Raw genomic sequence first — 72,089 nt, 5'->3', positions numbered from 1 at the left:
GATGGGGCAGGGTTGGAGACAGATCATGCAGGATCATGGGGCAGGATGGATACGATGGGGACAGATGGGGCAGAATGGATACTAATGAGGGCAGGATGGGAGAACATATGGCTGAAGCCAGGAATGAGACACACGGGGGCTAGGATGGGGAATATTATTACCATAGGGGCTAATTGAGGGATATTATTACTGCAGTGATGTATTTATTTTATTTTTTGAGTATACTGTTTTAAATGAGGGGGCAGTCCTGATACTGTGTAGTGATACTATGGCGCCTTTTTTTCTTCATGTGGTCTAATGTAGAAGGTGGGAAAAATGAAGTAATGTGTTCTGCAAGCGGAGCTCGAGATAACTGTTATTTCCTGCAGAGACGAGCCCTGGCTGGAAGAAGTGATGGCGGTCTGTGCTGGATGACAGATGAAGGACTTGACCTAGAGACGTCAATGGTGAGTAAGGGTATGTTTCCACGTTCAGGAAACGCTGCGTTTTTGACGCTGCGTTGAGCCTCAGCATCAAAAACGCAGCGTCCAGATGTTACAGCATAGTGGAGGGGATATCATGAAATCCCGTCTCCACTATGCATTAAAAGACGCATGTGGCATACCCGCGAAAACGCACATGTGGCGCGTCTTTTAAGAACACAGCATGTCCTTACATTGCAGAAACGCAAGGACAGCGCAGGTGACCTGCCAGTGACCTCAGGTGCAGATTTGGTCAGGATTTTACCTGCATAAAATCCTGATGCAATCCAGAACGTGGACACATACCCTTAGTGTTACCTATACACTGACACTATACACTGTATACTATATACAGAGCTCCTGTGTATAATGTCACCAGTGATCACTGTATTACCTGTACACAGACACTGCATACTAAGTACAGATCTCCTGTGTGTAATGGCACTGATGGTGATAGTATTGTTTTGTTTTTACTACTGATCAGTATTGTAGTATTCAGTCACTATGTGGTGGTAATATGTGGTCTGGTCATGGTGTTGTGGTATTTGTTCCTTGTATGTGATATTCTTGGTCATTTTAAAAATTGAATAAATAAAAATATACCTAAATTGTATTGCATATTTTAATAAATATTTAATAGGTTTTACAGTAGAGTAGGGACCTGCCAAAAGTGTCTACCTTGTTATGGTGGCAGCTAAAAAAATATTTTGGCCAAAACAAAAGCTGCTGGCTATATGTGTGATCTGGTGATGGGAACTGTTAATGTGTGATATGTGAGAATTGGAGTTTCACTCAGCAACTATTTTTCTGGAATAATCTGGTTCAGGTATATGATGACCCCATCACATGACCGGAGGGCCCACAGATTCTGAACAGCCCAGGGCCCCGACTACACTTAATCCACCCTTGATCAGGCCATAGATGTAGTACTTGCTTACTCTACTTGTAAGAAAATTGCCCTTCCTTTGGTGGCAATCCAGATTGTGGCAAATGGTTCTAGCTCTATCTCTGGTCCCATGGCTTGTCCTCCGCTCGGGAACTAGGAGGCCTTCTCTGCTAGACCATCTGGTCGGATCTCGCTGTCAAGCCACAGACTTCGGGCCCTACAACAGTCCAGGCTGAGGGGAGAAACCACCTCTATTGGTCTCATTACCAGCAGCATTAGCATGCCGCTGGCTATGCAATTGATCATCCTCTCCATGGTGTCATTCTCCAGCTCCCGCTTCAGCTGCTCCATGAGTTAGCCATAGAAACTATGCCCTCTTCCGACACTTGATTGTATTATTTTCCACCATAATTTGCAAAATAAATCTTGCCAAATCAGAAAAGGAGATTTTCTGGATTTGTCTTCTCATTTTGACTCTCATAGTTGTGGTCTACCTATGATGTCAATTACAGGCCTCTCATCTTTTTAAGTGGCAGAATATGCACACTTGGTGGAGGACGAAATACTTTTTTTCCCACTGTAGATGCAGCAGAGTCTTAATATATTCAGTGCAATGTACAAAACATTGACAACAGGCCTGTTTTTCCTACCTTTTTTTTCCCCAGAGTGCACACATGCAGTAGTACAGATCTGCAAATAATGCAGTAGTCTTACTGTATCCTATGTGATGCATATACAGTAGTCAATGTATCCTTTATAATGAATATAGAAGTCTCAGTGCGTACTGTGATTACATAGGATACAGTATTGTATGTACATCTATATACAGTAGTCTCAGTGTATTCTACAGTATGTGATGTGTATACAGTAGTCTGTCTCCTATGTTATATACAGTAATTTGTGTATCCTTTGTAATGAATATAGAAGAGCCTTAGTGTATCATAAGATTTATACAGTGAGGTCTCTAGTCCATACTAGGGATATCACATGGCACAATGGAAATGCAGTATTTCCATGCCATATTTAACCCCTTCACCCAGCCCAATTTCACCTTCCTGACCAGGCCAATTTTTACAATTCTGGCCAGTGTCATTTTATGTGGTCATAAATCTGGAATGCTTCAACAGATTCTAGTGATTCTAAGATTTTCTTGTGACTTCATGATAGTGGTAAAATTTGTTCTATACGACTTGCGTTAATTTGTGAAAATATTGGAAATTTGGAGAAAATGTTGCAGTTTTCAAAGTTTTAACTATTTTTGCTCTTACATCAGAGAGTTGTCACACACAATAGTTAACATTTCCCACATGCGTACTTTACATCTGCCCCATTTGTGCAATTTCTTCTAAGTATGCCGATACCCAATATGTGGAGGAAAACTACTGTTTGGGTGCATGGCAGGTCTCAGAAAAGATGAAATGACGTTATGCAGATTTTAACGGAATGTTTTGCGGGTGTCATGTTGCGTTTGAAGAGCCCCTAATATGAATAAACAGTGGAAATCCCCACAAGTGACCCTATTTTAGAAACTAGACCCCTCAACGAATTTATCTAGATATGTGGTGAGCACCTTGAACCCACAGGTGCTTCATAGAATTTTACAAAGTTGATCTATGAAAGTGGGAAAAATATATATTTTTTCATAGGTGTTGCTTCAACCCCAATATTTTTGTTCATTTTCACAAAGATAGGAGAAAATGGACCCCAAAATGTGTTGTGCAATTTCTCCTGTGTACACAGATACCTCATGTGGTCAAAAACTGCTTTTGAAGCATAATGCAAAGCTCAGAAGGTAAGAAGAGATCAGATTTTGCTGGACTGTTTTTTTTGGGGAAATGTCACATTGATAGAGCCCTTGAGGTTCTAGAACACCAGAACCACTCATAAGTGACCCGATTTTACAAACTACACCTCTCAATTAATTCATCTAGGGGTGCAGTGATCATATTAACACCACAGTTGTGTCACAGAAATGTATACCACTGAGCATTGAAGAAAAAAAAAAATGACCACCAAAATGTTAATTTAGCTCGAGTTTACATTTTTACACTGGAAAATGGGTAAAAATGGCACCAAAATTTGTCCTACAATTTCTGCTGAATGTTGAGACTTGAGAGGGATGGAGCGCTATTTGCCTCCTGGAACACAGATTTCATGAGGGAATCTATTCACTATAATGAGGCAGCAGGGTTACTCTGGACGCAGTCCTTTGTTCAGCGGAATCCTTCTTTTCACAAGTGCACAAAACAGTGGCAGATCACGCGTTTATGCACTCCTAAAATGACTGACACCGCCAGATCACAGACCAGACGGCGTCCACACAGTACCACCATCTGTCTCATTATAGGTAATTTTCCATCGAGGGTTCTGTCTGAATCACGTATTTAAGAGATTTATATAGAAACCCGGTGCAGAGTGCAGGATAAATGTGAGCCAAGCCTTACTAAAATCTTTGGGAGGCAGAAGGAACAAATCAACAGCAGGTGAAGAATTGGTTTGATTTTTTACGCTGTTCCTTGTGCAGTATAAGTGATTAGACGACTTTATTCTTTGGGTCGGTGCGATTACAGCGATACCAAATTTATATCTGGCTTTTTATGTTTGGCTGCTGTCACACACACTTAAACTAGATTTTGCATCCCCATATTTAGATAGCTATAATTTTTCCATATTTCGGCTTGTGAAGACTTGTTTTTTTTGTGGGATGAGTTGACATTTTTTTTTATTGGTACCATTTTTGGGCACGACTTTTTTATAAAGCAGCTTTATTACTCAGTACGATTACAGCGATACCTCATTTACTTTTTTATGTTTTGTTGATTTTGCACAAAAACTTTTATAGAAAAAAAACATTTTTGCATCGCTTTAGTCTGAGAGCTATATCTTATATATTTTTCCCACTGATGGAGCTGTATGGCAGCTTATTTTTTGTGGGACAAGATGACATTTTCAGCAATACCATTTTTATTTAATTTTTTTTTATTTTGTGATTATCTTAGAGTTTAACAATTTTTGATAACTTTTCTTATTACATTGTCCCAGGCTGGAACATCAACTTTACACTGATAGATCACTGATTTACTCAGTGTGAGCCTGTGTGATCATCACACCGTATATATACTACAGTTTATGGGAACGTAGCTTCACAGCGCCATATATATGTCACATGTCGGGAAGGTGTTAAATCTGATATCTACATGATCTAGAAATATAATTGATCAGGGAACATTATTGCTTCTGTGTTTCCACACTCCACAATTTTCAGCCTTGTGAAAAGAAATGCAATATCAATCTGTATTATAATATATCAAAGTCATGTTTGGGGTGTCTAGGATAGGAAAACCATGCTTGTATCGTAAATATGTTGAATTTTTATTGCCTGGCATGTATGTCTCTTTGTATCTTTGCAAGCACTGTACCCTTTTTCGGATCATAAATCTAAAATGTAATATGTTTGTTCCTTGCTGCTCTAAACGTACCCACCACCTCAAAGATGGAAAGTATAACCTGGTTGTGTGCTTTTGTAAACTGGCTGGGCGTGTGCACTAGTGTGTTACTCAAGGCAAGAGTCTCAAGTGGAGTTCCCGGTTAGGCCACGGTCTCACCTTCAGTATTTGTAGCCAAAACTAGAAGTGGGTGAAAAATGCAGAAGTGGTGATGTATTTTTATTATATGTTTCCCCTGATTGTTCTACTCCTGGTTTTGGCTTCCAAATACTGATGGAAAATACTGACCAAATGCTGAATGTGTGAACATGGCCTAAGTCTAATTCGAGTAATGTGTGCGATCGACTGGGCGGTGTTCATAACACAATTGAAAAATTAAAAAATAAAAAGTTATGGCAATTGGAAGAGGAGAAAAAAAACTAAAGCGCAAAAATGAAAAAAAATTGCACAGTCCTCAAGGGTTTAATCTTTAGATCAGTTGGGGTCTAACAGCATAGCCGACGATCAGCTGTTACCAGTGTACTAAGCCAGAACAGCAGGACTGTGCACGGTGTCAGGGCAGTTCTCCAGCTCAGCTCCTATTCTTATCAATAAGAGTTGAATAAAATATATTTATTAGATGAGAATGAAAACTGGTTAAGCATATAGACTTGTAATATTTGCATAAAAAGAAAGGAGACAGTAAGAAAAACTATAAAGTCCAATGTTACCAGCTCATGTTATTTCTGGTAAACCCAAACAGGAACAGAAACTTCCTCTTTACACACACACACAAGGATATAACTATTCAACTACACTTCCTATGAACCGGTCCAAAACATAAAATAAAAGCTAAACTTATTGTTTGCGATAAGATGAAAGTCGTCTCTTTGATATATTAGACAGCAGATCAGGCCTCATTTTGTAACCGTGATCTGCAGCCCTTCCAGCTGTTATCGATCTACAAGAACAATCTTAGGCTATGATTATGCTCAGGGCCAGTTTTAGAGAAAGTGGGGGCCCTGGGCAGCTGCCTAGTCTGCCTGCCCCTAATGCTGACTCTGTTCATGCCAAAAGTACCCTAGCGTTTTACCCAAAAAAAACAAAGCACCCTTTAATCTTTATGTAGCTGTTATAATTATTGCTGAAGCAAAAAAAAAAAATGTACAGCTTACTGTTTTGACAATGGAGTCTTTGAGAGATGGATGCAATCGCATGATGGTTGCATGACATCTGATTAGCAAACCCATTAGGACTCTTTCACACGCAAGAAAAATGGTTCTAGTTTCATTTGTGCTTTTGTCCAGAGTTTCATCAGAGTTTAGTCAGTTTTCCGTTTTTCTCGGCTGAGAAACAAAAAAAAGTTTCTCCACCTTCTATCTAGCAGTACATGGAAAGTGGACAGTACTCAGATAGTATCCACATGACGTCTGATCTATATAACAAGGAGAAACCGAGAGTCAATTTTAGCCAAAGATAGTTAATAATTTATTAGTATCAATATCACAAAAGATTGATCAATGTATAAAAAAGGTATAATGGATACAAGTAGGTCTATCATAGTGTGACCCAAGATAAACCAAGGGGGACCAAAGTCAGGACAAAGCTAAGTAAAACAAATTCTGTTAGAGACAAAAAAAAAAAGATGTATAAAGCGCTATATAGCAGCAGATTGTTTAAGATATCAATTGGGTAACCTAGTAAGTTAATATACAGCGCTGCTCTGTTTAACACGTAAAAATGCCCATACCGGAGATAGGATAAATACAATCTGCTGTGGAGTGCGTTAATGTCGGTAATGAGGAGGGCTGAAAAGTATAGTTATAGGTATTTACTAGCGATGAGCGAATATACTCGTTGCTCGGGTTTTCCTGAGCACGCTCGGGTGGTCTCCCGAGTATTTGTAAGTGCTCGGAAATTTAGTTTTTGTTGAGGCTACTGCATGATTTACAGCTGCTAGCCAGGCTGAGTACATGTGGGGGTTGCCTGGTTGCTAGGGAATTCCCACATGTATTCAAGCTGTCTAGCAGCTGTAAGTCATGAAGCTGAGGCAACGAAAACGAAGTCTCCGAGCACTAACAAATACTCGGAGACCACCCGAGTGAGCTCAGGAAAACCCGAGCAAGAAGTATACTCGCTCATCACTAGTATTTACTCATGGTAAGCGTGTGTCCTGGCGTCGGTCCCATTTCCCATCCTACGCTTCGCTCAATGTATGTTGCTTCTTCAGGATGTCTAATCTGTTCATTAACACAGACTTACGGTACATTGTCGATTTTTGGACAACACTCAGATCAGTATGGGACATGTTTCAGTGATTTTGTGCTGACGGCTCGGTTTATAATAAAAAAAACAAACAAACAAAAAAAAGGACGTGAATGGTCCTATAGACTATACTAGGTTAGCACTCTGAAATACACGGATAGAACTCCTGTGGAAAAAAATAAATGCGCCCATAAATATATTAAGAGCCCTTCTCTAAAATGAATACAATTACCAGAAAAACAAAGCTTGTTTCTTTGTGACTACAAAGGAAACAATGTTGCAGCGCTCTTTAAAGGGAACGACTTGAAAACTAAAATGTTATTTTTCGTACTGCGCAGTTCTTGTATAATAACCTGCCCCAATGGTAGCATATTATAAATGGCACTTATAAACCCCTGCATGACCAGGCCATTTTTTTGTCATATTCTTCATAGCGCCATAACTTTTGTTTTTTTCTGTCAACACAGCTGTTTGAGGACTTGTTGTGAACAACACCATTCATTTTATCAGACAAAGTTCCTAGCGATATGTTAGGCTACTTTCACACTAGCGTTGTTTTCAATACGTCGCAATGCGTCGTTTAGGGGAAAAAACGCATCCTGCAAAGTTGTTTGCAGGATGCGTTTTTGCCCCATAGAGTAACATTACCGACCCATTGCGACGTATTGACACGTCGCAACCGTCGTGCGACGGTTGCGCCGTGTTTTGGCGGACCGCCGGGAGCAAAAAAACGTTAAATGTAACTCCGCTGTACGGAACTCCGCCCCCACCTCCCCGCACCTCACAATGGGGCAGCGGATGCGCCGGAGAAATGCATCCGCTGCCTCCGTTGTGCAGCGCATCAAACGCTAGCGTCGGAATCTCGGCCCGACGCACTGCGACGGGCCGAATCCGACGCTAGTGTGAAAGTAGCCTTAAGAAAACAAAACATTTCTGCCTTTGTTCTTACCGTGCGGTAAACATGATCTGGCAACAATTCTTTAGGTCATTATGGACGATAACACAAAACATACAGTAGTTAAGAGTCTGAACTTGGTACAAAAATATAACTTTAATTTGTGCAACTATTTTCTGAGAACCATATCTTTATTTTTCTGTTGATGGAGCTCTATCAGTTTGTTTTGTTTTTTTTTTTGCTTTGAGAGTTGATGTTTTATTGGTGCCAATATGGAGAACAAACATCATTTTGATCGCCTTGTAACATTCTTTGAACCAGGTGCGAGGCCCAAAATACAAAGTTTTTTTTATCTTTAATGGCGCTTATATTATGGGTTAAATCATTTTATATTGTGATAAATTGAAGTTTTACAAACAAGGTAATACAGATATGCTTTTTTTTCTCCCAAACACCAGTTATTTACAACTTTTTAAAATAAAAATGAGGCAATTCAAATATATATATATTTGAATTGCCTCATTTTTATTTTAAATAGTATAATATATATATATTTTTTTTATTATATATACACCGTATATACTCGAGTATAAGCCGACCTGAGTATAAGCCGACCCCCCTAATTTTGCAACAAAAAACTGGGAAAACTTATTTACTCGAGTATAAGCCTAGGGTGGAAAATGCAGCAGCTACCGGTAAATGTCAAAAGTAAAAATAGATACCAATAAGAGTAAAATTAATTGAGACATCAGTAGGTTAAGTGTTTTTGAATATCCATATTGAATCAGGAGCCTCATATAATGCTCCACACAGTTCATGATGGGCCCCATAAGATGCTCCATACAGACATTTGCCCCATATAATGCTGCACAAATGCTGATTATGGCCCATAAGATGCTCCATATAAAAATGTGCCACATATAATGCTCCATACAGTTCATTATAGCCCCATAAGATACTCCATATAACAATGTGCCACATGTAATGCTCCACAGTTCCTTATGGCCCCATAGATGCTCCATATAACAATGTGCCACATGTAATGCTCCATACAGTTCTATAAGGCCCCATAGAAGCTCCATACAGTTCTTTATGGCCCCATAAGATGCTCCATATAACAATGTGCCACATATAATGCTGCTGCTGCAATAGAAAAAAAATGACATACTCACCTCTCGTCGCTGCCCGCTGCTCCTCAGCGTCCTGTCTCCGCAGTCACTGTTCAGGCAGAGGGCAGCGCGCACACTAATACATAATCGCGCCCTCTGACCTGAACAGTCACTGCTGAAGACACGGAAGACGGGGCGGCGGTGGAACGAGGAAAGGTGAATATGAAATGCTCACCTGCTCCCACTGCGGTCCCTGGCAGCTTCTCCAGGACAGATTGTCTCCGGCACCAGCAGCTTCTTTCTCTGTCAGCGGTCAGTGGTACTGCTCATTGCAGTAATGAATATGCGGCTCCACCCCTATGGGAGTGGAGTCCGTATTCATTACTTTAATGAGGGGTACCACGTGACCGCTGAACAGGGGAAGAAGCTGCCAGCGCCAGAGACAATGGGACCGCGCCAGGAGCAGGTGATTATGTGACCGTCGTCGCTCCCCCTCACGACCATGACTCGAGTATAAGCCGAGAGGGGCACTTTCAGCCCATTTTTTGGGGGCTGAAAATCTCAGCTTATACTCGAGTATATACGGTATATATAAATATTATGCTTCAACATTTGTCTTTTCACTTTTTTTAAGCTCCTCTAGGAGCTTTTGACCTGTTAGCTTCAGAATATACACTCAACAATGAAATAGCCACACAAAGAAGGAAAAGTCATGGAATTATGTAAATCACAGGATGTAGACATGTTAATAATATGCAAATGATTGAAAATTTTGCTTCCATTATTTTCAACCATCTTGATTTATTTACAGGCTGCAGTGAGGATATTTATTGTTTGTCTGAGGAATGTTATGCAGTGCTGAACGCATGTGGGCAAATCATTAAAAAAAGCTGCTAAAAACTATTTAAAAAAAAAAATGATATGTTGGGTGATGAAATCCGTCTTGTGGTTGTTGTTTAATCTCTATTTTCAGTTTTTAGTTAATAAGATGCTCGTGCTCAGGGGCGACTCTTTCGTGCTCTGGCCTCATATTCATCATTGTAGCTTAAATGACATCTCTCCGTCAAAGACCTGCCTCCTATTTTAAATACTGCGCTTGCAAAGTTAATATTGTAGTCTTTAATTTTTATTTATTCTTTAACTCCAGCAAATTGGCACCGACAGCGGCACATGCGCAGTAGCCCCCAATTTTTTTTTTTTACTCCAACAAAATGGCACTGGAGCCCACTTGTGCAGATTGAGAGCATTGCTTGCTGATAGATGCTACTGCTACAGTGCATGCAAAGCCCTTTTGTTGAAGTTATTGTTTATTTTATTTTTTTTAAAGACCACAATATTAACTGCACAAGCGCAGTATTAAAAATAGGGGGCAGGTCACTGAAGGTTGTGACCTGTCATTTAAGCCACACAATGGTGATGATGAGAACAGAACACGGAAAAAGAAAAAAAAAAAACAAAAAAAAAAAAAACAGTGCACCCCTGAGCATTATCTCATTAACTCAAAACTGGAAATACAGATTAAACAACCACAAGACGGATTTCATCCACCAAAGTGTAATTTTAAAAAGCATAACCATGCAGACCTGGCACTGTCTGTAGGTTACTGTGCACAATCCTGCTGACAGGTTCCCTTTCAATGATCGGTTGTACCAATGTGCCAAAATGTGTAGCAGATTTGTGTGTGTGTGTGTGTGTGTGTGTGTGTGTGTGTGTGTGTGTGTGTGTGGTTGCGTACAGAGCGGTACATGAGCTCAAGCCTTTCCACAGGGTGGAGTATGGACTTGTAGGCCCTGATTCAAACAGTGTTTGTCAAAATTCTGGTGTAAGACCCATTAGAATATCACAAAATGATTATGCAACTCAGTTGTGCAAAAAAAAAAAAAAAAAAAAAAAGTGCCACATTTTGAATTTTAATCACCAATTTTGCTGCCAGATTTTTCAAAAGTGGAAGCAGCTTAGCAAGGGGAGCAGCAAACAAGTTAATAATAATGTACTCATCTTTTTTTTTTTTTTGTTTTACTTACCGTAAGTTAAGTTGCCACAGAAAAATACTTCAGTCTCTGCAGTGGGGGCATGATGGCTGAAAGATGCACCAAATTCATAAAGTGGTGAATCATTCAACAAAAGACTGGTTCCTTGTTCGCCATAAGGGTCGTAGACTTTCTACTTAGATAAAGATGATAAGAAGTGCATTGCAGAGTGGCTTTTTTTAGCGCTCAGTTTGGGTTGCGGTAGCAAAGATGTGTAGCAAACTTGTGGGGGTCTGGGTCCTGTAATTTCATGCAAAATGTAATAATGGGAACTCTTCAAAGTAACTTTTAGTTTGATGGGGACATCAGAAGACGAGGACGCATCTAATGATAGGAAACGGGATACTTTTTTGATGTAGTACATAGGCGTACATGCACCTAGCCAGCACTATATGTTGCAAGCTTTTCCAGGTGTACAATGTAACGTCACCATAGACAGCAGTCATTCCAAGACCTTTTTTTTTTGCCTTCACTTGGATGGTATGTGACTGCATACGTGTTGTATAACGAAGCACCGCTGACTACACTTTCCTGTACAGAAGGCCACGGCAAAAGAAAACTATATCACGTGTCATACTTTGTTCTTTTACAATATGCCCCAATGTTGGACAGGTCTCGACATCCATCCATCCTGTGATCGCGGTTGGGCACGTGCCAGCTGAGCACGTGTGCCCAACTGTGTGGACTGAACCTTATATCCTGTACATTCTAATAATATAATAATGATATAAGTTTCTTCACATCAGATTTATTCAAAGTACAATGTTTTTTTCTTTTAAAACCACAAAAAATTACGTTTCATTTTAAAAGAAACTTTTTATTATTTAGAAATGCAGTTATATACATAGAACAATTAAAATTAAATTACTTTGTACAAATATTAAAATATTATCTTCAGCCCCACAGCAATGTCCAGGTTGACAGTCAGAGCAGAGGGAATAAAGCTGTGATGTATTTGTAATATCATCCTGGCCCCAGAGGGGTTTCTGCATGCAGTGCCCCCCCACTATACCGCCACCGGATGACTGCCGCGCTGCACGGTACACCAGGTAAACATTAGATCACCATGCATGTGGTTCTCTCTGCACTTTGTCATGTGACGATCAGGGCTGTAACCTTTGTTCTAAACTCTGTAGCCACCGAGTAGAAATTCTAATCACCTGATATGAGAAGGGAATTGTCACCACTCCAACAAAAATGAAAAAAAAAAATAAAGACCCCCACAAATTAAAGCAAAGCCTTAGTTACAGTTGCAAAGGAGTCTGTGGAAAGTTATTTACAAGTCGTTGAATGACTGCACAGGTCCCAGAACCTCGCACATCTAATTGTATATTGCACATCTGATTGTGGGAAAGACGGACTGAGCAAGTGCCACACAAGAAGAAAAGCCTCGCCGCCATCTACACAGTGCTGGCAGCCAATTAGAAAGCCCAGCGTTCATCTGGTGGAATAACCTTCAAGACATGACACAATGGGGGCAATTTTACCAGTCTCCTGTAAATACATATACCCTGGCTGTATTAGGATTTCTGCACAGGGGCAACAGATATTAACAAAGAAAAAAAATAAGTGGGATTGGATCTTTTCTTTGTATGAAGAATGGGAATTGAATCCTGTTAAAATAAAGCAAAGTGTATTACTTCTGTGTATATTACGTTGCCATGTACACAATGTACCCCCAGTTGTACAGGTAACTTTAAGGATCTACTGTACCTCCCATATAATTACAATTCTACGCATTTTTTTTTTCCCTGGTGTAATTTACCTTTGGTTTTGCCCCAAAAGAGCCAATTCAAAACCAGAGTTATTGTGGATGTACATATACCCCATTTATCATGTCATATCCCTCTGTTGTATGGGACTGTACTAACTATGTAACTATCATCAGGATTTATTGACTTAAAGGAGTGGTCCATTACTTGACCCTAGGATTCCCCTTTGTAAAATAACATCTATACTCTCCTCTGGTGCAGAATCAGCATACTGGCCCCTCATCTGGATGTGATTAGTCTGAAGGCGAGGAGTGACGCCAGCGCTGAATGGCGCATGATCCCCGGAGAGCCAGTGCCGACACCGCTGAAGCGTATCACGTAGTGCTCAAACAGGACATTACAGGAGAATAACAAATCTACCCCAAAAGTGCCTTACACGTCCCAGCTTTTTGTACTGTGGAGCGATGAACAGGCCATGTTGTCACTGGTTTTGTTCAAAAATATGGCGCCCACTGTGTACAAGAGGACGTTTTATCAGCATTTCTTGAATGTGATTCACTTTATAGTTTTTAGCAAAAAGAAGATTGGTTTGGTGGCACAAAAATATTTTGATCCCCCACAGTGTAGTCTCTGAACAGTCAATTTTATGTTTGTGAAATCAATGGCACAAAAAAGGCCCAAAAAAGCAAAACACACACTAACATATGCACACCTACACAAGAATGCCCACATCCACAGGTTCTTTGTGCGAGTGTGCGTGGGACATTAGTCTCATGTAGCAAATGATACACACTCTTGCAAGATTACAATCTCCCTTTTCGGTTCCTGCTTAACAAATCCCCCCCCCCCCCTCTCAGCGGTTCCTGTATCTTCTGCACAATAACATCCAGTTTACCTTAATGAATATTGTGCGTTTAAAGCATTAACCTTCTGGTCACGATTTCCTGCATAATACCCCATTACACCTTCACACATCACCGATTAGGACAGTCGCTTCCTACCTGACCTCATCCCCCTTTTCCAATTTGGCCTTACCGCTAACATATTACCTTCCGGGCACACACTGTTACCGATATCATGCACTATGGTACAAGCTTTGGTGGATTGGACTCTTATTGCCTTCAAAAATAATTTACCCTTTATAATTTCCAAGCCTTCGTGAGAAAAATCCCGCATTTAAAAAGGGGAAATATGTTTCAGACATTTAAAAAAAAAAAAAAAGTTTACGGTCAGCAATAGAAGTGTAAACATGATGCTAGAGTACATTGAGAAAAAACTTTTTTTGTAGAATAAAGCCGTAAAAGTAAAAAAGGTGTGGTGGAATTGGGATGTAGGAATATAGAAGAGTGCTGTAAAAATCCTTGTGAGTCCAGGTGCAATACTTTGAGGGCGAATGCAGATACACAAATTGGTTTTTTGACTTTCGAACCAGCACGTTTGTCAGGCGAGGCGCTGACGATACTATAGATACTCGCCCAACAAAGGCTTCGGTTTGGAGTAAAAAAAAAATAAAAAAAAATATAGGTTAGTATATTTGCATTGTACTTCAATAAAGCACTGCATTTGGGTCAAACTTTCCTACAGCGAGGACTGTGCTCTGAAATTCCTACACCCAAATTCTCCAATTACTTGGTTAACTAGGAAGGAAGAGTCGAAACAGTCAATCATAGGGTAAAGTCAATTCATCGAGGAAAAAAAAAAGGCGCTACCACTTTTTCTTGTAAAGTGTAAGTGGACTGACAGCCAAACCAGTATCCAAACCATCGTTGTTTTCTGGGACTCCTGTCCATAGATTTACTTTCTTACGCTTAACATTCAAAATTGGCCATCATTTAGAGAGTAAATATGGACTTCAACTTTAAGATCTGGAATTGTAGAACATTGTAATATATTTCCCCTTTATAACTGCACTCAACTTTAGATAAGCACAGCTTTGTGGTAGAAAGGGTCAAGTTGATAAGAAAATCCTTAGTCTTCACAAGGCAGCGAATGTTGCGGACATGGATGCTCCACAACAGGAGACTAGAGAGTGTATAAAGATTAAACCCACTCTGACAAGGTGAACAATGTATTTCTACATAATATGAACCCTAATAAACTGTAAGTATGAAATGCAGACAGCTTATTAGGACCATATCTGAGAGATGAGGGGGTCCATGCCCTGTGCTGCTCTGGACATGAAATATTGCATTGGACATCTTGCATGGTGCCTACTGCATTAGTAGACTAGATTAGCGCCAGCCTGAGTCAAAAGGTCCATTACAAGGGACCATATATATGATGTACATGGGAGTGTATGCTTTATGGAAAGCCGCAAGTAATTCTGTGTGAGTGCTGAAACCACTGGGAAGGCCAAGAGGCACTATTATAATTTGTAGGGATAAGTGCCAGGAGTAAGATCCAGCCCATCATGGGGGTATTCCTATATCAGTATATAGCCTATAGTATAACACATACATATGAGATATAGTTGCACACCTCTGCAAGCAAGGCGCAGGCAGTCTACTCCCAGTGCTCTGCAGTGGGGGAACACGGTCTGTGCTCGGTGAAATGGGGAGGTGGGGGGGGGAGGCACGAATTGTCAGCTCCAGAGCTCCTGCCACTACAGGAGTGCAGAGCAGGAAGATTGTAGAGATCCTGCAGGTCCACTCACAAGTCAGAGGTAATCAAGCTTCTTTCAACAGAGGAATATCTGCAGAGAAAAAAAAAAATATAGGTTTGCTTTATTTTTCATCAAAAAACAGGATATTCAAGGCTATAAATGACAACACTGATCCAAATTCATTTCCTAAAATGATACCTGTTCCAATTGCAAGCAGCCAACACAAAGCCTCGTAGTGACAGCCACGCCATGCAGAGACAACACCTCTTAAAGGGAGTCCATTACCACCAAACTACAAACTCATCCATTTACACATTACTAGAGGGGACTTTGCCACTCTACACATCATACCAGTAGCATACATTGGTGGTGTAGTTGCAGAAAAATTCACTATTAATCCATATGAAATTGACGGTGCTTCAATGCACCCCTGCTGTGGCCAAAGCACTGTCAGATTTGCATATCTAGGACTATCCCTGAGATTGATTGACAGCAAGTGTTCCCTAAACGCAAATCCCAGTGGCCCACTCAGTGTTAATGAGGGCACGCTCCGATCTCCAGCTACTCACTAAATCCAGACGTCTAGTGAGCCAACGGCTTCAGAGAGAAGCCAGAGATCAGGACGTGCCTGCAGGGACGATGAGGGCACCCCCAATATCCTCCGGGGTCAGTAAGCGAGCGCAGGAACGGGAAGTTACGTTTCTGGAGAGCTCGCTGTGAGTGAGTAAAGACTACATTATTCATTGGGTCGGGCCAGGTTGGATATACACCAAATTTGAGGCTGTGGCTCAGAAAATGGCAGCTCCAGCTGCTATAACGATATATCAAAAAATTAAAAAAAGGGTTATCCAAAAAAAACTATTAGAAAATTTGTCTGTCATTTACATTAAAGGTGTACTCGGGCGAAATAAAAATGTATTTAAGTCCTGACACTATAAGGTCTCATATGCCTCTTCATGTGATTTCACAACTACTCGCAGAACTGATGTGGCTCCTGAGATGCTACCTCACAGATCAGGGGGAGCGATTTGATTCTTGCTCTTTATGGAAGCTAGCCCCCTGCCCAAGATTCTCTAAGGTCGTGTGCATGTTTGACGTTTCCTCGCCTTGCTGTTCAATACTGGGAGGTTTGTGGGTCACGCAGGAGCTTTGAAGGAGTGCAGCATGAGTATGTGTACTGACATGTCACATACAATCTGGGAAAGAAGGGGAAGCGGTGAGGGGGCTTTGAGATGTCACAAGGGTTATAAAGAAGAAGGGAGGAAGCACAGAATATGCCAAGAGTACACATAGTTGTTACAGAAGAGCAGTAAAGTACTGCAGAACAAGTATAGAACAGATGGGGAAACAATAAGCATGCACACAGCCACTGAGAAGCATGGGCATGGGGCTAGCTTGCACAGGGAACAGAAGCAAATCATGCCCCTTGACCTGTGACGTAGCATCCCAAAATGGAGGGGGAGCAACGAGGAGCAGCACAGGACTCTGCTCGGATGTCTCAGTGAATGGTTGGAAAATCACATGAAGTGGCATATAGTAATGGTAAAAGGAATAGGAGCCTGTTGACCAAGTGTGGATATAATTCCTTTTTTCACCTTGTAGTACCTCTTTAAAAAAATTAGTTACAGAAGCGGAGAATTCTGCCGCTTCCTCTTTTTAATGGTCTGAAACATAATTCCTACATCCAGGATCATGATACTATGTTCTCAGATCAAAAAATATCTAATCCAACAGATAAAATGTCAGTAATCATACTGTTACCATTATTTTTAGTGTGATCGGCACACATATGCTTCCTCTGTCAATCTTTTACTCAACAAGGATATCCAGGTTTGGGGAAAAAAAAATGAAAAGGAAAAAAGCAGCAGATGTTTTAATGCCACTCGCCTAGTTTCCCTACCAATCCAGCGCAAGCGCCAACAGTGTCCCCTGGTCTTTATACACAACCAGCTGTGTCAGCCAGTGTCCGCAATGGTGACATGGGTAGCAGAGCAATTACTTCTGAATGCTGGGAGCCATGATGCCAGTACTACAGTATGTGAGCACTGAGGACATGAATTGGCTGAAACGATCACAAAATTGGCAGCTTGTAAAAAGTCTGCTGCTGATTTTTATATTTTGTTTGCTTTACCAAAAGTTAGACAATCCCTTATTAGATATCTAAATGTTTGTTATGGTATGCCAATTATACCACTGCTTTCTATATTGCCATAGTTCCCATGTACAATAATACCAAAGATTAAAAGATGGAAAAAAAAAAATCAAAAAAATTAACAGTTTAGCGTACTAAGGTAAGTACTACAATTACTTATGTTCCTGCCCCCATAAATGTTACAATCTTAAGAGATGAAGGGTACAGACAAGAAGTCCTAGCATTAGAAACTCCATCTGTCCATTTCTGCAGGCTTGTGATGCAGACTGACTCACCGTCTGTGCACTCCTCGGAGGACAGGGACAGGAGACTTTGCACATCACTGTTTTCAGACGCTGCTCCTTCCCGTGCTAGTGTCCGGCTCCCTGCTCCAGCTGCCCACTGAGAAGAAGTCTGGTGGACCAGCACAGTCTCTGAGCGCTGTGTGCTGCCAGCTGGGTATTGTGAAGTAGTCGCCATAGTTTGGTCTGTGACGAAATTAGTCCCCATAGATTGTCCCCCAGTGTCAGAGCGAGACACCTCTTGCTGTAGGTCCTGATCCTCGCCTGGTCCTTCAGATAATACTATCTGGACGCGAGAACTAGCAGAAGGGATACAGTTTCCTGCACTGCCATACACGGCTTCTTCGTAGGAAGGAAGGGCAACTTGCACACCATCAACCATGATAGATACTTGCTCCCCTGGCACACATGCCTCACGCCTGTTAAAAAACAAGAAATTAAGTGTGAATAAAAAACAAACATTTTTCTTTCTAATCCATCATATGGTGCAGAGATGAGGGCTTTATAATTTAATGTGAATTTGCAATGGTTTCCAAAGGGGCGTGGCTCAGAGGATTCCTTATGGGCGTGTCACTAGGCAGCTGTGCATAATTACCATGTAAGCTACGCCCCCTTGGAAAAGACCATAAACAAATGGGACCATATCCATGGAAACAAATGGCCGATTAAAACACAAAAAAAACTAAACACTCAGGGGAGCAGTAGGATGAAAACAAGCAAAAAAAAAAAAACCAAAAAAAAAAAAAAAAAACCAACCCTAGCCAGTTTAGACCCGGTGACTGGTCCTCCTTGACAAGGTACTTGGACACTAGCTTCTTTTTCTCCCCGATTTTAGAAATGAGCATTATTGCTGGTGGAGTACTGTACATGTGCAATAAATGTGTGATGTTTATAGTCATGTTCTCCGACTAGAAATTCACAAAGGAAGATGGATATTCATTTTTCACCAGGTTTAATCAAAGAAAACTACAGGGGCACGGATTGAAGGGTAACCATTACTGTAAGCCCTTCCCTTTTACCAGCAAATGTCTTACCGGCAGTGCTCCATGTCGGAGAAGGGGGAAGGGAAGAACACTTATTTTATTTATTTTCACTCATGAAACCAATGCCTGGCCAGTAAGACTACATGCAGCCACCACCAGCTGGCATAGAAGCAGTGGCGAGTTGGCGAGGAACCCTGAGACAGCCATCTGCAGAGGAGCCATTATTCCTTTTGGAGGAGATTGTGGTTTGGCTATTGTACCTAGTGAAGCCTCACTCCAACAGTTTTTCATATACATGTTCTTGTTCTATTCGTGTTTTTGGCACATATACTTTTTCTAGTCTGTGCTCTAATAGAGTAGTTCACATGTTGGTGTTTTTTTGTTTGTGGCCTATGTGTCCAGAAAACAAATTAAGGAGGCATGTCCATTTTGTCAGCACACAGATGCCATCAGTGTGGGTTCTTAATATTGCAATGGGTGGGAGAAGTTTTTATTTTTATTTTTTTTTCTTATAGGTTTGCCATCTCCTAAAAGGGGAGCGAGTTTTCTGAGAACTCTTTTTGCATTTCAATAGATTGATAATATCGCACTGGACATAATAATTGCTATATTCAATGGTGTTTCAGCACTAGGAACTGCTGTCAGATTCTAGATTTAGGTTTCTAGATTTTTAATATTTTACGACCCTTCCTCAAACCATTCAGGTCCCAAAAAAAAAAAAAAAAAAGACCCAATTATATAACACTTTTTTGGATGCACAACTCCCACAAAGTCTATAAAAGCAAATGAAACATTTCCCGGCAATTTAGACTAATAGTTGTCCAGATTACAGCAATTACTGAATTTGGTTTTTCTGGTTTTACAGAAACCATTAGTCATCTACTTGCGCTCACTGCTGAAGTTTGCCGTATGACGGTTAGGAAAGTGGGTGATCTGCTGACAAGCATTCACTTACCTGCTATGGTGGAAAGACTTGATTTTGGGCTGTAGCAGAACAAATAAGACAATAAGGAGCAGTATCAAGGCCACGGAGCTTGCAGTTGACGCAACAATTGAAAGTGTTGGGACCCCCAGGCTGGTATTTCTGTTGGTTTCTAAAATTCAATGTGAGGAATTAGCAAACCCAACTTAAAGGGGCATTCTCAAGTTCTTATATTGCTTTAACAAGTTAGGCAGCATGAAAATAAGCAAATTTACAACAGACTTTGCTTTTTTCGACAGTGAGAGCCTGTATCTTTTATAGTGTACAGCTTGTCTCCATGGAGTTTAGCCATCAGATCCAGACCCAGTGTGCACAGTAGTTACATTCCAGGAAAGGAGTTAACTCTTAACATCAGTCAGCTCTTTCCAGGCAACTTTTTTTCTGTACAGCAGTTACTGTAGCTGCTCATCTCCCTTCCAGCTTCCGAAGAGGGATGCAGTTATAAGTCTTGCAAAATCACCAGCCAGGCAGCTTTCAGAGCAGGTCTACTAGTCACGGTCAGTCTCACTCCCAAGGTATGTGCTTGTTCAAATATCCTGTGAATGCTGTTTAAATACAGTGATAACAGTGCACACTCCAGAACAGAACAAATCACTGACAGCTGAATGTGTTATACAGAATGTGTGCTGCATTTTGTAGTTCTACTAATACTACAGTTCTACTACACAACAGACCTGTCACTTAAAGGGAACCTGTCACCCCGTTTTTTCAAGAAGAGCTAAAAATAGCGTTAAATAGGGGCAGAGCTGGGCTCTACATTAGTGTATTTTGGAGCCTTTATTCCCCACCTATGCTGCCGAAATACCTTTGTAAAGTCGCCGTTTTGGGCTGTCACTCACGCTGGTCAGGTCATATGGGCGTGGTGACAACGCTGTTTCTCCCCCAGATCTCCGTTGGTGGCGTAGTGGTGTGCGCATGTCCAAGTGGCGAATCCACTGCGCAGCTTCAAGGAAAATAGCGCGATTTGTGCTATTCAGCCGTTTATCGGTGGGCGCGGCCATCTTTGTGAGGCCGCGCGTGCGCAGATGGTTCTTCTCGGCTTCTCGTGAGTGACAGCCCAAAACGGCGACTTTACAAAGGTATTTCGGCAGCATAGGTGGGGAATAAAGGCTCCAAAATACACTAATGTAAAGCCCAGCTCTGCCCCTATTTAACGCTATTTTTAGCTCTTCTTGAAAAAACGGGGTGACAGGTTCCCTTTAAGGTGTGCCTGCCCTGTTATGCCATGAAGAAAGGAGACTGCATTGCTCTGAGCTGCTCAAGACACAACTTGAGCATACTCATTTATAAAAAACCTAGGCAAACAAGTGAACTTACCTTGGCTAAGTCTGCAGCTTACTCCCATAGGTGGGTTCCAGGCTCCATTCTTGCACGTAAGGAATTTATAGTCTCCTTTCAACATATATCCCTCTGCACAGAAGTACTCGATGACATTACCCGAGGTAAAGGGCTTTTCACAGTGTGGAGGGTGACAAGTGAACCCACCATTTTCTGGTTCTGGAGGTGGCGGGCATACTGCATGTAAAAAGAGATAAGAACAAAGAAAATTTATACTACACAATTTACTCTGCACTAGATACAGGACACCTTCATAAATGCATGGCTCCAAAGCATAATTGCTAAATGAATAAATATCATTAGTAATAATCTGCTTTGACAGAGCGGTGGACTGCATACAATCTTTAAGCCATGATACATAGCAGTTTTGAATTTTTATTTTTTATTTTTACACTGCTAAAATATTGGAAAATTATTGTAAGACTCATAAATGCACAAAAATTGTAACTTTGGAGTTTGTACACCAGTCCTGGCCAGCATCGACCCATTTTTGAAAAGTGAGCAGAGTTTAGAAGAGAGCGGGACATATTCATCATAATTTGCAGCAAAAAAAGTAGCGTCAACTAAAACGGAAAAGTACTCTGATGTCTGAATGGAGGAGTTTTGTGTGGTGGATCATGAGGGCTAATTGATGTACTAAATTCATTAAAATGCTTGTGCCTTAGTATTGTGCATGGTTCATCAAAGCTGGCTTAAAAAATTAATCTTTATAAATCTTTTTACACACAGGCCTGCAACCAGTGACAAGGGGGAATCGTATATATATGCCTAAAGCACATATGTCATACTCTGGCCAGTGAGCAATGTATGGCCCGCAAGATGAGTATATTTGGCCCAAGACACTGGGTGGGCCCCTATCCCCGGTATTGCACTTCCAACTGTATCGGTATCCTGGACGCCATCCTCATATCTCTGAATCGGACGTCTCAGGGTCTCATTCTGTATGGAGCACTATGTTGGGCCCATTATACTGTAAGGCATACCATAGTGAGCCACAAAAAGACAATAATGAGGTAAGGATTTTTTTTTTTTTTTTAAATAAATATCAAGGTTGGCCTTCGACTTAGTCCAAGCTTTTAATTTTGGTCATCTGTGTATTTGAGTTTGACATTCCTGGTCTAGAGGAAAAGCGTAATTATAAATCACAGATGTCAATTCTTTACTGTAAGAGCAGTGAAATTATGGAAACTTCTGTCATATCATGTATTCATGGATGATTCACTACAAAAAAAGTACAAGGAGGACTGGACCTATAACATATTTGTTCAAGATTCTGTGATGGGATGTTGATCCAGGGAGCTAGTCTGATTGCCGTATGTGGAGAAAAGAAGCAATTTTTTTTCTAACATGGGGCCATTATCATCTGCATCATATGATTTTTACCTTCCTCTGAATCATATGTTATAGCTTGAAATTGATGAACTTTGTGTTCTTCCAGCCTTAAAACTATGAATCAGGGCCTTAATTTTATTTTTTAGAACATTTTTCAAATATCTCTAACTTACACAAGAGTAAAGCTCTCTTTACATTGCGCAAATATTTAACATATACTGTTAAAAAATATATACATATATAATACAAGATGGTGGCCCGATTCTAACACATCGGGTATTCTAGAATATGCATGTCCACGTAGTATATTGCCCAGCCACGTAGTATATTGCCCAGTCACGTAGTATATTGCCCAGTCACGTAGTATATTGCCCAGTCACGTAGTATATCGCCCAGTCACGTAGTATATCGCCCAGTCACGTAGTATATCGCCCAGTCACGTAGTATATCGCCCAGCCACGTAGTATATTGCCCAGCCACGTAGTATATTGCCCAGCCACGTAGTATATTGCCCAGCCACGTAGTATATTGCCCAGTCACGTAGTATATTGCCCAGCCACGTAGTATATTGCCCAGTCACGTAGTATATTGCCCAGTCACGTAGTATATCGCCCAGTCACGTAGTATATCGCCCAGCCACGTAGTATATTGCCCAGCCACGTAGTATATTGCCCAGCCACGTAGTATATTGCCCAGTCACGTAGTATATTGCCCAGTCACGTAGTATATTGCCCAGTCACGTAGTATATCGGCCAGTAACGTAGTATATTGGCCAGTAACGTAGTATACAGCACAGAGCCACGTAGTATATTGCACAACAAAGTAGTATACAGCACGGAGCCACGTAGTATATTGGCCAGTCACGTAGTATATTGCCGTAGTATATTGCCCAGCCAGGTTTGTCACAGGTGAAAAAATAAAAAATAAAGATATACTCACCTTTCCGAAGGCCCCTTGTAGTCCACGGCAGCTTCCGGTCCCAGCGTTGGTATGGGCGCAGGACCTGTGATGATGTCGCGGTCACATGACCGTGACGTCATGGCAGGTCCTTCTGCCATACCATCTTTGCCACCGGAAAGTGCAGCGGAAGATGGCGGCCGGCGGGAGCAGCTCAGCGGACTACGGAGGGAGAGTATAGCAGGTTTATTTTTTTTTTTTATTATTTTTAACATTACATTTTTTACTATTGATGCCGCATAGGCAGCGTCAATAGTAAAAAGTTGGGGACACACCGGATTAATAGCGGCAACGGAGTGCGTTACCCACGGCATAACGCGGTCCGTTACCGCCGGCATTAACCCTGTGTTAGCGGTGACAGGCACTGACTGCGGGGAGTAAGGAGCGGCCATTTTCTTCCGGACTGTGCCCGTCGCTGATTGGTCCCGGCAGCGATGACAGGCAGCTGGCGAGACCAATCAGCGAATGAATAACCGTGACAGACAGACAGATGGAAGTGACCCTTAGACAATTATATAGTAGATACATAATTGCAGCGCCCAGCTGTAGAAGAAAGTACAGCAAGCTGCACATTTATACAATATAACATGGCATACGAGCCTGATAGATGGCAAAAGAACAGTCCTGACAGCAGTGAGGCCCCATAGTGTCTATGTTCGTTTAGTATAAATGACTGGTGCAGTGTAAAAAGCCAACACTTTTACTGAAGATAGCAATTCTTGGTCATAGTTAATATGTCCTTTCTTACAATCTCACACTCCTATTAAAGAAAAAAAAATATTTTAATGCAGAGTACAAAGATGAAGAATGAATTGTAAAAGTGAAGCCGTGAGCAAGTCAAGACAGGATCACTGCAGCAGATCAGTAATGAATCACACAGCAAATGGTTTGTTCCCTCCAGACTCCATATTTAGCGGAACTGTCCACGTAGCTGGAACAGCTGTGAATACACAGTGATCTCTGCTATAGACATGAGCTTCTGACCAGGACATTTATGTGGTTCCAGCAGCTGAGGCAGAACATCAATAACAGCAGGAAACCACACTCGTGAAAACATACCAGCCTAGGGGTCAGGGAGCGAGGGCGAGCAGACCAAAACATGTCAGACTTAACAGAAGGGAAAGAAAGAGCAGGTATAGACACTGGATACATGAGCAATACTGATGCAACCAAACCAGCGTCCGCTCAACTATACTATAAATCAGGGGTGGGGAACCTTTTTTCTGCCAAAGGCCATTTGGAATTTAATAATGGTGTTCATGGGCCGTATAAAATTATTAACTTAAACTTTATCAAATTATTTTATTCAAACATTTAAAAAACTTGCAGCTCCCCCCCACACACAGTATAGTGCGACTCACCCCCCACACACAGTATAGTGCGACTCCCCCCCCACACACAGTATAGTGCAGCTCCCCCCCACACACAGTAGAGTGCAGCTCCCTCCCCACACACAGTAGAGTGCAGCTCCCTCCCCACACACAGTAGAGTGCAGCTCCCCCACACACAGTAGAGTGCAGCTCCCCCACACACAGTAGAGTGCAGCTCCCCCACACACAGTATAGTGCAGCTCCCCCCCCCCACACACAGTATAGTGCAGCTCCCTCCCCCACACAGTATAGTGCAGCTCCCCCACACACAGTATAGTGCAGCTCCCCCACACACAGTATAGTGCAGCTCCCCCCAGAGTTAAATGTAGCTCCCCCACAAACACACAGTATAGTGCAGCTCCCCCACATACACAGTATAGTGCAGCTCCCCCACACACACCATATAGTGCAGCTCTCCCCCACACACACACACACAGTATAGTGCAGCTCCCCCCACACACACAGTATAGTGCAGCTCCCCCCACACACACAGTATAGTGCAGCTCCCCCCACACACACACAGTATAGTGCAGCTCCCTCCCACACACACACAGTATAGTGCAGCTCCCTCCCACACACAGTATAGTGCAGCTCCCCACCAACAGTACAGGTGCAGCTTCCCACCAACACTACAGGTGCAGCTTCCCACCAACACAGGATAGTGCAGCTCCCCCTCCCAACACAGTACAGTGCAGCTCGCTGCTAACACACAGTATAGTGCAGGTGCAACTATCCCAATATACAGTATAATGCAGCCCCTGCACGGACGCACACAATACTCATCCCTCCTCTTTGTTCCCAATGCTGCCCCAGGCTTTGCTGCTCTGGTTTCATTGGCTCCACTGCTGGTACAGCGTGACACACGATGAAGTGACATCATTGCGCACCCGCCGAGTCACAAGCAGAGGGGGAGTGATGGGAGAAGGACCGTCTGACGCTCTCTCCTCCATCACTGCTTTCAACTGTATCGGCGTCAATGTGCCAATAAGCTGAATGAGCGATGGGGGTGGCGCCAGGCCACATAGCGGCCGTCCGTGCGCACCTCTGAAGAATTAAAGGGCCTGAGGCCAAAAAACGGGCAAAGTGGCTGCGGGACGCACCAGATTGGATCATAGGCCGGGTGTTCCCCACCCCTGCTATAAATAGAGGGTACTGCTTAATAAGCATCATTAGCTCCTTAAAGGGGGCTACCCAGGGTAGAGGAAAGTATCATTTATTACGTATCCTACCAATAGGTATCAGGTCATGTGGGACCAATAACTAGCAGCCCCACCGATCCGCTCTGGAGGGGTGTACGGCACAGCTCCACACACTGTGTATACCACTGCTGAGAGCTGCAGATCAGTTCCTATTCTCTTGGGACTATAAAAGTAAAAGATTTCTGAATGTTGAGAATGTCAGTTGTAAGAAATTACACCACAAATGGATGCAATACAAAAGTTCCGTATTCTGACACCACACTTCCCTAGCCCCGCTGCCACGGCATTTGGAGATGTTATGATTTTATCATGCCATATTTATTGCACATATACTGCTAATGGAAGAAAACACTGGTCAAGTAACCAGCAGAAACTCGGGCTGACATATCTAGTCGTACAACAGACAGCACAATACCATTAGATAACCTCAGATGTGGCTGCTTATCTAGATAGCCAAAGCACAATTCATGATGTAAGGTCTACAAGAAGTAGAGATATGAGGGTATAAGAATAGAAGTTCATCATCACTAAAGGTTTTGGTAAAGGCAGCGCTGTAGTTGTGAGACAATTTATGCCAAAAATGTTGAATAAATAAAAATAAAATGATGAAACAGAAGTAGCCTGGTAAGATATGCAATAGAACGGCTATTTTTAAAAGAATGCTAAACACAGGAAAAGCATAAAAAGGTAAAAATAGCCTGGCCTCAATCTCCTCCTTTTTCAGCCTATTTCGTCTCATTACAAATGAAACTGAAATCTTCCCTGTGTCTCAGAACAGCCATACCCCCCTCCTCCTCCCACTGTGTCCAGTATGGGGAGCAGCTGCAGCAGAAGCCTCCCAGCTGTGCCCCATCTACAGATGGACAAGAGATAGCCATTGTGGAAAATGGACCTGATCAGCAGGAGAGTAACCCCTATGTTCTCTACTAGAATGAAGGTTTAGATAGTGTAACAAAATAAATATGCAGACTAAAATGTCCCCATACACAGCTCTCCCGACACCCCCATGAATACATCTTGTAACCTACTTCCCAAATGTAAAAGAGCCATGACATGGTAAGTTAGGGTGCCGTCACACAGTGGCATTTTGATCGCTACGACGGTACGATCGGTGACGTTCCAGCGATATCCTTACGATCTCGCTGTGTCTGACACGCTCCTGCGATCAGGGACCCCGCTGAGAATCGTACGTCGTAGCAGATCGTCAAACTTTCTTTCGTCGCTGGATCTCCCGCTGACATCGCTGAATCGGTGTGTGTGACGCCGATTCAGCGATGTCTTCAATGGTAACCAGGGTAAACATCGGGTTACTAAGTGCAGGGCCGTGCTTAGTAACCCGATGTTTACCCTGGTTACCAGCGTAAACATAAAAAAAAAAAAAAAAAAAAAAAAAAAAAAACACTACATACTTACCTTCTGCTGTCTGGCCAGCCAGAAAGCACAGCGGTGACGTCACCGCTCTGCTTTCCGGCCGCTGTGCTCACAACCAGTACAGGAAGCTGAGCGCCGGGGACAGACAGCGGTAGGCAAGTATGTACTGTTTTTTTTTTTTTACTTTTACGATGGTAACCAGGGTAAACATCGGGTTACTAAGCGCGGCCCTGCGCTTAGTAACCCGATGCTTACCCTGGTTACCAGGGGACTTCGGGATAGTTAGTCGCTGGAGAGCTGTCACGAGCCGTCTGTGTGACAGCTCTCCAGCGACGCTGCAGCGATAGACATTGTTGTCGTATCGCTGCAGCATCGTTTCAGTGTGACGGTACCCTTAGGGTTCTGCAAGGATAACATGGACTCTAGTTCCACAACAGGAAGGCTGTGGAGTCATACTTAGACCCAACAAGTTTATATTGTTTGTAATTTTGTAAGCAAGTTGCACAAGACTTTGTCCCTTAACCCCTTAATGACCACCAATAGTCTTTTTCCTGACCTGTGATGTAAGAGAATAGCATCCCCCCACAAGGGACAATCCAGCAGCTGTTGGCTGTACATTATAGCTGGCAATGTGCTGTATCAACCACGATCAGTGTCGACACCGTCCATATCTGTTTAACCCCTTCGATGCTGCTGTCAATAGTGACTACATCATATACAGTTACGTCCATATATATTTGGACAGAGACAACATTTTTCTAATTTTGGTTATACACATTACCACGATGAATTTTAAACAAAACAATTCAGATGCAGTTGAAATTAAGACTTTCAGCTTTCATTTGAGGGTATCCACATTAACCCCTTAAGCCCCAAGGGTGGTTTGCACGTTAATGACCGAGCCAATTTTTCCAATTCTGATCACTGTCACTTTATGACAGATCCCAGTGATTCTGACATTGTTTTCTCGGGACATATTGTACTTCATGTTACTGGTAACACTTCTTTGATATTACCTGCGTTTATTTGTGAAAGAAACTGAAATTTGGCGAAAATTTTGAAAATTTCGCAATTTTCCAACTTTGAATTTTTATGCAATTAAATTACAGAGATATGTCACACAAAATACTTAATAAGTAACATTTCCCACATGTCTACTTTACATCAGCACAATTTTGGAACCAAACATTTTTTTTTGTTAGGGAGTTATAAGGGTTAAAAGTTGACCAGCAATTTCTCATTTTTACAACACCATTTTTTTTTAGGGACCACATCTCATTTGAAGTCATTTTGAGGGGTCTATATGATACAAAATACCCAAGTGTGACACCATTCTAAAAACTGCACCCCTCAAGGTGCTCAAAACCAAATTCAAGAAGTTTATTAACCCTTCTGGTGCTTCACAGGAATTTTTTGAATTAAATTTTTTGAATTAAAAATGAACATTTAACTTTTTTTCACAAAAAATTTACTTCAGCTCCAATTTGTTTTATTTTACCAAGTGTAACAGGAGAAAATGGACCCCAAAAGTTGTTGTACAATTTGTCCTGAGTGCACAGATACCCCATATGTGAAATAATTTTTCTTTCCTCATTGATGTGCCTAAACAATGAAAACCCTTCAATTCTAACTTCAACACTAAAGGTAACATCACACTAAGAAACGCTGCAGTGATACCGACAACGATGTCGATCGCTGCAGCGTCGCTGTTTGGTCGCTGGAGAGCTGTCACACAGACAGCTCTCCAGCGACCAACGATGCCGAAGTCCCCGGGTAACCAGGGAAAACATCAGGTTACTAAGCGCAGGGCCACGCTTAGTAACCCGATGTTTACCCTGGTTACCGTTGTAAATGTAAAAAAAAAAACACTACATACTTACATTCCTGGTGTCTGGTCATGTCCCTTGCCTTCAGCTTCCCGCACTGACTGAGTATGTAGTGTTTGTTTTTTTACATTTACAACGGTAACCAGGGTAAACATTGTCGCTGGACTTCCCGCTGACATCGCTGGATCGGCGTGTGTGACGCCGATCCAGCGATGTCTTCACTGGTAACCAGGGTAAATATCGGGTTACTAAGCGCAGGGCCGCGCTTAGTAACCCAATGTTTACCCTGGTTACCGTTGTAAATGTAAAAAAACAAACACTACATACTTACATTCCCGGTGTCTGGTCATGTCCCCTGCCGTCAGCCTCCCGCACTGACTGGTAAGCGCCGGCCGGCCGTAAAGCACGCTGTGCAGCGGTGACGTCACCGCTGTACTTTACGGTCGGCACTCAGTCAGTGCGGGAAGCTGAAGGCGAGGGACATGACCAGACACCAGGAATGTAAGTATGTAGTGTTTTTTTTTTTTTTTACATTTACAACGGTAACCAGGGTAAACATCGGGTTACTAAGCGTGGCCCTGCGCTTAGTAACCCGATATTTACCCTGGTTACCAGTGAAGACATCGCTGGATCGGCGTCACACACGCCGATCCAGCGATGTCAGCGGGAAGTCCAGCGACAAAATAAAGTGCTGAACTTTCCCCAGCGACCAACGATCTCCCAGCAGGGGCCTGATCGATGGTCGCTGTCACACATAACGATTTCGTTAACGATATCGTTGCTACATCACAAAAAGCAACGATGTCGTTAACAATATCGTTCAGTGTGACGGTACCTTAACCCCAACACACCCCTAACCCTAATCCCAACTCTAGCCATAACCCTAATCACAACCCTAACCCCAACCCGAACCCTAATCCCAACCCTAACCACAACCCTAACCCCAACACACCCCTAACCATAACCCTAACCACAAGCCTAATCTTAACCCTATTTCCAACCCTAGCCCTAATTCCAACCCTAACCCTAAGGCTATGTGCCCATGTTGCGGATTCGTGTGAAATTTTTCCGCACCATTTTTGAAAAATCCGCAGGTATAAGGTACTGCGTTTTACCTGCGGATTAACCGTGGATTTCAAGTATTTTTTGTGCAGATTTCACCTGCGGATATCTATTGAGGAACAAGTGTAAAACGCGCGGTATTTTAAGCACCATGGGCAGAGCGGATTTGGTTTTCCATAGGTTTACATGGTACTGTAAACGTGATGGAAAACTGCCACGAACCCGCAGCAGCCAATCCGCTGCGGATCCGCAGCCAAATTCGCACCGTGTGCACATAGCCTAATTCTAAGGGTATGTGCACACTCTGCGGAAAACACTGCGGATCAATGTAAACCTATGGGAAACAAAACGTTGTGCACATGCTGCGGAAAAAACTGCGCGGAAATGCAGCGGTTTACATTCCGCAGCATGTCACTTCTTTCTGCGGAGTCCGCAGCGGTTTTACAACGGCTCCAATAGAAAACCGCAGTTGTAAAACCGCAGTGAAATCTGCGGTAAATCCACGATAAATCCTCAGCGGTTTTGTACTGCGGATTTATCAAATCCGCTGCGGAAAAAATCCGCAGAGAACCAGAATACGCGTGCACATAGCCTTACCCTAGCCCTAACCCTAGTTCTAACCCTAACCCTAGTGGAAAAGCATTAAGCTACTTACTGGTAGCGGCATTTCTCGGAGGCCCATGACAGCACGACGAGAGAGGGGATCCGCCCATTAGGAACAGGAAACCTACAGATACAAAAGGGCGGTACCTCTCCCTTGCCTCAGTTGTATTTCAGAGTTTTGAGAGGACTACCGCGGTTAGTGGTACACAAAAATATACACTATATACAGATTATATACAAAATATCAGACATCTATTGGGACTGGTATCGTATTGTGAAATATATACATTTATAGGAAGTGCAACCCCCAGTGAATAGGGAGGGAACTAAGGGTGCTGTCATGGGCCTCCGAGAAATGCCGCTACCAGTAAGTAGCTTAATGCTTTACTCGGACTCCCATGACAGCACGACGAGAGAATTACAGAGATGTAAGCTTCCTTAGGGAGGGACTATGGCCTGTAGCACCCTTAACCCGAATGTGAGATCAGAGGAAGCCCCCAAATCCAACCTACAGTGCTTAAAGAAGGTGGACGGGGATGACCATGTGGCCGCCTTACATATCTGGTCGATTGATACTCCAGACTTTTCCGCCCAGGATGTAGCCATGGCCCTGGTGGAATGCGCCCTCAGATTCTGCGGAGCCGGACCTCCACCTGCAGTGTAAGCCAAAGAGATAGCCTCCCTAATCCACTTTGCTAGAGTGTATTTTGATACCCTAAGTCCCTTTCTAGGGTTTTGGAAGGATAGAAACAACGCATTATCCTTCTTCCATGTGTCAGTAATAGAGATGTATTCTAGCAGGCATCTCCTAACGTCTAATGTATGAAGAAGTTCTTCTTTAGGGTTGGAAGGATTGGGAAGGAAGGATGGTAAAACTATCTCTTGTGTCCTGTGGAACTGTGATGACACTTTTGGTAAATAGGCTGGGTCCAGTCTGAGGATTACTCTGTCTGGTAGAAACTCCGTATAAGGGGCTACCCTGGAGAGCGCTTGTATGTCTCCAACTCTGCGAGCAAATGTAATTGCCACCAGAAAGGCTGTTTTAAGAGATAGGGCCTTAATTGAAGCTGTTTGTAATGGTTCAAATGGCTCTCTAGTCAATGCTGACAGGACTAGGTTGAGATCCCAAGGAATAGATCTATCCTTATGTATGGGTCTAGCTATAATAGAAGCTTTAATGAACCTTGAGATCCAATAATTATTGGCGATGTTACATGAAAATAGAGCCCCTAGGGCCGAGACCTGTACTCTTAGGGTACTAGTGGATAGATTTAATTCTAGGCCCTTCTGCAGAAACTCTAAGATTTGTTTTATAGGTATTCCCTCTTCTACATTAAAATCAGAAGAGGCCAGAAATTTCCGCCAGGTCCTAGCGTAGATTGTTGTAGTTATCTGTTTTCTACTTTTCATAAGGGTCTCAATTAGACTCGAGGAGAACCCTTTGCTTTTTAGTAACGCCCTTTCAAAATCCATGCCGTTAAATGGAGACTCTTTACTTGAGGATGGCTGATCGGCCCCTGGTAGAGCAGATCTGGAATGTCCGGAAGTACCCAGGGGTCCTCCACAGACATGGTCCTGAGCCAAGTGAACCAGGCCCTTCTGGGCCAAAATGGGGCAATCAATATAACTCTGGCTCGATCTTCCCTTATCTTCCTGACTACTAAGGGGATCAGGCCCAGTGGAGGAAATGCATATGCCAGTCGAAAATCCCAACTGATCAGAAAAGCGTCTACCGACAGATGATTTTCTCTGGGATTTAGGGAACAAAATTTTGTTGTCTTCCGGTTGTCCCTGGTAGCAAATAAGTCTACTTCTGGATGACCCCATTTGTGGACGATCTGATCGAACACGCCATTGTTTAGGGACCACTCCCCTTGTCTCAGGGTGTTGCGGCTTAGAAAGTCCGCTTTGATGTTTTCTTTTCCTCTTATGTGCAAAGCAGTTAGAGATAAGAAGTAACTTTCTGCTGTCTGGAACAGACGATCCGCCACTTTCATCAGTGACTCGGAATGAGTTCCACCCTGATGATTTATGTATGCGACCGCCACCTGGTTGTCCGATAGGATCTTGACATGATGACCCTGCAGATATGAGAGGAATTTTTTCACTGATAGCTCTACTGCCATTACCTCTTTCTGGTTGGAAGAGGCTGATGTCAGGGGAGGGAACCATAGGCCCTGAACTGTCATGTCATCTATGTGTGCTCCCCAACCCGTAGGGCTAGCGTCTGTAGTTACAACACGCGTAGCCTGAGACACCCAGGGAACTCCCGCCGATAAGTTCTTACTATCCAGCCACCACCTAAGAGATGTGAGAGCTTTTGGACCTAAGGTAATCTGATTCTGCAGGGACCCCTGTAAGATTCTATCATTAACCAGCACCTCGGATTGTAAAGGTCTGGTGTGGAATTGGGCCCAACGGACGGCGGGAATGCAAGAGGTTAAAGAACCCAGTAGAGACATAGCCTGTCTAAGGGTCATGGATGGTTTGTCAATTGCCCTAGACACCTGCTGTTGGATATGTAACAACTTGTCAGGTGGAAGACAACACTGTTGGGATTCTGAGTTTAATAATAATCCCAAAAATCTTTGTATTTTCTGGGGCTGTAAACGAGATTTTTCGTAATTTATGATCCACCCCAGATGCTCGAGTTTGGCTGTGGCTGACTCTAGCTGAGAACGGCAATGGTCTGCAGAGCTCCCTACTATAAGAAAGTCATCCAAGTAGGGAATAATTAGGATGTCAGACTCTCGTAAGTGTGCCATGACTTCGGCCACTAGCTTTGTAAACACTCTAGGAGCTGATGATAAGCCAAAGGGAAGAGCTCTGAACTGGAAATGGCGAACCTGGCCCCCCATTGACACAGCTACTCTCAGGAATTTCTGGAAGTGTTCATGTATTGGAACATGATAGTATGCATCTTTTAGATCTACCACTACCATGAAACAGTGATTAAACAACATCTTTATTGCGGAGTTGATTGTTTCCATCTTAAATGACTCATTGACCAGAAACTCATTAAGACATCTGAGATTAATGATCGTTCTAAACGAATCGTCTTGTTTCTTAATCAGAAAAAGAGGAGAGTAAAACCCCCTCCCTCTTTCTGATTCCGGAATTTCAATCAACACTCTTTTGGAACATAAGTTGATAACCTCGGCTTCCAGGGCTGCTTGCTCAAGGGGGGAGGAACGTAATGGGGTCAATTTAAATCTGTCACGAGGCCAGAGATTGAAGTCCAGTTTTAGACCTTCAGTAATGATGCCTCTGACCCATTTACTGTTGGTAATGTTAAGCCAAGCTGGAGAAAATGCTGACAGCCTGCTCCCCACCGGAACCGCTAGTCATTGGTCCGGTTTTTTCTGCTCCTTTGAGGAACGGCGAAACATATAGCCCGTACCTCTACCGCGTCTGTCCTCCCATCTAAAACTTTCTCTAGTGGGAGAGGACCCGCGTTTCTTCCCGCGACCAAATCTCCTTCGACTGAACGGCCGGCGGTAAGATGGATATAGATTGGGAAATTTCTTTTTATCATCCCCTGCTTTTTCCAACAACTCGTCCAGTGTTGGACCGAAGAGATATTGACCTTCACACGGGATGGCGCAGAGCTTGGTTCTAGACTGACTGTCCCCTGACCAGCATTTCAGCCACAAGGCCCTGCGAGCAGCGTTGGATAGTCCTGCCGCTCTGGCCGCTATTCTGACAGAGTCCACCGATGCGTCCGATAGGAAGGCTGCAGCATTCTGAATAGTTGGTAGGGTCTTCAGAATAGTGTCTCTGGATGCACCGTCCTTAAGTTGAGACTCTAACTGATCTAGCCAGACCATTAAAGATCTGGCCGTACATGTTGCCGCCACAGCTGGTCTGAGAGACCCAGCCGCCATCTCCCAGGTACCCTTAAGGAATATGTCTGCCTTCCTGTCCAGAGGATCCTTGAGGGTCCCCATATCCTCAAAGGGTAAAGAGGCCTTCTTTGACGCCTTCGCCACAGCCGCGTCTAATTTAGGAGCTTTATCCCATGTCTCTACAGCCGGATCGTCAAAGGGATACCTGCGTTTTAACGCTGGTGGAAAGGCTCCCTTTTTTTCAGGTTTCTTCCATTCTCTAAGAATCAAGTCCTGAATTTTTTCGTTTACCGGAAAGGATCTATGTTTCCTACGATCAAGTCCGCTAAACATCATCTCCTGTCTCGAGGGTTGTGGTTTAGGTTCCTCTATACCCATGGTGCCTCTGACTGATTTGACAACTTTGTCGATTCTATCCAAGGGTAGACAGAATCGTCCTGACTCCTCATCAGATGAAGAGGAGAGAGGACTTGAGAGATAGGAATTCTCCTCTCCTTCTTCTCCTGAAGAATTAGAGTCCAAGGGAGTCCTATGTTTTGAGCCTTCTGCTTGGGATAGGGACCGTAGTGATTCCCTTACTTCCAGCCGGATCATTTCCCTCAGACTTGCCGGAGTTACGGACTCTTCTGCTACCTAGGGGAGGACAATATAGGAGATAACTAATATCTGACCTAATGTCACTACCACCAACCCTCTCCTGTAGACCTCACCGTCTGCTGTATACAGGGGGCACATAACTTTTTTGCACAAGAGTCAGGTAGAGGGACTCCACAGAGGGCACATTCCTTATGCTTAGACTTCCCCGTACTCTTCTTCCCCTAGAAGATAAAGTATAAAGGGGCCTGCGTCACCGAGTGAACTTTCACGTAGCTCACTTACCCGTGCGCCAAAGTATAGCACCGGAATCCGAGGGGTCTCTTTAGCCGAAGCTCTGGATCCTTGTTCGGAAGAGCTCTTACGACTAGGTTGGTCGCCTCTCTCCTTCTGTTTGGGCTTCTGACGTACCTCGTCTGGCAGCTGCTGCTGCTCACCACCACTCTCCATGACGAAATGCGACCAAAAGCAGGGATTGTCATCTTCACCTGCATAAGTACCCCTTGGATCCGGTCAGCAGATGGGTCAGCGCTGTCCCTATTGGTCAAGGATACAGCAGAGGGCAGGAGGACTTGCGGCAGAAGACCGGCATACAGACGCGATGGGCGACGCCATTTTGGAACGACTGCGCATGCGCAGACGTCCGGCGACCCGGAAGCGGCCGCTAACCCCGCCCCCCCACGTCACTGCACCGGAAATGCTCCAGCACACGCTGAGAGCTGTGCAGGACGCCGGGGATGGAGTGCGGCGCTCCGGGAGCTCACCGACACGCCTGAACCCGGCATCTGCAGCCCCACCATACCGCTGCACCACCAATGGGAATACTTACCTGCGCTGACATGATGGAGGCAGGAAATCCTCCGGACTCCTCTCCCTGCTGTGAACGCCACTGCCGTGAAGTCCAGCAAGGACCACCGTGGCGTCTCCAGGGATCTCCGCACCGGCCGAGGTTGGAGACCCCCCCGCTACCGTAATCGGCCGGCCGGCCTGGGCCTTCTGTCTGTAGGCACCCGTCCCCTCAGGAACAGGAAACCAACTGAGGCAAGGGAGAGGTACCGCCCTTTTGTATCTGTAGGTTTCCTGTTCCTAATGGGCGGATCCCCTCTCTCGTCGTGCTGTCATGGGAGTCCGAGTAAAATATATATATTTTCTTTATTTTATTATTGTCCCTACCTATGGGGGTGATAAAGGGGGGGTTCATTTACTATTTTTTTTATTTTGATCACTGTGAAAGGTTTATCAAAATGTACCTGGAACGAACGTGCCGGCTGGCAGATTCGGAGGGCGCATGCGCCCGCCATTTTGGAAGATGGCGGCGCCAATGGAGAAGACGGACGGACACCGGGAGGCTCAGTAAGTATGAGGGGGTGCCCAAAAGCCACAAACCGGTGGAAGATAAAGGAACTGGACAATAAGGAGGAAGTGTAGCATGAAGAACAAGGCAGACTGACTGAAAACAAATAAACGAAGTCAAGAAGAAGAAAGGAGAGAAAGAGGCTCTATAGGCTGTGAGCCACCTGGCCTAATTACACCGTTGGTGGTGACCTGACACGTGTTGGAAGTGAGGTGGGGAGGGTGAATGTTCAGTTGCCAAGGGTCCCCAGAGAGACCCTGCACAGCATCAGGTCTGGTGGGATGGCTAGCCACTGGGCAGTCTGAAACACAGACAATACACCAATGCCAGTTCTGCATGATCAGTACAGTATCCAATGGAAGAATGTTTGGTGACATCAAAGGTATATGACCAAAGCTCATTGTGTGGCCGAAGACAACTCTTTTTCCAATGTGGTCCAGAAACCTCAAAGGGCAGTAACAGACCATCTAGTAGAGCAGATTATCCCAAAGTCTCGCACATTGCCTCAGTATGTAGCAACTATCATTCACAAAAGGGGAATAAGGCCAGGCTCATGTAGAAAGATATAGGTTTCTGAACTCCAACCCTGACAAAGTCAAAGGAAACTAGAAGTAGGTCACTAAAAAAAGGCCAATTTCAGTTCCATATTCTCACTCAGATTGCTATAAGAAGTTATCTCAGCCCACAGAAAACAGTCACAGTTGTGATGGGCAGAAAAATGTGGTTAGTGTAGGCTGGGTCATGAGACAGGAAAATGGTAACGGACAGAAATCCGTCAAGTAGAAAGTGGTGGGAGATGGAACGGATACATGAAAGTAGATGTTTTAGTGCAACAGATTGTATCGACAGAAAATAAACCAGTATATTCTCCACATATACTAGCAGTATTTGCTGTCCACTGTAACACATTCACTTTGAAGGCTTGAACTAAATCTTGGATAAAAGTCAGCTGGCAGCAAACATCTAAAGAAAATAAAAAAATGGTACCCTGTAATGTAATGATCTGACTCCAAATTTCAAAACACAAACTAGATAATTAAACAATTTGTCAAAAAGATAGTAGAATTCTTTATAAAAGTAAAGTTACAAGATTAAAAGTGCCTGCTTCTTATGGCCTATCTAGAAATGCAGATCAAGTCTGGTAAAACAATCGCCGATCTGCTAAATACAGCCTGATCAGAGGTCCTTAACAGGCCAGTTTACACAGGCGAATGAAACAGTGATTGTTTTGACTTATCACCAATTTGACTGTTCTGTCCCCACACATCATCAAGTTATCGGCAGCACATCTCCCGCTTACACAGGGAGACATGCTGCCAATAATTTTTTATGAATGTGTAAAAATGATGGCACCTGATGAATTAATGTTTTGCTAATTTGATATATTTTCCGTGTTTTGACCAGCCGACAACTGGGAATAAGCGTTCCTAATTATTGGCTCTTTTAAACAGGCCATTATAGTCCGCAGTGCCATGCCCGCTTCCGTTAATCATTCAGAAACACTGATTGCTCAGCGTTGCTTCCCTGCTGGTGTCTGCACCCCTACCTGTACCTTTCCCAGTCCATTTGGAGCATAATTGTCCATTCTTTCCTTTGGAGGCATCTCTAGTGGAGCCTGTCCCCAGCATTTCTTCATGGCTCAGCTTGGCATGCACTTCACAGCGTGGCTACGATAACAGCTTGCCAAGTGGATTGGAGTTTGAACAGTTTCTACACTATTGGGAAACAACCAGCATGGGATAAATGAACCATACCCTATTCTAAGTGGGGGCAAAGAAGAGTCCAGCATCGGTCTACCAATAAGCACATTAATAAACAAGACAGCAGTAATAAACTGGTGTGGAGCGAGAGGGAACTTATATAAGGAGTGCAGGAGATGATGATGATGATGTGCTTTATGTTGGGGGCGAGGAGAGAGCAGCAGTCCAATACCTCCATACACTACATATAGCAGGCGTACCATGCATGTGTGCCCAAGCACGCTCCACTTCAGATCACAATCATATTGCAAGCTCACAGGGTTTATGCAGGGCGTCTGTCACCGACTTGTGCCACTGTGGAGCATATAATAGCTCATTTCAGCCATAGACGACAATTATAGAATGCTGCCGACATATCCTGGCAACACTTGAAAACTAGATGTGAACTTGAATACTGTGCTGAAAAAGTGTAGATAGCGGGTGGTGTCCCTATGTGACAATCTGCACTGCGTGGTCTACCAGGGACGATACTGTGGCTACTGGTCCTGTACTAAGATATTAATTGCATAAATATTAGTAGCACAACTAGAAGTAAAATTTAAAGTAAAAAGTAGGAAAGTTGGCTATTTTATCCACCAGAGCAGCTTTTCCCTCTGACAGCATAGAGGAGGGCTGCAGCCAATCAGCAGCCACATTGGTCACATAATACATCTGGCAACCACCAGGGTAAAACAGGGGTTGGATCGAAGGAGCGCCGCCAGTCCCAGACGCAAGTATGCTTCTTTTTTTTTTATTTTATTCAGCAGCCTGGAAATCTAGTGAAAGATGCTCTAATACTTAGATAAAGAGGATGTAGCGTACTGCCCTAACATAACCTATTTATATTGGGATGCCAGGCCAGGTCAGATGCGTAAGCAATAGCGACCATTTTTTCATTCTAAAAAAAAAAAAAAAAAAAACACTTGATGTTTTTACTTCTCCATGGGGTTTTGTATCGGTGTTTTACATCCATATTCCCAAGGTGTTTTTTTTTACCTTTCCGTGTACTATCTGTATGTCCATTTTGAATATCTAATTGGTCAGTTTTTACATGAACAATTTCATGAACATAAAGGTCAAACATGGATCTGAGAAAAATGCACGACGTACAGACAGTAACCCATATGGCCATCCATTTTTGCAATGCACACGTGATGCAGAATACGGCCCAAAGTATGCTGCCATTTTTCACATGCAGACCATCAGTCCAACACACTCAGCTGCATTGGTCCTTGTGCTGTTCATATGCTATCCGTTTTGCATAAGCGTGAGCCTTCATGGACAGGGTCCTCTCTCCTCCTGTACCAGTTGTGACTTGTATTGTTTAAGATTATTGTACTTGTTTTTGTTATGTATACCCCTCCTCACATGTAAAGCGCCATGGAATAAATGGTGCTACAATAAATAATAATAATAATAATAATAATAATAATAATAATAATAATAACAAATAAAAGTCTGCAGAAAAGATGAGACCATGAAACTAATCTTTGAACCTCATGACCTTTTGGAAGGAATATGCATAAGTTTTTACTATCTAATTAGTACGACCTGGTATACGGACACATATTTCAGACTGATGGTAGAGATCGTTTTCATGCAAATAGCAAGTGCAAAAGGTTAGTCCAATGGTCTTTACTTTTGCCGAAAACTCACTGCTGACAACATCCAGAAATAAAAGTATGCCAACAGTAGCATGACATTTGTGCATATCCTCAAAATGATCGCTTATTTTTGAAACCAAGGATTAACGCAGACATTAACATGTTATTTCATGATGTGCCCTTGGCTAATAATCCTGAAGCATGCTAGTAGTCTGATTACATTTTTGACTACAATGAAAAAGACTTCATAGAAATCACAGATGATCACAAACTAGCTGGGACTTTCCCAGAGAGGAAACCACAGCACATTTCTGGGACAGGACAGGCTTCCAAGCCATGCACTTATTCAATGCCCCCATGGAGATGTGTTCCTGGTAGTGCCGCCCCTATCACTTAGCACAAGGAACAAGCTGTATACAGTAGCAAGCACGTACATGGATACAATCACAGATACAATCAGCTTCTAACAAAAGCCACATACCAGAAGGTGTTTTATTTCCTTTACCTACATTTCTCGGACGGCTTAATGAAATCACTCTTTTTAGGTTATGGAAGATGCTAAAAATTGTCCTACAACAGGATGACTTACGGGGTATCCAGAAAACAGATAGTGAAAATAAAACATGAACGTAAAGAGAATGTCAATAGTTATGTTTTTCAGTGTACATTAGACAGATTTAGGCCAAATATCAGGAATATACAGTATTTGGTCTTCACCATGAAGGACCTAGAAGAGGCTGTCCAATACTAGACAATCTCTTATTAGTAGTCCCTATAGGTTGCTATATCTATCTATATATATAATTGTCTAAGGGTTTTTCCGTCTGTCTGTCTGTCTGTCTGTCTGTCTGTCTGTCTGTCTGTCTGTCTGTCTGTCTGTCTGTCTTGGAAATCCCGGCTCTCTGATTGGTCGAGGCCGCCAGGCCTCGACCAATCAGCAACGGGCACAGCGACGATGATGTCATAATGGTTGCCATGGCGACGATGATGTCATAAAGGTTGCCTCGGCCAATCAGCGAAGGACACAGTCTGCCGCGAATTCTGGAATCATCGTTGTCCATATACTACGGGGACATGCATAATCTAGAATACCCGATGCGTTAGAATCGGGCCACAATCTAGTAGATTTATACTTCTCTACTAGATTGGTGTTGCTCCTGCATAGTCATCCTTTTTGCCCCTCCCATAAACATGGTCAGGTGACCGCTGCAGCCATTCAGTGGCCACTGATCAGCTGCAGCCTCCACAATTCCATCCCTGTGGAAGAACAAGGCTTTAGGACAAGTCGGCTGAAATGAATGGTTTATGATGAGTAACGGACAAGGAATAACGGACTAATAGACAATAGCTGCGCTAGTCTGAGAGAAGTATGATTTTATTTTCCATTTTACGCAGCACTCTGAGGCCATAAATAAGGGGTTGCCCAGTAGTGGACAACCTTTTACGTGGGTTTGGCAAATAATTAAATACTAAATTTCTCCACCTGATATTAGTAAACCTAATGTTTCACTTACTCCTTGAGAAAGCCAAAGCAAAATGTGCGTTAGAGCCCTGGGGTCCCTATTTCTTAGCCAGCCAATCTCACCATATATTCACGGTATGTGATTGTATTGAGATGCTCTGAGATATTTTAGGGTGTCATAGATACTGTATAATGGCGAAATGAGACCAATATCAAAACAGCTTCTTGATAGGGAAGTGTCACACTCATATTGTGGATTTAAATATGACTAAATCATAGCTCTTATAAACATTCCAAATTAACACTCTAAACATATGACCCCAGTTACTCTAGGACCTCCTGCTGTGAACAGGTAATTTAAGTTGTGTATCTGCTGGACAGCAAAGTCCAAACTCAGTATATACACAAGAGGCTGGGAGGCAACATATTTATCACCTGTAGAGAGAACTTTCCCTAGGTTCAAAAGAACTACAAGCAGACTCCTTGGAACCGGATCGCAGTTATGAATATTGAGGTTTTCCGTGACCAGTGTAAGTTCTATAGTTATTGGAGACATCTTCGATGTTGTGTTGAATGTAATGCATTTAGTTAAATCATTGTGCGGCCTTGCTGGTCAGCCCAGACTTCATATCAGTCAGATGGACAAATTTGGATGTGTCATGACTCCTATCTGTAGGATGCTAAAATCATGATGGCAAATCTTGCATTAATATCTCCTGCTTAGGACCTCCAGGGGATCAGGTATCCTGAAGGTTGGGGGATCTCTACATTTTTTGGGACTGGAGCTGCATCCCATTGACAAGTGTCATCTAGGGGGAGGTATGTGGTAGTGACTTATCTAATAAAAGCACATTCTGAATTACAGGTCCTTCTCAAAAAATTAGCATATAGTGTTAAATTTCATTATTTACCATAATGTAATGATTACAATTAAACTTTCATATATTATAGATTCATTATCCACCAACTGAAATTTGTCAGGTCTTTTATTGTTTTAATACTGATGATTTTGGCATACAACTCCTGATAACCCAAAAAACCTGTCTCAATAAATTAGCATATCAAGAAAAGGTTCTCTAAACGACCTATTACCCTAATCTTCTGAATCAACTAATTAACTCTAAACACATGCAAAAGATACCTGAGGCTTTTATAAACTCCCTGCCTGGTTCATTACTCAAAACCCCCATCATGGGTAAGACTAGCGACCTGACAGATGTCAAGAAGGCCATCATTGACACCCTCAAGCAAGAGGGTAAGACCCAGAAAGAAATTTCTCAACAAATAGGCTGTTCCCAGAGTGCTGTATCAAGGCACCTCAATGGTAAGTCTGTTGGAAGGAAACAATGTGGCAGAAAACGCTGTACAACGAGAAGAGGAGACCGGACCCTGAGGAAGATTGTGGAGAAGGACCGATTCCAGACCTTGGGGAACCTGAGGAAGCAGTGGACTGAGTCTGGTGTGGAAACATCCAGAGCCACCGTGCACAGGCGTGTGCAGGAAATGGGCTACAGGTGCCGCATTCCCCAGGTAAAGCCACTTTTGAGCTACAGAGAAGCAGCACTGGACTGTTGCTAAGTGGTCCCAAGTACTTTTTTCTGATGAAAGCAAATTTTGCATGTCATTCGGAAATCAAGGTGCCAGAGTCTGGAGGAAGACTGGGGAGAAGGAAATGCCAAAATGCCTGAAGTCCAGTGTCAAGTACCCACAGTCAGTGATGGTGTGGGGTGCCATGTCAGCTGCTGGTGTTGGTACACTGTGTTTCATCAAGGGCAGGGTCAATGCAGCTAGCTATCAGGAGATTTTGGAGCACTTCATGCTTCCATCGGCTGAAATGCTTTATGGAGATGAAGATTTCATTTTTCAGCACGACCTGGCACCTGCTCACAGTGCCAAAACCACTGGTAAATGGTTTACTGACCATGGTATTACTGTGCTCAATTGGCCTGCCAACTCTCCTGACCTGAACCCCATAGAGAATCTGTGGGATATTGTGAAGAGAAAGTTGAGAGACGCAAGACCCAACACTCTGGATGAGCTTAAGGCCGCTATTGAAGCATCCTGGGCCTCCATAACATCTCAGCAGTGTCACAGGCTGATTGCCTCCATGCCACGCCGCATTGAAGCAGTCATTTCTGCCAAAGGATTCCCGACCAAGTATTGAGTGCATAACTGAACATTATTATTTGTTGGTTTTTTTTGTTTGTTATTAAAAAACACTTTTATTTGATTGGATGGGTGAAATATGCTAATTTATTGAGACAGGTTTTTTGGGTTATCAGGAGTTGTATGCCAAAATCATCAGTATTAAAACAATAAAAGACCTGACAAATTTCAGTTGGTGGATAATGAATCCATAATATATGAAAGTTTAATTGTAATCATTACATTATGGGAAATAATGAAATTTAACACTATATGCTAATTTTTTGAGAAGGACCTGTATAATCATTGTTCAGTACTGGGAGATCGTGATAACTCGTTTACCCCGAAACCTGCATTGAAATGCATCTAAAATTTTCCAATCTTATTCAATATCATGTCCTTCATATGCAACCAATTCCTTGAGATTGATTTGGATACTGACTATATACCGGTACATTAATCCCTGTTGCTTCTTTTATGAACTGTTTATATCTGTATTGCTCCCTATAAATGTAATTTTATGAATTTCATATATTAAAGTTAAATGTATATAGACTATTTATGAAGAAGAGTCAATGGCCATGTACATACAGAAGGCTCATTTCTCACTGGTGTGCAGTCAACAGCACGGCCACGTGGCCCACAACGTGCAGAATGCTGCTTTTCTTACACCATACACGTTTATGGATATAGGGATGTTACCAGAGAGCGTGTGTACACACTACAGCCAAATGCTGGTCTGTAGAAGAGCAAGACAGGTTGTATAGCTGCAAGCTTGCCCTTTATCTTCACAAGAATCTGCTTTACGAGTTACTGGCTACATACTGGATGCCTGCACTTTCCCACTTCCTCCATATTTGAGGTCTGGAAAATCTTTCTGGTTCAGGTTTTAACTTCCTGGAAATTACTTTTATATCTACTACACATGCTGGCTTATGTGAATCAATTTTTTTTTTTTTTTTTAAAGTGTGTTAAGTCACATCCAAAAAAAACAAACAAAAGAAAAAACCTGCATCATACACAGAACCCTACACTTATCATGCATACTCGAAAATAAGGTCTAATTCACGTGCATGCAAAAGTATTTAGCTATGACGACAGTGATTTTCATGTCGAAATTGTTTTGGTCATAAAATTATAGTAGTGAAACTGCTATAAAGCCTTTATATATATTAAAAAAAAAAAGGCTCAGACTTGGGCAAATCAACAGAATGTGACACATGGAGATATAAAGGCTATGAACACCTTTAGGGTATGTTTCCACAGTCAGGAAACCTTCATTATTTGCTGTGGACTGGACGCGGTGTACAGCCGCAGCGTCCAAATGTTACAGCATAGTGGACCGCAGCATGTCTATTTATCTTGCGGAGACGCTCCATCTCTGCAAGATAAATAACCCAGTCTATGAATATGATGCGGTGATTCCGCATGTGTTCAATGAACACATCCAGAATCACCACGTGGTACAACACGGGGCAGCGCTTTGGGCGGAGCGGGGCATCCGCCGCGTCCAAAGCGCAGAGATTATGCCCCGTGGAAACATAACTTTACAGAGAATTTTTTAGATAACTTTAACAAGCAAATGAGAAACATATGCACCTATCTAGTCTTCATTAAAAAAAATGTTCAACCATTTCTCTGCTGCAGCATCTAAGTCTTTTATCCAGCTGCCTGCTTTTGAAAATCTGATACGAAACAGTCCGATCTCCTGTTCTTGGTTCTGACAGCTCTTCACTCTGCCCTCCCTTCTCTCAGTGACAGATGGAGCAGGGAGAGGGTTGTACACAGATCTCCAAGCAGGCAGTCATGTTACTGCAAGTATACGATTTTGTATATCTCTGGCCATATTCTGACTAGACATGTAAAGCCAAGTTCAATTAACTTGTATTGAGTGAAGCTGGACAAGTCTAGTTGGCACATGACCACATATAGGCAAATTGCATACTTGCTGTCATGCGCACACCCGTTCCCAGCAGTGGAGAATACTGACAGAATGCACTATGAGGATTCACAAGTCTGCAGTCAGAGCCCAAGACTGGACAACACCTTTAAGGATTTAAGGTACCGTCACACTTAGCGACGCTGCAGCGATACCGACAACGATCCGGATCGCTGCAGCGTCGCTGTTTGGTCGCTGGAGAGCTGTCACACAGACCGCTCTCCAGCGACCAACGATGCTGGTAACCAGGGTAAACATCGGGTAACTAAGCGCAGGGCCGCGCTTAGTAACCCGATGTTTACCCTGGTTACCATCCTAAAAGTAAAAAAAAAACAACCACTACATACTTACCTACAGCCGTCTGTCCTCCAGCGCTGTGCTCTGCTCTCCTCCTGTACTGTCTGTGTGAGCACAGCGGCCGGAAAGCAGAGCGGTGACGTCACCGCTCTGCTTTCCGGCTGACCGACGCTCACAGCCAGTACAGGAGGAGAGCAGAGCACAGCGCTGGAGGACAGACAGCTGTAGGCAAATATGTACTGTTTGTTTTTTTTTACTTTTAGGATGGTAACCAGGGTAAACATCGGGTTACTAAGCGCGGCCCTGCGCTTAGTTACCCGATGTTTACCCTGGTTACCAGTGAAGACATCGCTGAATCGGTGTCACACACGCCGATTCAGCAATGTCTACGGGGAGTCCAGCGACCAAATAAAGTTCTGGACTTTCTTCCCCGACCAGCGACAGCACAGCAGGGGCCTGATCGCTGCTGCCTGTCACACTGGACGATATTGCTAGCGAGGACGCTGCAACGTCACGGATCGCTAGCGATATCGTCTAGTGTGACGGTACCTTTATTACCTTAATAGTCAATCAATAGTAGGACAAGTGGCAAGATCAAATGGAAAGGTTTACTGCACATGTGCAATCAAAAGCTAATTTGAAGAGGTTATCTCATCATTCCAGCCTTTGTCCATTTGCTTTATTGGGGTACATTGATATCATATGGTGGTCTCTTGCTCGGGACATTTTATGATACCAAGTACAGTACCAGCTGCTACCACTATGGCACTTATTATAATGGCAGGCATTCATTTAGGAAATGTATGGCTGTCTGCAACCTCCCCTCAGCTGAACCACAGTTTTTTCAAGTATGATCTATTGAAACCAGTCAAAAGTGAGTGGGTGTAGGGAATCACAAACAAAAAGGTTTTCTGTGTGAGGCACCTCTATAGTCAGCCTTGCAGAATTACTCGGAGGATATTCAGAGGTTTTTGTACGCTTCATTCATTGCCAATGCAGGGCCACTTTTTATTAGATGATGGAGACAAGACAAGTGTGATCTCAGGGGTCAGATCCTAAAAGATTTCAAGCCAATTACATTACTTTTATCAGGAGTTCAATTATTGTCAGATGTAACATTTTGTCTATGCACATGAATGACTATTTGTGTTCATTTATGAACTATGAGATCATGGTGGCTGTGCAATCAGCCGTGAGATTATTCATATACGACAGAAATCTCCTCAACAGACCTGTTATCTTAACAGGGCTTACAGAAACATTAATAGGTCACTGAAAAAAAATATGCTCATTCAGGTGAATTGAGGTTCTCACAAGGTATAAAAGTAAATCTTGGTTTAATAATATCCAGAAGGATACAGTAACAGCTCTTGAATTGGATATCACAGCTTCACATACTTGAACTGTTGAATTTTCAAAAACTACTGTATTTTCTGGCGTATAAGACTACTTTTTAACCCTTGAAAATCTTCTCAAAAGTCGGGTATCGTCTTATATGCCAGGTGTCGTCTTATAGGGCAGATGCGGAGTAATCTGCGGTCGCAGCATATTGTGGGGGGAGCGATCCCAATGACAAGGCGAGGGGGCACCTCACCGGGAAGGTGTAAGTGAAGCAGAGGCAGAGAAGGAGATAATAGGATACAAGGGCGAGCCAGATGAGTGAAAGAGGAGTGTTTTTCTAGGCACAGCACCGCTCTCTCTCTCTTTTTTGCATACCCCTGGCATCCCAGACGCTGACAGTTTGCTTCACTCACGCCTTCCTGGTGAGGTGCTTCCTCACCTCGTCATCTGGACCACTCCCCCCACTATATACTTCGACCGCAGATTGCTCCGCACCCACCCTATAAGACGACACCCAGCATATAAGACAACCCCCGACTTTTGAGAAGATTTTATATTTTAACTGGAAAAGTTGGGGGTCGTCTTATACGCCCAGTCGTCTTATACGCCGGAAAATACGGCAGGTACACAATTTTCTAAACAAATTTGGCGAAATGTGATCAAAGCATTCTGACAAGCAGGTATTAAGGTTAGCTGTCACTGTTAGAAAAGGGCGAACCGACTGACAACACTTTGTGCCATTGGCCAGTTCAGTTGTCTCTGGCTGCGAGGCCCGCAAATCTCTTGCCTTCTGGGATCTCAGGCACAGCTTTCGAGTAGCCGGCCTGGCTCATAGTCATCTGTGCATCATACCTCAGTGATAACACCAACCCATCTGTAGCCAGAGTACATGGACATACTGCCCTTCCTTACTCACTACAATATGCAATTAATTTGTATGAGATTAATATTAAAACAGGGGGGGACAAAAAAAAAAAAACATAACTAGTTGGATTCTTATGCTAGCCCTACAACAGATACTGAAAGACCCTATATTGCATTTATGGCAAGTTACGCTGTCTCATGGGGCGGAGAACAAGCATGCACACCTGTGCTTCATTCAGGAGAGGGCTGCAGAATATCATTCTCGGGATCGCTGGGGTTCCCAGCAGCCGTACACCTTCAGCAAAAAGCAAGTTATCCTCTACCCAATGGGTAAGACATAGCCTTTTGGGGGAGGAATAAGCCTTTAAGGCCCATTTAAACAGGTCACTAATCTGGAAAAAAAAGCATACGTTGGAACGTTAATTCCCAATTATTGGCTTCTCTAAAGAGGCCACTAATCATCCAACAAACAAGCAAAATACTTATTCGTCAGGTGTATTAATTCTTAAGTGGGCTTAAAGATCATTAAATCGGCAGCACATTGTCTAACGTAAACAGGTGATGAGCTGCCGATAACCTAATGCTCTACAGGAACACAACAATCACGTGTTTATAGGACACTCGTCAGCCTGTCTAAACAGGCCATAAATTGACAGTCGAATGGCTTGCATGTAGCCGACCACCAGTCGTTTAAATTTGCTTTTGGGTATAGGAAATAATTTACTAACTCAAAATTGTCAAAAAAACAAGAAGTTTAGTTTTTGAGGTTTGATTACTTTCAAATTTGACATTGGCAAAAAAAAAAAAAAAAAAAAAAAAAAACAATCAGGTTATAAAAAAAAAATTATAATACTATAATATAATAGAAATATTTCTAATTTTATGGAAAAAAATGATGACGTTTGTGCAGCTTTACTGTGACGACTGAAGACATATTACCGGTCCCCTGTACAGCTCTATTGGGCAGAATGAACACTTTCTAATGTGGATAGTTGGATAGATTGGGAGTACTGGACTGGCAGCTGTGGTCTTTTTGTTAGGCAGAGACCACAGAAGCCTAGCACAAGGCATGACCTCACAAAAAAACAAATATGTCCTACAGAAGCTTTATTTTACAAGCAAAAAAAAATAAAAAATGAATGCACAGATTGTCTGCAAAAAGCCTGCTGACATGTGTCCAGGTACAGCTCTGCCTATACAAATAGAGATGGGTGGTGGTAAAATGGGTTATGGCTTTCATTCCCATTTATCTGCAAGTGACCCTTGCTCTCACGGCTATTGAAATGCTAATTTATTAGAATTGCGTACTAATCCTCAAATACACAAGATGCTTGTGCTCCCTGCAGGCAGATGGCTAGGGGTCTGCACTGCCTTGGGGTCACCAGTGCAAGCTAGGACCCTGGTGTATATTTCAAAGTAACACAGCTAGGAAGAATCACTGCAACATGTATGGACAGTAATACGCAACGCAAGGAAGGAAAATGACCCCGCAGGAAACAATCACACAGGAATGAGCAGAAGTCCTAATCTTTTCCATATACTCAAAGCCTAATATATTACGCAGCTACCATGTGTGATCATGTGGGTGAGGCACATGGCTATAAATGTGGCAGCAAGCACTAGATTTTGCCTGTACATACAACCATACATGCTCATAAATATTGACTATATTGCCTTTTGTCCTCCTCTCGTAGCAGCAATGTACTGCACTCAAACCCTGGTCGGTCTCATGACCCACAGACATGGTTCACTGCTGCCCACAAGTATGGGCCCGAGGAGGAAGGAATCTTGCACAGGTATATCAGAGTATGTGCCACAAATGTATAATAGATGCGAGTCCCAACAACAGGACCCACATCTATTGGCAGAGCGGAGTCGCCAATGTGTGTTGCCGTTAGTGGGCAGTTGGTCAGAATTCCCATATAAATGAATGGCAGTGATGACCACTTCTCCACTGCCCGTACCGCATACCAGGGGCTGATGTAGGGGGAGTGGCATCTATTATACACTTATCGTATATTACTTCAATATGCCATAAATCTACGATGGGACGCCACTTTAAGACACTACTTAATACAGCACATTATGTGTCACTAGTCTAATATCAAATTGGAGCAGTGAGCAAATCATATAAGAAGGAAGAAGAATACAATTATAACAACGTAACGTTGCTGTTCAAGGTCAAAACAATGACAATATTCTCCCTGATGTTGGGCTAATGAGAGACAACTGGTTTAACCTGCTGAAAGCATATCCCCAACACACCTTACAAGTGCTATAACCACACCAGTTGTACTAGTACATGTAGTGCATGATGTACCGTCAGTGCAGAGCTGGGTATGACATTCTATTCGTATCCAAACCTTCCCCCTTCTATATATTTGCTACCAATATAGAATTGTGCAGTATTTTTGGTTACTGGCTTCACCCAAGTTGACAGTGTCTGATGACTGTGACCCCTTATGAAGGCAAAATCCTTTAAGAGCGACCGCCATTTTATTATTTTTTTTCATAAATCAAACGGTACATGTGAAAATAAGAATCTTTGTAATATATCTTAATCAGAAAACTCTGCTTCTATCGCCTCCTGATCTTTCATTCACAATTCACGGGTAAAATCTGTCTTCCCCATAATAATAGAGAAAAATAAAAAAAAAAATTATATATATATGTGTGTGTGTGTGTGTGTGTGTGTGTGTGTGTGTGTGTGTGTGTGTGTGTGTGTGTGTGTGTGTGTGTGTGTGTGTGTGTGTGTGTGTGTGTGTGTATATAAACAGTTGGTGCTCCTAAAGTCCTATGGAGAACTTCAAGTGTGGTTTTAGGAGAACTTGCAGCAGAACATGTATCCGCCTCTAGCTCCACCTCCTCACCCTCCATAGAATGTTATGAGCACAAACTGTCTCAATAACGTGAACATTTGCCTTTACTGACTACAGACAAATGGAGTTAAAAAAAAATCAATTCAGGGGGCGGAAGAAAAAATAAATTCTGATAAGATATAGTACAAAGTTGCTTATCTTGATGTGGACTACTGACTTATGAAACTAAAAATTATTTCCATGATGAAGCTTTTCCTGCTTTTTAACCTTCTAGGATCATGTACTTTACAGCACACATATTTGCTATGTGAGGATTAAGAACTTCATCTAGGGATAATTATAAAAACTACAATTAATTTTACAGATAGATGAGACATTAAGATTGATTTATTACATGAAAACATGAAATCCGCTTACAACGTAAAAAGGAACACATCAGTATTTTGCAAGCCCACACCAGGAGTGTCTCCAAAACACAGCACAAGTGTCAATCTTTCCTTTATACTTTTTCTCTGCAAGTTCCACTCCTGGTTTTGGCACAAAAAAAAACATGCAAACTACTGATGTGTAAATGGGGCTTAAAACACAACGTATCTGCAATAGCCATGTTAGAGTCAGTCTGCCCGTGGTTTGGGCTGCATGAACCTGCCAGGCTCCCCTTTAAGTCAGGGAACATCCTCATTTTCCTTAAGATGTTAGATCCAACAATGACAGCTCCATATATGCAATCGGGACACACCACTGCCAAAAAGAACTACGGCAGCCAAAGCCGCACCAACAATGAGGCTACCGCATTGTGTGAGCTAACCGCTTCCTCATAACATACATATTGAGATTTTATAGACCAGCTTTAACTATTCCAGAACTAGTCGAGCCATTTAATTGCTCCTAAGCCCATAGGCGACTTATCAGATCATCTTGTACATGCCCTGGTTATAGATGGTTTGTTTGAAAGATTTGGGGGGTGGGAGCACAACAGAACTCTGTCTGACAATATGCTAATCAATGGAAGCGATTTTCCACTAAAGCAAGAATAAAGTGATGCCGAACATGAGCATTATAGATCTGACTGCTAAACTGTGCACAGATCTGGAAAACCATCTCCAAAACTATGGTTAAATTCAAGTCTGTGGATGAGATAAACCATAATCTGATCATAGAATGCACACGTTGTGGTTTTGTCGTGTTTTTTTCCTGCGCAGATTTGTCATAAAGTCTGACCCACGATCAGGAACTAGCAGCGCTTTGGACGCAGTGTATTTTCGCTGGGTCCAAAACGCTGCGTTCTAATCATGCAGGTAAATCCGCAAGTGTTCACTGAACCGTGCAGATTTACTGCATCCAAATCGATTGTTGAAATTTCTGTGTCTCCGCAAGAGAAATGGACATGCTGTGGCTCGTAAACCCGCGACACATGTCAGCGTCCGCAGGTCATACGCAGATGCACATAGACGCACAATGGACGTCGGATTTCTACAAATCCCATCCACTATGCTGTAACATCTGGCAGCTGTGTTTTTGACGCTGCATAAATACGCAGACATATTTGATCGTGGGCACGTGCCCCCAGGGCTTCCTGATGCCAGCAAAGTGAATGAGATTCCTGAAGTCTCATGCACATATTGCTTATTTTTTACGTGCAGACGCGGTCAGTTCATTCAGTGTTTTTGCTGCACATTTCACCCATACTAATGAGTGGAGAAAATTCTTCAACAATAACGTGCCTATTTTACGTAGGGTTTTTCCTGCCAAGGGATGCAGAAATTTCTGCTGCAAATCCTTAACATGGGCACATAACCTTACACTGCACCATTATTATGAACAAACATTCCTAGCACAATAATCATCTAAACAGGCTGCCAATCGTCCGACGACAAAGCTAAATGCTCATTTGTGGCCTGAAACGGTCTGTTGGAAGATTGAAGCTCTCCGCAGAACGTTGTCCTGTGTAAACAGGAATTGTGCCACAGAGTACTATGGCACCCCATTGTGCACTAAATCTACTACGGATCGCTCGCTCCACAACTTTTTTTTCCTCGAGTATATAATCTGGTATGGAACCACCTGGTTCCGTGCAAGCTGGACTTCAAGTACTAGGTGAGCTGGCTTTCTCTTTACTATATGTGAATTCCTCACCCTGTGTAATGACTGGCTGTGAATGGAGTTTACAGGAGTGATGGCGTCCTTACCTGAGCTGAGGCTACATGGCAGACAGGATAGCAGCAGGACTAATATTCCACTTCTAGAGCACCACGCTTCACACCAATGGGTTTGTCCCGGGATTCTGGGCCACATTTTGCTGCCTCAGCCAATCTGTAAGCCAGAGGACAGGTCACCAGCACCTGGTCTAGAGAAAGAGAAAAGAAACGTTGTTTACTCAACAAATGCAAGTTGGAAAAAAAAAAAAGCAAAAAGAAGAAGTTCTCTGTGGCCTAATATGCATAATACATCTAAACCACCGATACTAGCTGCTGCTATTGAGAGATTACGCCAACTGTCCCAATAGGAGACATGCTCTCATATCCTGCTCTGAAAGGGGTTGGCCGCTTTTGGGGACTTTTTACTACTTAAATACCGTACATGTATTTTGGGTTAGATAATCATATCTGTAATTTGGTTTCATTACATATTTAGCAGTTTCGCTTTCCTGCATGTTAAAGGGGTTGTCCACTACTAAGACAACCCCTTCTGGATCTTAATATTTGTCGCCATTAAAATAAAAACACCTTTACTCACCTACCATACCAGCGTTATTCCTGAGGTGTGGGCACTCATTTTGCCCAAGGTTCATGAGAGATTGTTATGCCACATAAGCCCTGTGCTTAATCAGGGCTCTCATCACTGTCCCCGGGAACACAAGTGCTGACACCAATTGGAACAGTGCCGGCATGGGAGCAGAGTATATTTTCATTTGATCGCCGCCAAACATTCAGATCCTGAAGGGGTTGCCCTAGTAGTGGACAAACCACTTTAATGCAGTCTGAGCTCATAAATCAGCAGAGAGGTGCTCAGAAAAAGACAGCTAAAAACAGCAAATTTCCCAGTTTGAAGGTTAGAACGAGCTCACTGACGGATTCTCAGTTAGACGTCGGCCATGCTCTCTCGTTAGTGCAGCTCTCCTCCCACACTGATCAGCTCTCCTGTCCATACAATGGCCGCTGGTGGAGGAGCAAGTTAACACACCCGTCCATCAGCCTTTTGCAATAGAAAAGCAGTTTTCCTGCACTCCTCTCAGCTGATTTAAAGGGACACTGTCACCTGAATTTGGAGGGAACAATCTTCAGCCATGGAGGCGGGGTTTTTGGGTGTTTGATTCACCCTTTCCTTACCCGCTGGCTGCAATATTGGATTGAAGTTCATTCTCTGTCCTCCATAGGACACGCCTGTGCAAGGCAAGATTGCATTGTGCAGGCATGTACTACGGAGGACAGAGAATGAACTTCAATCCAATATTGCAGCCAGCATGCAGCCAGCGGGTAAGGAAAGGGTGAATCAAACACCCAAAAACCCCGCCTCCATGGCTGAAGATTGTTCCCTCCAAATTCAGGTGACAGTGTCCCTTTAAGACCACAGACTACATTAAAGTTGGATGTGCAGGGAAACAAAGAACCTGTAAATCCAAGCAGTGCAAAATTTGGAAATGAAACCTAATTCTCCTACACGAGACATGGGTTACCATAGACTTATAGAACCACAGGAAAACTGGTTTAACGCCCATAAAATGCAGCTTACCCCTGCAGCAAATTATAGATTTCTCAGTGTAACCAGGATATGAGTTCATGGACCTCCATTTGCAGGGAGGACCTGTAGGATTACACATCCATACAATCTGTCTTGATTAAAGAGAACCTGTCACCCCGAAAATCGCGGGTGAGGTAATCCCACCGGCATCAGGGGCTTATCTACAGCATTCTGTAATGCTGTAGAGAAGCCCCCGATGTTACCTGAAAGAGGAGAAAGAGACGTTAGATTATACTCACCCAGGGGCGGTCCCGCTGCTGGTCAGGTCGGATGGGCGTCTCCGGTCCGCTCCGGCGCCTCCCATCTTCATTACAAGACGTCCTCTTCTGATCTTCAGCCACGGCTCCGGCGCAGGCGTACTTTGCTCTGCCCTGTTGAGGGCAGACAAAGTACTGCAGTGCGCAGGCGCCGGGCCTCTCTGACCTTTCCGGTGCCTGCGCACTGCAGTACTTTGTCTGCCCTCAACAGGGCAGAGCAAAGTACGCCTGCGCCGGAGCCGTGGCTGAAGATCAGAAGAGGACGTCTTGTAATGAAGATGGGAGGCGCCGCAGCGGACCGGAGACGCCCGTTTGACGCCTCTCCATTATTAATTTGGCTTAATGTCACCTTACAATAGCAAGGTGGCATTAACCCTTCATTACCCCATATCCCACCGCTACACGGGAATGGGAAGAGAGTGGCCAAGTGCCAGAATAGGCGCATCTTCCAGATGTGCCTTTTCTGGGGTGGCTGGGGGCAGGTGTTTTTAGCCAGGGGGGGGGGGCAATAACCATGGACCCTCTCCAGGCTATTAATATCTGCCCTCAGTCACTGGCTTTACTACTCTGGCGGAGAAAATTGTGCGGGAGCCCACGCCAATTTTTTCCGCCATTTAACCCTTTAATTTACTAGCTAGAACGGCCAAATTTTGCATAGACACACTACTAACATTAGTAGTGTGGAATATGCAAAAAAATGGTGATATGAGATGGTTTACTGTATGTAAACCAGGTCTCATATGTCGGGTTTAGGAAGGAGAAAGCAAAAGCCGGTAATTGAATTACCGGCTTTCTGCTATATCGCGCTGGATGAAGTAATAATATATATACATATATGTGTCTCACTGACATACATATATATATATATATATATATATTATATATATATATATATATATATATATATATATATATATATATATATATATATATATACATATATACACACATACATATATACCTATTCTATGTGTACACATTTATTCTACTGTAAGCTGTCAGTGTGATTTTACTGTATACCGCACTGAATTGCCGGCTTTTCTCTCTAACAGCGCTGCATATTCCTCGCAAGTCACACTGCTGGTCCGTGTGTAATCCGTATTTTTGGGGCTTCCATAGACTTTCATTGACGTTTTATTTGCGCAATACGGTGACAAACGCAGAATGCTGCGATTTTCTACGGCCGTAGAAAGCCGTATAATACTGATCAGTTTAATACGGCAGATAGGAGCAGGGGCATAGAGAATAATTGTGCCGTACGTTTTGCGAGTTTTACGGACGTAGTTTCTGCGCTCTTACGTCCGTAAAACTCGCAAGTGTGACGCCGGCCTAAGGCCTCTGAAATCCATAGTTTTCACTAATAGAACATGTACTCATTAAAGTTTAAGGTGCTATTTAAGTCTGTTTCCAGCGGACCGCTTGTCTACAAACAAAAAACACCTGATTGAATTTTGATCCAAAACACTTATGAAACTCAATCTGTTTTGTTTTTACCTGAAAAATCACTAATGCCTGAATGAGGCCTAAAGGAAGTTTTTTGGTATTTGGCTTCTTATTATATAGCTAGTCGGATCCCTTGAGTACCCAAGTTTTTTTCTTAATATCTCAAAACCTGCTGTATGGCTGAAACAACCCACCCCCACAATGGAGAAATTCCTGCAATCAGTTCAGAGACCAAGTTTTAACATGCCGCCTATTATAAGACTGTCACCTGCTCTCCGCTGACAAACCGCCATAAGCTAAAAAGCAAGATACAATGCGTCTATACATTCAGGAGGGTTCCCGGAAATATCTGAATACAAGCATCGGGCAAATGGAGTGTAAATAGATAGATAGAGAGAGACACACACTCAAACAGGAGACAAAAGGGTAAGGTTTGTCTTCTTACATCAAATTGGGCTTACACACCAAAATGAGGGTAACATAAATTGCTGTAAAAATTGGAGCTTTAATTGTTCCCAAAGAAGAAAAAAACTCATAAGTCACCTGTGACAATCACACAAAAAAATCCAACATGTCACTTGCAATTTTTCCTTAATAGAGAGCAATTAAAGATGAGTTATAGTTGTGCCTTTACATCTAGATGCAAGTAGCATCATATCCTAAATCTGCTGAAATTTTCTCTTAAGTCCTTAAATGCAACTTCTTTCCATATAATTTCATCACAAGAATACTGAGCAATTACCACTAATGGCAGCTATTACAGTGAATGCCTCCCTTTTTCCCATACTTCACCTCCAAGGAAAAAAAAATGCTTATAATGAAGCCTGTGTCTCAGGATACACTGCTGCTGTCACACTTTATTCACCAATTAGTAAGGACAATGCTATAGGCTTGGCTGGATCCTGTGGCAGGCAATTTGACTTTGCTCCAGAATTGCGAGACATCAGATGAACAGCTACTGGGAACATTTCTCCGATAAATCGAATTATCGTCAGTAACACCAGATGCACATATAGGGGTTAATAGGACCAGCAGATCGTCCTTCCGCCTGCAATTCCACAGTATATACACAAACAGGAGCTTCCGGGAGCTCAGGCTCTTCCCACAAAACAGATTTCTTCATCTCCAGAAACTAGCTGGAGCTCCAAGTTCCAGAAACTTTGTTTCCTTTTAGGGAGTTGTTTTTTTTAAATATAAATAGGACAGAAAAGAAAAAAAAGATAATAAATCCAAAGCTTCAAATATCTGGGAATGAAATTCAGACAGAACTCCGGACATTTTTTTCAAGAACAAGGGGAAAAAATGAGTCACTGTCAAGCTGCATTTATACAATCAATGTCACGTCAAATGCCAAGAATTGTGACGAATGCCACAAATTGTAATCTACATCTCTCTGCGGAGGGGTGCCAAAGAACATCCCCCCGCAGTGAGTGTTCTCCTGAGAGCAAGGAGTTTATACACTTGGCCTATTCATTCGCCTGGTGCAGTAAGCACTACCAATGCCCACATGTTGTACAGTTTAGGTTTGCCAAATATTATGGTCTGCTGTCTAGTTAAACAACATCCTAAGCTTTGTACACAGGAGAGGTTAAAAGTGTTTTCAGGAAAATATCTATTTTTTTAAATAATAAAATAAATTTTGCTGCCTTCCTTGCTCCTCCAACTGGTCCCATCCTGGCACTCACACCGAAAATACCTGCCTGGCCGGTCACTGGGCACAGCAGTGACCCGCCACTCACCATTGCTTGGCTCAGTGGGCATCTCCCGTCTGTCAATATGGAAACAGAACAGCGGTGACTGGATGAGCACTGAACCACTGAGGAGTAGCAGCTTTTCTTTCATTACTGTTCACCAGCCTGGCAGGCAGCATATGGTCACTGGGGACACTTTTGTAGTTGTCATCACTATTTTTTCATCCCTCTTATAGAGGTCAGCTTCCAGCAACCTATAGGGAGCTATGACCAACCCCAGGAAAACACGTAGATGAGCCCGCATGGTTGGGATCTATGACTGGACGACACGCACTCAGTAGGTCACTACCAGTGCCTTCTTTCCAATGTTATAACTAGCCCTGACAGGCAGCTGCCATGTTTGTGACCGATGCAAACCACTCACATTCTCCTCAACATCCTTCTCTAATAAGTTGCCCATTGTTCCCTACACATTAGCCGCTTTCATTTCATTTTCACTCCAGCCAACTTCCTGCATTGTGTTCTCATGCCCCCTATCAATGTCACACACACACAAGAACTCCCTTATCCTACATGAAGCAACTTTTTCTAAAGGCTTCCTGCCGTACAACATGAAATAAGGAAGTCAAGTGTTACGTTTGGTTGTAAAAGCAATATAATCTCACCAACCCCCTGCTACAGACAGCTAATTTGAGAATGTTTCCACACCTATAGGAACAGTTCTGATATAGTTTGTCATTGCTATTAAAACAAGACATTTTCGATCTGTGTACATTTCCACTTTGAAATGCCGGACAAAGTGTTCTCAAAGAATGGACTTAAAACAGTTTGGTTTCGCTGGCACCACCCTGATCTCTGCACATAAAGTACAACATGGCTGTGGATGCTTCCTTGTTAACAGAGGAAATGATTGCACCGAAACACAGGGCAGAGCAGGGCCCATAAAACTTCAAGCAGCTTTATTGCATCTCATATAGGCTAATGATTTTACTGCAGCCAAAAGGGGTGGGAGGGCAGTAAAAAGGATGGATGTGTAACCCACCCCTATCCAAATTCCCAGGATGTGAAAATGGAGACGTGCCATCATCAGGAGGCTCTGGTATAATGTCAGGAGCTGAATCCAGAGCAATGCTTTTCTCCAGAGATCCACAGCTCCATGGGAATCAATAGGAGTCTAAGATTTGCCAGTATGGGTAACATGCAAGAGAAAATCTTAGGGGCATCTGTATCCCAAATATGAAGTATGGTGGTCAAGTTATAGTTTTACTCTTCTATGTAGATGGGTAGCTTATCCAAATGGCCGTCATATACCAACCTCCGGACCAGACCACTGCCTTTATTGACCAATTCTCCACCTGGCTCCTTCACTTTCTCTCTGCTGACATTCCCACCATCATCATGGGTGATTTCAACATCCCCATTGACACCCACCAGTCAGCAGCTTCCAAACTCCTGTCCCTTACTTCATCCTTTAGACTTACTCAGTGGTCCTCCTCGGCCACCCACACAGACAGACACACATTAGACCTTGTCTTCACCCATTTCTGCTCTCTATCTAACTTCACAACCTCCCCTATCCCTTTATCTGACCACCATCTACTCACTTTCTCATCCCCATCCTCCTCACATAACACCATGTCCAGCAACATGCGCACCCACACAGGAACCTCGCACACCTAGACACCCACACACTCTCTGACTATCCTACCACTACCATCCACATCCTCACTCCACGACACAGACAGTGCTACTGCTTTCTACAATGCCACTCTTGCATCAGCTATTGACATGGTCGCCCGACATGCAGAGTGCGACGAACCAATAGACAACCCTGGCACAATAACATCACTAAAAAGCTTCGGCAAGCATCCAGAATTGCAGAACGGCGTTGGAAGAAAACTAATTCGTAAGATGATTTTACTGCACTCAAACAAGCAACACTTGCATTCAAATCAGCTCTCACCTCTGCTAAACAGGCCTACTTCACAACCCTGGTAACTTCCCTATCCCACAATCCCAAACAGTTGTTCAACACTTTTAACTCCCTCCTCCGCCCACCACTGCCCCTTCCGAGTTTCCTAATCGTGGCCGAGGACTTTGCCACGCACTTCAAAAATAAGATCGACCAAACAAGGCAAATCTTTGTCATCAAACCACCACAACCCCTTTGTATACCAGACCAATGCCCAAACCCCATAACTTCCCTCTCCAAAAATCACTGAAGGGGACCTTGCTCATCTTCTCTCAAAAAAAAAAATCACACCTCACCACTTGTGCACTTGACCCCATCCCATCTCCTCCCCACCACACTAATCCCATCCCTAACCCATCTCTTCAACCTATCACTAACTTCTGGTACCTTCCCCACTGCTTTCAAACATGCCACAATCACACCTATCCTCAAAACGTCATCCCTAGACCCAAGCGCTATGTCCAGCTATCGCCCATATATTCTCCCATGTGCATCCAAATTCCTTGAGCAGCACGTCCATGCTGAACTTTCCTCTCACTTTGCATCTAACTCTTCGACAACCTACAATCTGGCTTCTGTCTCCACCATTCCACAGAGACTGCCCTGACCAAAATTACTAACGACTTACTTACAGCCAAAGCTAAAAGACAATTCTCTATACTCCTCCTTCTAGAACTGTCCTCTGCCTTCGACACAGTTGACCACTGCCTCCTACTACAGATCCTCTCTTCCTTTGGGGTCAAAGACCTTGCCCTATCTTGGATCTCCTCATATCTTACCAACCGAACATTTAGCGTTTCTTACTCCCATACCACCTCTTCATCTCGCCCACTCTCTGTTGGTGTCCCTCAAGGCTCTGTCCTTGGGCCGTTACACTTCTCAATCTATACGCTCGGCCGGGGACAACTCATAACGTCCTATGGCTTCCAGTACCATCTATATGCTGATGACACTCAGATCTACCTTTCTGGCCCAGATGTCACCTCTCTGCTCTCCAGAATCCCGGAGTGTCTATCAGCCATATCCTCCTTCTCCTTTCGCTTCCTCAAGCTCAATGTGGACAAATCTGAACTAATTATCTTTCCTCCATCTCGCATATCTTCCCTACCTGATCTATCAAAATAAATGAAATCACACTTTCCCCTGTCCCCAAAATCCGCTGCCTCGGAGTAATCCTGGACTCTGTCCTGTCCTTCAAACCGCACATCCAAGCTCTCGCCACCTCCCATCGCCTCCAGCGCAAAAATATTTTCAGAATCCGTCCTTTCCTCAACCCTCACTCTACCAAAATGCTTGTGCATGCTCTAATCATCTCCCGCCTCGACCACTGCAACATCCTCCTCTGTGGCCTACCTTCTAACACTCTCGCACCCCTCCAGTCCATCCTTAACTCTGCCGCCTGACTAATTCATCTCTCTCCTTGCTACAATCCTGCTTCACCTCTTTGCAAATCCCTTCACTGGCTCCTAATTTCCCAGCGTATCCAGTTTAAACTACTAACGCTGACATACAAAGCCATCTATAACCTTTCTCCTCCGTATATTTCCAAACTAATCTCTCAATATCTTTCCTCACTTAATCTCCAGTCCTCCCAAGACCTCCTCCTTTCCTCGACGCTTATTCGCTCCTCACCCAATCGCCTCCAAGCCTTCTCCCGAATATCACCCATCCTCTGGAATTCTGTGCCACCTCACGTCCAGTTATCCACCACATTTGGATCCTTCAAAAGAAACCTGAAAACCCATCTCTTCAAAGAAGCTTACAGCCTGTAACGACCACCTCAACACCATTAAGGTACCTTCACACATAACGATATTGTTAACGATATCGTTGCATTTTGTGACGTAGCAACGATATCGTTAAGGAAATCGTTCTGTGTGACAGCAACCAACGATCAGGCCCCTGCTGGGAGATCGTTGGTCGCTGAGGAAAGTCCAGAACTTTATTTCGTCGCTGGATCTCCCGCTGACATCGCTGGATCGGCGTGTGTGACGCCGATCCAGCGATGTCTTCATTGGTAACCAGGGTAAACATCGGGTAACTAAGCGCAGGGCCGTGCTTAGTAACCCGATGTTTACCCTGGTTACCATCCTAAAAGTAAAAAAAAACAAACAGTACATACTTACCTACCGCTGTCTGTCCCCGGCGCTGTGCTCTGCTCTCCTCCTGTACTGGCTGTGAGCGTCGGTCAGCCGGAAAGCAGAGCGGTGACGTCACCGCTCTGCTTTCTGGCCGCTGTGCTCACACAGACAGTACAGGAGGAGTGCAGAGCAGAGCGCCGGGGACAGACAGCGGTAGGTAAGTATGTAGTGTTTGTTTTTTTTACTTTTAGGATGGTAACCAGGGTAAACATCGGGATACTAAGCGCGGCCCTGCGCTTAGTTACCCGATGTTTACCCTGGTTACCGGCATCGTTGGTCGCTGGAGAGCGGTCTGTGTGACAGCTCTCCAGCGACCAAACAGCGACGCTGCAGCGATCCGGATCGTTGTCGGTATCGCTGCAGCGTCGCTTAATGTGAAGGGGCCTTTAGAGCTACTGCAACCCTCGTCCTACTGTCTCCTTCCCCATAATCCTGTAGAATGTAAGCCCGCAAGGGCAGGGTCCTCTCCCCTCTGTATCAGTCTGTCATTGTTAGTTTTGTTTACTGTAAGTGATATTTGAATTTTGATGTAACCCCTTCTCATGTACAATTCCATGGAATTAATGCGGCTATATAAATAAATAATAATCCCTGTTACTACTGGTAAAGCAATTTTCTAACATACTGCCATTATCAAACTTTCCATAAAGCCTCATTTATTCACATCTGTTTTTCCTCACATCAAACTTTAACATATACCACATAAACACATTATAGCTTGTAGCTGTTTTCACGCATTTTTTGTGCATCAATGATCTACAAAAATAAAGAATGATACATTCGTCTTTGGTCCAAGTCACGGATCAAAATTACCCTTTCAAGTTTATGTGTCCACAAAAACGTTGGACTGCACGGCGACGACATCTGTGTGCTGTTCGCTTTTTTTTAAATTTTGCAGTCAAGAGCAACTGATGGAAAATTGGTGGTAAAAAAACTTGAACACTGACCAAAAACAAGTCTTGTTTGTCCTTTGAGACTATCCCTTTAAAGTGAAGATCACAATGGACGGAGCAGTCACCGCCTCTTCCAGAAAAGGAGTACAAATAACTAAACTGCATGAAGGAAAGACATTACCAGCACTTCTGCTTCAGCGAACATGACTGGGAATAAAGAAATTATATGTATAAGTCATGTGCACAGGCCACAGCGTGTAAGGACTACAGCACCCAACATTACTACACGATAGCAATCATAGACATTACAGGACAAAGTACAGACCACGGCCAGGAGATATAGCAAAGAAGATCAGTAGGTGACAGCCTACCGGACCACTGCACAGGCACTGTGGCCAATAACACTACCTGCAAAGCACTACAGACTATTATGCATGGTAGTCTATTTTACACACTCATATAGCGGCATTAATCCTGTAGCACTTTACATACATTACCATCACTGTGCCCGATGGAGCTCACAATCTAAACTCCCTATCAGTATGTCTTTGGAGTGTGGGAGGAAACAGGAGTATGTATACTCAGCGCTACAGGCCGGTATCACGTCTGCCATATGTATGCTAAGAGGTACAGGCCGGTATCACGTCTGTCCTACACATGTTCAGCGCTACAAGCCGGTATCACGTCTGCCATATGTATGCTAAGCGCTACAGGCCGGTATCACGTCTGTCCTACACATGTTCAGCGCTACAAGCCGGAATCACGCCTGTCCTACGCATGTTCAGCACTACATGCCGGTATCATGCCTGTCCTACGCATGTTCAGCACTACAGGCCAGCAACATGTCTGTCCTACACATGTTCAGCACTACATGCCGGTATCACGTCTGCCATATGTATGCTAAGCGCTTCAGGCCGTTATCACACATGTCCTACGCATGTTCAGCCCTACAGGCCGGTATCACGCCTGTCCTACGCATGTTCAGCCCTACAGGCCGGTATCATGCCTGTCCTATGCATGTTCAGCACTACAGGCCAGCAACATGTCTGACCTACACATGTTCAGCACTACATGCCGGTATCACGTCTGCCATATGTATGCTAAGCCCTTCAGGCCGTTATCACGCCTGTCCTATGCATGTTCAGCCCTACAGGCCGGTATCACGCCTGTCCTACGCATGTTCAGCACTACAGGCCAGCAACATGTCTGTCCTACACATGTTCAGCACTACATGCCGGTATCACGTCTGCCATATGTATGCTAAGCCCTTCAGGCCATTATCACGCCTGTCCTACGCATGTTCAGCCCTACAGGCCGGTATCACACCTGTCCTACGCATGTTCAGGGCTACAAGCCGGAATCACGCCTGTCGTACGCATGTTCAGCACTACATGCCGGTATCACGTCTGCCATATGTATGCTAAGCGCTACAGGCTGTTATCACGCCTGTCCTACGCATGTTCAGCACTACATGCCGGTATCACGTCTGCCATATGTATGCTAAGTGCTACAGGCTGTTATCACGCCTGTCCTACGCATGTTCAGCACTACAGGCCGGTATCACATCTGCCATACGCATGTTCAGCACTACAGGACGTGTCCTACATCTGTCCTATGTATGCTCAGGACTACAGGCTCTTATGAACTGTATACTTATAGTCTATAGTGCTGCCCGCGTACACACAAACATATTTTACTAGGTTATATAGCGTCATAAATTTCACCAGTGCGATGTGTGAGGTCACACCACAGCACTGGGTTCCTGCCGACTGGCTCCTTTAGGCTAGTTTCACACTAGCGCTTTCCTGATATGCGGAGGGTTGCGGACTTCCTCCGTGAAGCCCCGCCATCGGCCGCACCTCCGCTGCTAGCTCCGCCTACTTCTGCATGAGGCCTGCGTACCTATCTTTAACATTAGGTACGCAGGTTGTGCGGCTGTATGCGGATGCCTCCGTATGCGTCGTTTTGACGATGCGGAGAAAACAATTGCTACAAGCTGCGTCCTACGCTGGTCGCCGCATCGTCAAAACGACGCATGCGGAAGCATCCGCATATAGCGGCACGACCTGCGTACCTAATGTTAAAGATAGTTACGCAGGCCGCATGCAGAAGTAGGCGGAGCTAGCAGCAGAGGTGCGGCTGAGGGTGGGGCTTCACGGAGGAAGTCCGCAGCCCTCTGCAGATCAGGAAAACACGAATGTGAAACCGGTTACAGATATCCTTGACAAAGGCAATATTGCAGAAACGTTGGATTTATTTTCTGTAATTTCCTGAAAAGTCGGCTGTGAATCACACTGCAAGTTTTCCCAAACAAAACTGAACCTGACTTATTTGAGTGCTGAAGGTTATCATTCTCCTATTACTACTTCATATTCCTTCAGAGCACCACCATTTACGTGCACTATATACACAGAGCGCATCCACACACACTATATCTAAATAGATTTCTGAACATTCAGAAAAATATATACACACACAGCACACACACTATATATATATATATATATATATATATATACACACATACATCACACACACAAACACTATATACATAATGCACACACTATATACATATATATATATACATATATATATATTACACACACTTTATATACACACAGTGCACACTATAAATATGCACATACTATATACACACACAGCACACACTACAGACACAGCATACACTATCTAATCACACACTATATACACATCACATATAATTACACACACAGCTTACAGAACACAATACACTGGACGCACTGCAGCCGCTTCCGGGTCACAGTCTTTCTCGCCTGTCCTCCGTGTATAACGCCCAGGCTCCGCACTCACCGGCTGCTCCCCGCTCCTCAGCCTCGGTGTCACAGTGTCGCCCCGTTTCGGTGTGTCAGTCCCTCCGTAGCTGTTCCTTCCGACTTGTCTTGTTCTACTTCCGGAAGTGACGTGTATGCCTGGGCGGGGCTCTCGTCTGCGCTCCTCCCCCAGGTTGGGTTATTGTGTCCCCACAGTACAGCGGCCGCCTCCTCCTCTGTGGCACAGTCACTGGGCGGGTCCTGGAGAAAGATGGGTTGACGTACAGTCACGTGCACTAAAGCCGTCACGTGATACATACGCAGCTCGGTGCGGACCGTACCATTCCTCTCCTGTCTATGCTGCATTGCTGCAGCCGGGTTCATTTTTTTCCCCAGCGCCCGGTGGTTTCTCCCTGTTACTCTGCCATTCAGATTTTTAATAAAAGTCACTTTAACCCCTTAATGACCAGGTCAATTTTAGGGTATGTGTCCACGTTCAGGATTGCATCAGGATTTGGTCAGGATTTTATGCAGGTAAAATTCTGACCAAATCTGCACCTGAGGTCACTGGCAGGTCACCTGCGCTGTCCTTGCGTTGTTTCTGCAATGTAAGGACATGCTGCGTTCTTAAAAGACGTGCCGCATGTCCGTTTTCGCGGGTCTGCCGCATGCGTCTTTTACTGCATAGTGGAGACGGGATTTCATGAAATCCCCTCCACTATGCTGTAACATCTGGACGCTACGTGTTTGACACTGCGGCTCAACGCTGCATCAAACATGCAGCGTTTCCTGAACGTGGAAATATACCCTTAGGGTATGTGTCCACGTGCAGTAAACGCTGCGTGTTTGACGCTGCATAGAGACGCAGCGTCAAACACGCAGCGTCCAGATGTTACAGCATAGTGGAGGGGATTTCATGAAATCCCGTCTCCACTATGCGTGGTAACACGCACGCGGCGGCCCTGCGACTCCGGACATGCTGCGCGTCTTTTCAGATCGCAGCATGTCCGTATATCTTGCGGCGACGCAAGATATAGCACAGGGCCCTATGCGATGGGTGCGATGATCCCGGATGTGTGCTGTGAACACATCCGGCATCATCGCGTCCCAGAAGGGGGCGGGGCTTACCGCAGAGCGGCAAAGCCGCTGCGACGATACCGCCGGCCATCCTGAAAGTGGACACATACCCTGACAGTTCTGACCACTGTCCGTCTATGAGGCAATAACTCTGGAACGCTTCAACAGATCCCACTGATTCTGACATTGTTTTCTCGTGACATATTGTACTTCATGATAGTGGCAACATTTCCTCAATATGACTTACATTTTTTGTGAACAAAAACAGAAATTTGGCGAAAATTTTGAAAAGTGCGCAATTTTCCAACTTTGAATTTTTATCCCCTTAAATCAGACAGATATGTGACACAAAATAGTTAACCCCTTTACCCCCAAGGGTGGTTTGCACGTTAATGACCGGGCCAATTTTTACAATTCTGACCACTGTCCCTTTATGAGGTTATAACTCTGGAACGCTTCAACGGATCCTAGTGATTCTGACACTGTTTTCTCGTCACATATTTTACTTCATGATAGTGGTAAAAATTCTTTGATATTACTTGCGTTTATTTGTAAAAAAAACGAAAATTTGGCGAAAATTTTGAAAATTTTGTAATTTTCCAACTTTGAATTTTTATGCAATTAAATCACAGAGATATGTCACACAAAATACTTAATAAGTAACATTTCCCACATGTCTACTTTACATCAGCACAATTTTGGAACCAAATTTTTTTTTGTTAGGGAGTTATAAGGGTTAAAAGTTGACCAGCAATTTCTCATTTTTACAACACCATTTTTTTTAGGGACCACATCTCATTTGAAGTCATTTTGAGGGGTCTATATGATAGAAAATACCCAAGTGTGACACCATTCTAAAAACTGCACCCCTCAAGGTGCACAAAACCACATTCAAGAAGTTTATTAACCCTTCAGGTGTTTCACAGGAATTTTTGGAATGTTTAAATAAAAATGAACATTTAACATTTTTTTTCACAAAAAATTTACTTCAGCTCCAATTTGTTTTATTTTACCAAGGGTAACAGGAGAAAATGGACCCCAAACATTGTTGTACAATTTGTCCTGAGTACACCGATACCCCACATGTGGGGGTAAACCACTGTTTGGGCGCATGACAGAGCTCAGAAGCGAAGGAGCGCAAATTGACTGGAAATGAGATGGGACGCCATGTTGCGTTTGGAGACCCCTGATGTGCCTAAACATTGAAACCCCCCATAAGTGACACCATTTTGGAAAGTAGACCCCCTAAGGAACTTATCTAGAGGTGTGGTGAGCACTTTGACCCACCAAGTGCTTCACAGAAGTTTATAATGCAGAACCGTAAATATAAAAAATCATTTTTTTCACAAAAAATATCTTTTCACCCCAAATTTTTTATTTTCCCAAGGGTAAGAGAAGAAATTGGACCCCAAAAGTTGTTGTACAATTTGTCCTGAGTACGCTGATACCCCATATGTGGGAGTAAACCACTGTTTGGGCGCATGGGAGAGCTCGGAAGGGAAGGAGCGCCGTTTGACTTTTCAATGCAAAATTGACAGGAATTGAGATGGGACGCCATGTTGCGTTTGGAGAGCCACTGATGTGCCTAAACATTGAAACCCCCCACAAGTGACACCATTTTGGAAAGTAGACCCCCTAAGGAACTTATCTAGATGTGTGGTGAGCACTTTGACCCACCAAGGGCTTCACTACAGTTTATAATGCAGAGCCGTAAAAATAAAACAAACATTTTGTCCCACAAAAATAAAATTTTTAGCCCCCAGTTTTGTATTTTCCCGAGGGTAACAGGAGAAATTGGACCCCAAAAGTTGTTTTCCAATTTGTCCTGAGTGCGCTGATACCCCACATGTGGAGGGGAACCACCGTTTGGGCGCATGGGATGGCTGGGAAGGGAATGAGCGCCATTTGGAATGCAGACTTAGATGGAATGGTCTGCAGGCATCACATTGCGTTTGCATAGCCCATAATGTACCCAAACAGTAGAAACCCCCCACAAGTGACAAAATTTTGGAAAGTAGACCCCCTAAGGAACTCAACTAGATGTGATGTGAGAGCTTTGAACCCCCAAGTGTTTCACTACAGTTTATAATGCAGAGCCGCGCAAATAAAAAATATTTTTTTCCACAAAAATTATTTTTTAGCCCCCAGTTTTGTATTTTTCCAAGGGTAACAGGAGAAATTGGACCCTAAATATTGTTGTCCAATTTGTCCTGAGTACGCTGATACCCGATATGTGGGGGGGAACCACGGTTTGAGCGCATGGCAGAGCTCGGAAGGGAAGGAGCATCATTTGGAATGCAGACTTAGATGGATTGGTCTGCAGGCGTCACATTGCGTTTGCAGAGCCCCATATGTAACTAAACAGTAGAAACCCCCCACAAGTGACCCCACATTGGAAACTAGACACCACAAGGAACTTATCTAGATATGTTGTGAGAACTTTGAACCCCCAAGTGTTTCACTACAGTTTATAACGCAGAGCCATGAAAATAAAAAATCCTTTTTTTCCACACAAAAATTATTTTTCAGCCCCCAGTTTTGTATTTTCCCAAGAGTAGCAGGAGAAATTGGACCCCAAAAGTTGTTGTCCAATTTGCCCTGAGTACGCTGATACCCGTGTGCCCCTGTTTGGGCACACGGGAGAGCTTGGAAGGGAAGGAGCACTGTTTTACTTTTTCAACGCAGAATTGGCTGGAATTGAGATCGGACGCCATGTCGCGTTTGGAGAGCCCCTGATGTGCCTAAACAGTGGAAACCCCCCAATTATAACTGAAACCCTAATCCAAACACACCCCTAACCCTAATCCCAACGGTAACCCTAACCACACCTCTATCCCAGACACACCCCTAACCCTAATCCCAACCCTATTCCCAACAGTAAATGTAATCCAAACCCTAACCCTAACTTTAGCCGCAACCCTAACCCTAACTTTAGCCCCAACCCTAACTGTAGCCTTAACCCTAGCCCCAACCATAACCCTAACCCTAGCCCTAACCCTTGCCCCAACCATAACCCTAGCCCTAACCCTAGCCCTAACCCTAGCCCTAACCTTAGCCCTAACCCTAGCCCTAGCCCTAACCCTAGCCCTAACCCTAGTGGGAAAATGAAAATAAATACATTTTTTTAATTTTTCCCTAAGGGGGTGATGAAGGGGGGTTTGATTTACTTTTATAGTGGGTTTTTTAGCGGCTTTTTATGATTGGCAGCCGTCACACACTAAAAGACGCTTTTTATTGCAAAAAATATTTTTTGCATTACCACATTTTGAGAGCTATAATTTTTCCATATTTTGGTCCACAGAGTCATGTGAGGTCTTGTTTTTTGCGGGACGAGTTGACGTTTTTATTGGTAACATTATCGGGCACGTGACATTTTTTGTTCGCTTTTTATTCCAATTTTTGTGAGGCAGAATGACCAAAATCCAGCTATTCATGAATTTCTTTTGGGGGAGGCGTTTATACCGTTCCGCGTTTGGTAAAATTGATAAATCAGTTTTATTCTTCAGGTCAGTACGATTACAGCGATACCTCATTTATATAATTTTTTTATGCTTTGGCGCTTTTATACGATAAAAACTATTTTATAGAAAAAATAATTATTTTTGCATCGCTTCATTCTGAGGACTATAACTTTTTTATTTTTTTGCTGATGATGCTGTATGGTGGCTCGTTTTTTTGATCACGTGTTATTCCACTTTTTGTTCGGCGGTATGATAATAAAGCGTTGTTTTTTGCCTTTTTTTTCTTACGTTGTTTACTGAAGTGGTTAACAGTGGGACAGTTTTATGGGTTGGGTCGTTACGGACGTGGCAATACTAAATATGTGTACTTTTATTGTTTCTTTTTTTTATTTAGATAAAGAAATGTATTTATGGGAATACTATAAATATATTTTTTTCATTATTTAGAAAAAATGTTTTGTTTTTTTTTTGCACGTGTGGAAATTTTTTTTTAAACTTTTTTACTTTGTCCCAGGTGGAGACATCACAGATCGGTGATCTGACAGTTTGCACAGCACTCTGTCAGATCACCGATCTGACTTACAGCGCTGCAGGCTTACCAAGCGCCTGGCCTGAGCAGGCACTTGGTAAGCCACCTCCCTCCCTGCAGGACCCGGATGCCACGGCCATCTTGGATCCGGGCCTGGAGCAGGAAGGCAGGGAGGGAGACAAAGGGCAACCCTGGCGTGTCCCTCGTTGGACTTCAAAGGGTCTAGATAAAGTGTTATTTACCGACATCCTAGATATCGGGTTTTTATAGATTGATTTGACTGCCTCACAGAACCACGAGCCGAACCCTCTAAATGATAGCAGATCAAATAGGTAACCCCACGCCACCCTATCAAATGCCTTATTGGCATCCACGCTAACCACAATAGTTTTCATATATTTGTGCACTCTACTGTAGGATATGGCTCCCAGGGCTGTTCTGGTGTTGTATGTGATGGATTTCCCATGTATGAAACCGGTTTGCTGTGGCGAGATTAAATTAGGGATGATTTTTTGTAATCTGTCAGCCAGAATTTTTGTGAATATCTTGAAGTCTGAATTAAGTAACGATATTGGTCTATATCCTACAACCTGTGAGTCATCTTTGCCTGGCTTTGGAAGAACAATGACAACCGCCTCATTGAACCGAACGGGAAGGTGGCCATAATTAACGATGTTGTTATACAACTCACACAGGTGCGAGGTCAAACAGGTTCCCAGAATTTTATAGTGCTCATTGCTGAACCCCGGTTTATTGCCCCATTTAAAATATTTATGTTTTTGGTAGTCCAAGCTGAGCATAGCCGTCTCATGTGCCAGCACGTCCGCCTCCTCCTTAGCCCTCAGGAGCTTTTCTTTTGTCGGTGGAGTGTTGTTTAATTTGAAGTCCTTGTAGGCCTGAGTTAGTGATTTTTGTGTTTCGACCAACCTTTTCATTATGTCTTTTTTTTGTGACTGACATAGGAAATAATTTGACCCCTTAACACGGCCTTAGAGGCCATCCAAAACAAATGAGCGTCTTCACAATGAGCGCGGTTGTCACCTTTATAGATCTCCCATGACATCTGCAAATACTTTTTGAAATCATCCGACTGATAGAGGTACGAAGGAAAACGCCACCTCCTCTCTTGATGTATTGGGGTTGTTAGATTAGATTTAAACGTTACTGGGGCATGATCCGATATATAAATATTTTGTATATTTGACTGTTTTAGGGGTATTAGTGACGAGTGCAATAACCAACAGTCAATCC

At 43.4% G+C, this 72,089-nt stretch overlaps 1 protein-coding gene across 1 annotated transcript; it reads right to left on the bottom strand.

The window, feature by feature from the left end:
* Positions 1–11,867: 11,867 nt before the first annotated feature.
* SUSD6 (sushi domain containing 6) lies at positions 11,868–65,949 on the bottom strand. The gene is made up of 6 exons (XM_069732373.1): positions 65,812–65,949; positions 53,034–53,191; positions 21,101–21,298; positions 19,757–19,895; positions 17,813–18,237; positions 11,868–15,475 (listed from the first exon to the last, which is right to left on the bottom strand). The coding sequence occupies exons 2-6, from the start codon at positions 53,137–53,139 to the stop codon at positions 15,450–15,452; spliced, it is 894 nt and encodes a 297-aa protein (XP_069588474.1). The 5' UTR covers positions 53,140–53,191; positions 65,812–65,949; the 3' UTR covers positions 11,868–15,449.
* Positions 65,950–72,089: the final 6,140 nt, after the last annotated feature.

The sequence above is a fragment of the Ranitomeya imitator genome, chromosome 1, assembly GCF_032444005.1.
Source record: "Ranitomeya imitator isolate aRanImi1 chromosome 1, aRanImi1.pri, whole genome shotgun sequence".
Taxonomy (NCBI): Eukaryota; Metazoa; Chordata; class Amphibia; order Anura; family Dendrobatidae; genus Ranitomeya; species Ranitomeya imitator.
Note: the sequence above shows the minus strand (reverse complement) of the source record. Positions and strands in the feature narration are given on the sequence as shown.

Excerpts from the sequence above, each read along its gene's own strand:
- SUSD6 (XM_069732373.1), bottom strand. The coding sequence starts at position 53,139 with ATGTGGCCCAGAATCCCGGGACAAACCCATTGGTGTGAAGCGTGGTGC. Across the intron at positions 19,896-21,100 it reads AAGCTGCAGACTTAGCCAAG|AAACCAACAGAAATACCAGC; the intron begins GTAAGTTCACTT and ends ATTGAATTTTAG. Across the intron at positions 18,238-19,756 it reads AAGTCTTTCCACCATAGCAG|GCGTGAGGCATGTGTGCCAG; the intron begins GTAAGTGAATGC and ends GTTTTTTAACAG.